Raw genomic sequence first — 72,089 nt, forward strand, 5'->3', positions numbered from 1 at the left:
TGGTGTCAACTGCATACAATAATTTATTGCTCTGTAAATAACTCTCTTCATTAAAGAAAGGCTCTGAACTGAAACTGTGTTTCCATTCTCCCAAATAAACATCACTAATTTTTTTTCTATTAATTACTCTTTTCCTCCTACTTTTGGCCTTCATTAAATGGATTGGTTTATCTAGTGATTGAATTCTGTTTAATACTAAAATGAATAGTTTCCTTTTTACTTCAAAAGCCTTTTCAACAATGGTTTCAATATGCTTCTTCTTTTTATAAAATAGAGCTCTCTTTTTATATTTCTTCACATCTTTCAGCAAATTATGTACTACTCTCTTGTAAAATATTTTTTTGCGTATTTCCTTATACTGATTTTGCCTTCTTTTACCATACTTTGCATCCTTTGACTGTCCATTTGCTTTTTTGCTTTTCCTATCATTTTGAATTTTTTTTCTAGTTGAAGCATTCTCAGAGGTTTCAGCATTCTGTACATTCTGTTTGGTCCTACAAACATTTTTAATAAATTGCTTTGTGATCTTACCAGAAGATTTTTTCTTTTTAGCCACATTATGTTGTTCATTCAATACTTGTGGTTGATGTTTCTTCAAGTAATTCTCCTGTCTCTGTTCTTTTCTTTTTCTTTTTTTTCTGGCATGATTTCTCTATTTTAACGGTAAAAAACAGTATCTGTAAAAAATAATCACAAATAAATGTATATTAATAACTTTCAAATGTATACTATTCTATTACTGTACAAACACATTTTATATAAATACTGACTAAGAAACTATAGCCCTGAAGCACAAGTGTGATGATGGTTAAAACACTACATGCATAGTGCATACTACTTTGAAGCAGTTCATGCCCTAAAGCCTGCCTCACTAAAAGACTACATGCTAACTGACTGAATGATTACAGTACTATAAGGAGACACTGGGTGAGTGACAGGGTGTTTGCTAGAAGTGTATGGATACTGACTGGGATATTGATGGTGTGAAAGACAAGTGTGTAGGTGATTAGAGACCTACATGCATGGTGGATACGTGTTTGAATCCATCCATATGTTAAGGCCTGTCTCAGTCCAATAGTACTTGGATACTGACTGAATGTTTTGAGTATTGCCAGGAGAGTGCCAGGATGAATTTATAAGAATTTGTATTTTGGTGCAGTAAATACATTAGTACATGGTGCTGAATAAGTCACTGGAGAAGTATAAGGGGAGTGACAGGGTGTTTGCGGGAACTGTATGAATACTGTCTGAGATATTGAAGGTGTGAAAGGCAAGTGTGTAGGTGGCTACAGACCTACATGCATAGTGGATAAACTTTTGAAACAGTCCATAGAGTAACACTTGGATCACTGCAAAACTACCTGAGTACTGACTGAATCATTAGAGTACTACAAACAGAGTGACTGGGTGAATCTTTTTAAGTTATTGGGTTTTGGTGCAGTGAATAGATTAGTACTTATTGCCAAATGAGTCAGTGGAGGTGTGCAATTGAAGTGACAGAGTGTTTATTGGAGTTTATAGATACTGACTGGGAAATTGAAGGTCTGAAAGACAATTGTGTTGGTACTTAGAGACCTCCATGCATAGTGGAAACACGTTTGAATCAATCCATGTGCTAAGGCTTGCTCACTCCATTAGTACTTAAGTACTGAATGAATGATTAGACTATTGCAAGAAGCGTGCCTGGGTGAATTTATAAGTGTTTCAGTTATGCGCAGTGAATGCATTACTACATGGTGCTGAATAAGTCACTGGAAGATTGCAAGGGGAGTGACAGGGTGTTTGCTGGAAAAACATGGATACTGACTGGGGAATTCAAGCTGTTAAAGACAAGTGTATAGTAGGTTAGAAGACTGCATGCATACTGCATAGACATTTGAAGCAGTCCATGTGGTAATGCATGGTTCACTACATGAGTACCTGGGAACTGACTGAATCATTAGACTACTGCTAGGAGAGTGCCTGGGTAAAACTTTTAAGTTTTTCGGTTTTGGCGCAGTGAATAGATTAGTACATGGTACTGAATCAGTCAGTGGAGGAGTGCAAGATGAGTGACAGGGTGTTTATTGAAGTATATAGATACTGACTAGTTAATTAAAGAAGTCAAAGACAAGTGTGTAGGTGACTAGAGGCCTGCATGCAAAGTGGAAAGACGTTTAAACAGTCCATGAGCTAAGACCTCAGACACTGCGGGATTACTTGGGTACTGACTGAATCATTACACTACTGCAAGGAGAGAGCCTGGGTTAATCTTTTTAAGTTTTTGTGTTTTGTTGCAGTGAATAGATTACTACATAGTGCCAGATGAGTCATTAGAGGTGTGCAAGTGGACTGAAAGAGTGTTTACTGGACTTTATAGATACTGGCTAGTTAATTGAACAAGTGAAAGACAAGTGTGTAGGTGACTAGAGGCCTGCATGCATACTGGACAGACGTTTGAATCAATCCATGTGCTAAGGCCTGCCAACTCCATTAGTACTTAGGTACTGACTGAATGATTAGACTATTGCAAGAAGAGTGCCTGGGTGAATGTATAAGTGTTTCAGTTTTGGCGCAGTGAATGCATTACTACATGGTGCTGAATAAGTCACTGGAAGAGTGCAAGAGGAGTGACAGGGTGTTTGCTGGAAGTACATGCATACTGACTGGGGAATTCAAGCTGTTAAAGCCAAGTGTATAGTAGGTTAGAAGCCTGCATGCATACTGGATAGACCTTTGAAGCAGTCCATGTGGTAATGTACAGTTCACTGCATGAGTACCTGCGTACTGACTGAATCATTAAACTACTGCTAGGAGACTGCCAGGCTGAAAGTTTTCAGTTGTTCGGTTTTGGCGCAGTGAATAGATTAATACATGGTACTGGATCAGTCACTGGAGGAGTGCAAGATGAGTGACAGGGTGTTTATTGAAGTATATAGATACTGACTAGTTAATTAAAGAAGTCAAAGACAAGTGTGTAGGTGACTAGAGGCCTGCATGCAAAGTGGATAGACGTCTAAACAGTCCATGAGCTAAGACCTCAGACACTGCATGATTACCCGGGTACTGACTGCTGCAAGGAGAGTACCTGGGGTAATCTTTTAAAGTTTATTGTGTTTTGGTGCAGTGAATAGATTACTACATAGTGCCAGATGAGTCAGTAGAGGTGTGGAAGTGGACTGAGAGAGTGTTTACTGGAGTTTATAGATACTGACTAGTTAATTGAAAAAGTGAAAGACAAGTGTGTAGGTGACTAGAGGCCTGCATGCATACTGGACAGGCATTTGAAGCACTCCATAGGCTAAGGCGTGGGTCATTGCATGAGTACCTGGGTACTGACTGAATCATTAGAGTACTGCAAGGAGAGTGCCTGGATAAATCTTTTAAGTTTTTGGGTTTTGGTGCAGTGAATAGATTAGTGCCTGCTGCTGAATGAGTCACTGGAGGTGTGCAAGGGGAGTGACAGGGTGTTTATTGGAGTATATAGATACTGACTGGGCAAATGAAGGTGTGAAAGACAATTGTGTAGGTGGTTAGAGGCCTGCATGCATAGTGGATAGTCATTTGAAGTAGTCCATGTGCTAAAACCGGGTTCACTACATAAGTACCTGGGTACTGAATGAATCATTAGAGAAGTACAAGAAGAGTGCCTCGGTGAATTTATAAGTATTTGGCTTTTGGCGCCGTAAATGGATTAGTACATGGTGCTGAATGGGTCACTGGAGAAGTGTAAGGGGAGTGACAGGGTGTTTGTGGAAACTGTGTAAATACTGACTGGGATATTGAAGGTGTGAAAGACAAGTGTGTAGGTGGTTAGAGGCCTGCATGCATACTAGACAGACATTTGAAGCAGTCCATTATCTAAGGCCTGGGTCACTGCATGAGTACCTGAGTACTGACTCAATCATTAGAGTACTGCAAGGAGAGTGCCTGCATGAATCTTTTAAGTTTTTGGGTTTTGGCGCAGTGAATAGATTAGTACATGGTGCTGGATGAATCACTGGAGGTGTGCAAGGGGAGTGACAGGATGTTTATTAGAGTATATAGATACTGACTGGGCAATTGAAGGTGTGAAAGAAAATTGTATAGGCGATTTGAGGCAAGCATGCATAGTGGATAGACGTTTGAAGTAGTCCATGTGCTAAGTCCGGGTTCACTACATAAGTACCTGGGTACTAACTGAATCATTAGAGTACTACAAGGAGAGTGCCTCGGTGAATTTATAAATGGTTGGGCTTTGGTGCAGTCAAAGGATTAGTACATGGTGCTGAATGAGTCACTAGAGGAGTACAAGGGGAGTGACAGGATGTTTGCTGGAAGTGTATGGATAATGACTGGGGAATCGCAGGTATGAAAGACAAGTGTGTAAATGGTTAGAGGACTACGTGCATAGTGGCTAGGGGTTTGAAGTAGTCCATGTGCTAAGGCCTGGTCACTGAATGAGTACTTGGGTACTGACTGAATGATTAGAGTACTGCAAGGACACTGCCTGGGTGAATTTATAAGTGTTTGGGTTTTGGCAAAGTGAAAGGATCAGTACATGGTGCTGAATGGATCAGTAGAGTAGTGCAAAGGCAGTGACAGGGTGTTTCCTGGAAGTGTATGGATATTGACTGGGGGATTGAAGGTGTGAAAGACAAGTGTGTAGGTTGTTAAAAGACTGCATGCATAGTGGTTAGGCGTTTGAAGCAGTCCATGTGCTAAGGCTTGGCTCACTGCATGAATGCTTGAGTACTGACTGAATGATTAGAGTACTGCAAGGAGAGTGCCTGGGTGAATTTATAAGTGGTTGGGTTTTGGCACAGTGAATGGATTAGAACATGGTGCTGAATGGGTCACCAGAGGAGTGCAAGGGGAGTGACAGGGTGTTTGCTGGAAGTGTATGGATACTGACTGGGGAATTGAAGGTGTGAAAGAGAACTGTGTAGATGGTTAGAGGACTGCATGCATAGTGGATAGGCGTTTGAATCAATGCATGTGCTAAGGCCTGCCTCACTCCGTTATTACTTGGATATTAACTGAATGTTTACAGTATTGCAAGGACAGTTCCTGGGTGAATACATAAGCAATGACTGCCTTCTAATTCTCAAAACTTGAGAACAGGAAAGTTTTTTTTTAGCAGTTATGTGTATGCAAAGATATGAAGTACCCACATGCTTCTCTCACAGTGGTTCCCAAATGCACACAGACTCACAGTGTGATTCTAGACAAGCAACACTATCCCTAGAAGTTTACCAAAACGCATTCACTACTCTGGAAGGGGTAAGGGGACTGCACACAATCTACATATTTCAGTACTGCACTTTAGTGTCAAAGCCTAACACATTTTATGAATGCATAAGCAATGACTGGCTTCTAATGCTACTAAAACTTGACAACATGACAGGTTTTAAAACAGTTATCTGTCAGCAAATACACGATGTTACCAAATGCTTCTCTCACAATGGTTACCCAAATGCACACAGACTCACAGTATGATTCTAGACAAGCAACACTATCCCTTGTACTTTAGCAAAACTCATTCACTACTCTGGAAGGAGTAAGGGGTTTGCACACAATCTACATATTTCAGTACTGCACTTTACTGTCAAAGCCTAACTCATTTTATGAATGCATAAGCATTGACTGGCTTCTAATGCTACTAAAACTTGCCAACATGACAGGTTTTAAAACAGTTATCTGTCAGCAAATACATGATGTTACCAAATGCTTCTCTCACAGTGGTTCCTAAAGGCACACAGACTCACAGTGTGATTCTAGACAAGCAACACTCTCTCTAGGAGTTTACCAAAACTCATTCACTACTGTGGAAGGGGTAAGGGTACTGCACACAATCTACATATTTCAGAACTGCACTTTAGTGTCAAAGCCTGACTCATTTTATCAATGTATAAGCAAAGACTGGCTTCTAATGCTACTAAAACTTGACAACATGACAGGTTTTAAAACAGGTATCTGTCAGCAAATACATGATGTTACGAAATGCTTCTCTCACAATGGTTACCCAAATGCACACAGACTCACAGTGTGATTCTAGACAAGCAACACTATCCCTAGAAGTTTACCAAAACTCATTCACTACTGTGGAAGGGGTAAGCGGACTGCACACAATCTACATATTTCAGTACTGCACTTTAGTGTCAAAGCCTGACTCATTTTATCAATGCATAAGCAAAGACTGGCTTCTAATGCTACTAAAACTTGACAACATGACAGGTTTTAAAACAGTTATCTGTCAGCAAATACACGATGTTACCAAATGCTTCTCTCACAATCCTTACCCAAATGCACACAGACTCACAGTGTGATTGTAAACAGCCAACTATCCCTTTTACAAAATACATTCACTAGTCTACAAGATCTAAGGTGACTGCACACATTACAGAAAAATTTCTACTACACATTAGTACCAAAAGGTTTCTCTCAAAATGATTCCTAAATGCACACAGACTCACTGTGTGATTCTAGACAAACAACACTATCCCTTGCACTATACCAAAACACATTTCTTAATCTACCAATACTACATTTTAGTGTAGAAACATGACTCATTTAGCAAATTCATAAACAATGACTGGTTTCTAATTGTACCAAAATATAAAAACAGCACAGTTATCTGTCTGCAAACACATGAAAAACACAAATGCTTATCACAGAATGGTTTCTACATGCACACACACTGTCAATAAGATTGTAGACAAAACAAAGTACTCCCTGCACTTTAGCAGGAGAAATACATTAGTTTGATTAAAATCAAAATAGACCACATACATCCCCTCACAATTAAATAACTCACCTTTCAAGTTGTTTTGTAGATTGAGAAGTATATCAGTCACACACCAGATTTTCTTATACAGAATCTCTGCACTGTGCACCTGTCAAGGAAAACCAAAGAATGGCAAAGTTTCCCTCTCATTTTCCACACATATACATGTAAACATCAAATCACATTCCTTCCCACATTAATACAAAAGCTAACACACATTTCTATTGGTTAAACATTTCAACCCTTTCCAAATGACATAAATTTGAACCCTACCCCCAATCTGCCTTCTGCCTGTTACCATAGAAACAGGTCATGGAACACTGAACTGAGCACACAGGTCACAAGTTCAGCACACGATGTTGATAATCACAACAGCAAGTGTGCTTGACTTTTCAACATATCAGATTATCATATATAATGTTCCTTTCAATCAGTTTTTGTTAACCAATAAGAATCATGCGTTTAAAAAACAGAGACATGCACCCTACTTTTCAGTGTAAACGGTTGTCAAACAACCAATGATTTCTTGTCTTTTTTTAAAACTGCATCTTAGCCACCATTTTAGAAAAATCTTACTTTTCTAACTGCCATTTCATTTACAGAGACCATCTGAGTGCATCCAGACCTCCCTTCAAGATGCTTAGAGTGTGGATTGTGGGACACAGCTATATTTTCTGGAGCCAAAGGTATGCAGAAAACAAAGGCATTCACAAAGACCTAGGTTTGCCAAATGTAGACATTAAATGGATTGGACAGAGAGGGTTAAAGTGGCACCAATTGATGCCATTGGTAAAATTCTTTATGCATCTCCAACACCCTGACCTCATAATAGTCCACTGTGGTGGCAATGACCTAGGCACTTTGACTGGGGTAGGTCTGGAAATGCTTATGAAGGACACCTTTGCAGAATTTATTTCACTTTTTCCCAAAACTGCCTTTGTGTATTCTAACATATGCCAAAGGCAGAAATGGAACTGGTCCAATCATTTTTGTCCACAGATTGAGAAAGCTAGGAAACATGTGAATAAATCTGTTTCTGCTTTTCTCCGAGACTATAGAATGGGGTCCATTTACAATAACAATCTGCGCTTTCATATGCAAGAGATGTATCGGAGAGATGGAGTACACTTTACTGATGAAGGAAACAGAGTCTTCCTCAACAACTTTAGACTCTGTATAGGTACTTACTTATAAGTACCAAAAACTCTCAATGAACACAACAGCTCTTTTTAGAGCCACTCAAGAACGAAACACTTAAGCTTGATGTTTATCTCCCAAAAATGTCAGGTTTTTTTCATTGGATCCGCGCACCCAATGCGTTAGGAACCGCGTACCCTACGCGAGAGAAATTGTGCACCCAACGCGTTAGGATGCGCGAATCCTAATTATACAGTAAAAAACAAAAAAGACCCTATCACTAATTATTATTACCCCCGGGGACCCCATCCCCCTGGGTTTATTAAAAATCGTTGGGGACCGTGCGGCGAGCCCCAACGCTCCCACAGTCCCAGCCGGCTCCCTGCGTCCTTCGGGAGCCGGCATTGCTTTTCCACATGGGAGCTGCTGACATGGAGCTCTCCGTGTGGAAAAGCAATATCGTTTGGATTTTGAAAGAGAGAGCAGGTTTCCCTGCTCTCTCTTTTAAAATCCAAACGAAGTTTGCTATGGGAGGGACTCCCGCCCTCTCATAGCAAACAAAAGTGTCCTGGGGGTGGGCACCCCAGGACACTGTAGGAGCCGGCCCTGGGGGGTGGCGGTACCCAGGGCCCTCAAGGGCTCCAGGAGGGGGGCCATGCAGCCCCCCCTCCCTCAAACAATAAAGCCCCGGGGGTGGTGGTCCCCGGGGCTTGGGGGGCCGTTCAGCCCCCCCACCCTGTCTATTTTCTAGCTCCGGGGGGTAGCGGTCCCCGGGGCTGGGGGACGCCCCTGGGCCTCCCATTAATTTTTACAGATTGTGCCCCTGGGATTTGGCCCCCCCGGGGGCTAATTATTAAGGAAGCGCGGAAGCCCGCGCTTTGGTTTTTTTTTTGCCCGGATCTGCGCACCCTGCGCGCATTTTGCCATTTTTTTTATTTTAAAAAAGGGGACCCCCTATGCAACACTAGAGGGTCAGAGTATTTCTACCCTGCCCCTTTACATCCTTCACACACTTATTTCCCTTACTTAATCAGCCTCGCTTCTACCGAGGCACAAAATGGCTGCCAACAGTTCCTGGTTCCGAATGTAGACAGACACTTGCCAGCCAATTAGCATTCAGCGCGTGATCGGGAGGGTGCGCACTCGGTTCGGTTCTCAGGAACTACTGAACAGATTTACACCATTTATGCAAAAGGCATGAGTCTGAACTGAGGACTACCTCTTTGCCAATTTTGGTTCCGTTCAGCAGTTCGGGCTGTAGCTGCGTCAACAGGTCCTATGGGAAATTGCATGGGGAAAATGCGTTTTGGGACCCCCCTTTTTTCTCGGCCCCCGCTTGACGAATCACCACGAAACTTTCAGGATAGGAGCGGACCTGAGCTGGACAAAAGTTTGGAAAATTTCGCGAAGATTCGTCAACCGGCGCCGGACTTATTGGGAATAGAATGTTGCAGATTTCCTATGGAAAATAGGTCCTAACTATAACTACCTACTGGCGGCCGCCAGTGGGTAATATATATATATATATATATATATATATATATATATATATATATATATCCACGCTGCCCTCGCACCAGTGTCTCGCACTCTCGAACGGGTGCTGTTAGGCGGGGGGTGCGCCCGCCAAATATCCACGCTTCCAGTCCTCCTTCTTATAAGAAAAGACACAGCACTCACGGGGTCGAGTCAAGATTTATTGTGACTCACAACGCTAAAAAACCAGACGCGTTTCGGGTATGCCTTCCTCAATGGTTTACAGGCATCACGGAAGCCGCCATATTTATAATACATTACATTGCCACCACTTCCGTGCAACAACAACAAACAAAGGACTAGCATGTCCTTGTAATCACTAACGCCATATTGCAATGGTTTTTCTAAAGCGAAATAAAATGCGCATTCGTTGTGCTCAACTGCTGGTAGACACAGAGCTTGGTTTAAATAAACGCAAATTGTCTAAGATAATAGGCAAGGAATGTTAATGTAAAAATCTCGCCCATAATGGGCCAACATTAAATATTCATAATGAGATCTATGATATTACTCCCACGATCCATATCGACACAGTGGGAAATCAGGATCATGTCCCATTTATACATTTAACAAGTGTAAATACCCATGTTACGTATACTTGCCTATATTTCCAAAACAATTTGCAGATTAATTTACAGATTAATACCGCCCTGAATGGGCCAAGACTCCCAAGCTCCTCATCACCACATGGGAGTACACAATCCTACACTGATGCAGGAAAGGAAAGAAAAAAAGAATAAACAAAGAAGAAAAAGAAGAAAAGAATGGAGGAAAGAAGAGAAACTTTCATAATCAATTGCTAGGATACATTTCCCAATAAATTCATGTTATTTTCAACCAAAAAAATAGTTCAAACAATTCATAAGAGCAGTACAGTTTGGATAGTCAACTACTAGGATACATTTCTCAATTTATTCGTATTGTTACTACCCATAAGAGATTAAAAGTTTCCAACCAGTTCATTGGAACAGTACAGTTCATGCAGTATACATTAGATAGGGAACCCCTTACCCTAAATGTACGGTAAGTTCCTCATTAGTGTTGAGTCCCCCGGGGGTCTTGGTACCCAAATCTATAATATATCTTGATTCGAGTCTCCTCAATCTAGCTACCCTATCCCCTCCTCTTATATTAGCCGGCACTTGGTCTATTGCAAAAAAGGTTAATAAATCGCTTTTGCAATTGTGGTACGTTTGAAAGTGTCTGGCTACGGGGTATGTTGTATCTCGGTTTTTTATTGCTCTTGTGTGCTCAAGTATGCGGATTTTGGTTTGGTGAATAGTACTACCAATATATCTCAAGCCGCATGGGCACACAAGGCAGTATACTGTGTACGGAGTACTACAAGTCAAGAATTTTCTAATGTATCTACAATTATGGGTTCCCATGGCCTCATAGGTAAGGACCTTTTTAGAATTTTTACAAGATTTACACTTACCACATGGATAAAAACCATGGGGTGCCTCACCAAATGGTTTGGGGACTTTGCGTACAAAGTGGCTCTTGGTTAAAGTATCTCTGAACGCCCTAGCTCTTCTAAATGTGAGCATGGGTTGTCTCGGAATATCTATACCAATAATTGGATCATTCCTCAGTAGTTTCCAATTTTTATTCAGCAATGTTCTTAGCTCTCCCGATCCATTAGAGAAGGTTGTAATCATCCTAAACTGTTCTTTAGTCTCTACAGTTATTTTTGGTTTGAGGAGTTCATCCCTAGATTTCTGCTGCACTGTCTCAAGGGATTCACGTAATGATTGTTCATTGTAACCTCTGATTTTGAATCTCTCTATGCTTTCTTCTGCATAGGCTAAGAAATCAGCCTCATTGGTACAATTTCTTTTAATCCTCAAAAATTCCCCGTAGGGGATGCTTGATATCAATTTGGAAGGATGGCTGCTGGTAAAATGCAAAATTGAATTACCAGCAGTGGTCTTACGAAATAAACGTGTGTTAATCTTGTCAGCATCAATAAAGACTTCGAGATCCAAGAAGTTCACACTAATTGAACTAATCTCCGCTGTGAATTGTAGATTGTATTGGTTATCATTAAGTATCTCCACGAACTGTAAAGCAGATTCTTGTGACCCTCTCCACACTATAAAGAGGTCATCTATATACCTGTACCAGGCTACTATTTTTTGTGTCCATTCCCCATTGGTCGGCAGCCAGGCCACCTGCTCCTCCCACCAGCCCACGAAAAGATTCGCGTAGCTGGGGGCGAAGCAGGTGCCCATGGCTGTACCTGTTAGTTGTTTGTAGTGCTGATCCTGGTACAGGAAAATGTTGTTCTCAAGACTGAAGGTAAGAAATTCTACCAGCATTTGATTGTGCTTAGTGAATTTCGCCGAGCGGGTATCCAAAAAGGACTTCACGGCTTTGATGCCATCCCTATGCAAGATGTTTGTGTATAGGCTGGCTATATCCATGACTAGCATACAGTCACCTCTATGCCAGTTAATCTTTTCCACATGACTTAAAAAATCCTTCGTATCTTTCACATAGCTACGTAGGTTTTTTACAAAACCATTCAAGAAATTGTCAATATACACAGACATGTGCTCTAAAAGACTGCCCTGCGAGCTCACTATTGGTCTCCCCGGAGGCTTTATACTGTTTTTGTGAACTTTGGGTAAATGATAGAAACTAGGGGTTATAGGGTTCAAACATCTTAGGTACAAATACTCCTCAGTCTCCACCAACCCTAGTTCATACCATTTCTTCAATAATTGATGACACTTTGTTATGCTTTCTAAATAGACTTTTTTATCGATTTTTTCATAACAAACGGAATTGGACAATTGTCGTAATGCCTCCTCATTGTATGCCTCATAAGTTTGAAGCACTATATTCCCCCCCTTATCCGAGGGTTTCACAATGATACTGGTATCGTTCTTAATGTTATCGATCGCCAGGATTTGTCCCTTAGTTAAGTTCGGTTTCTTATTCGTTAGTTTTGTCCTTTGCTTCATAAGTTCTTTAGACACAGTCTCTACAAACATATCAATATTATCGTTGGGCATCTGTGGTAAAAAGGTTGATGCAGGTTTAAAGGAGGTTTCTCCTCCCACTTGCTCTATTCCTGATAGTGCGGATACATCATGTGTCCTTGTTTCCTCGTCTTCCATGCCCAAGTCTTTCAAAGCTTGCAGCGCTGGTAAATCTCGTCCTGTTATAATGTCTGTTATTTGTTCTGATTTACTCGCTGATGTAGCTTTCTTCGGTCTTAGCTTGTAGAATTTGTGTAATTTCAACTTCCTGGCGAATTTGAATAAATCGATACGTGTCTGTGTGTATTCCAGATTTTTACGTGGACAAAAGGATAGTCCCAGCTTTAGAACTTCTTCATCATTTTTTGTGAGCTTTTTCGGGGTCAGATTGATAATTGTAAGGTTGTCAGCTTCTCCTTGATTTATTTCCGTTTGTTGAACCTTTTGCTGCGAGTTGCGGGCGGTGAGAATTTGCTTTTTGCGCCACTCGCCTCCCCTCCTCGTTGGCCGCCTCTTGCGTTCTCCGGCGGTTTGCCTCTTGTTCCCTTTTGCCAGGATTGCCTGATTAATTGAAATTCCTTGTGAAAAGGGGTCTTTTTTGTCATAATCGTGCTCGCAGTGTCTCTTTTCTCGGCATTTGTTTGTTCAGTTTCCGACACTTCCGATTCGGTGGTGTCTCCCTGTTCGCTCACAGGTGGTACACTCTTACTTTGTTCCAATGCTTGCCGTGGCGCTTCATATTTTTTCGCAAAGGTTAAAATTCTGCCCGATGCGTAGTCGCGTTCATCACGTGCAAACTTTTCTTGCTTACGCTGTCTGATTTTCCCTTCATACGCTTTGATTCTTTTGATCATTGATGTTCATAGTTCCTCCTGCTTCTTCTTATCATCATCTTTATTAATTTCATTTTCGAGTTCATCTATGGCCTTGCGAGCCTTCTCATGGTCGCTCCACGCAAACTTGATCAAAATTAAGAGCATTCCTTTACAAGAGCTGGCTGTGTATTCGGCCCATTCTTCAAGGAGCTGTGGGTCCGGATTTTCATACGCTGGAACCGTGTAAATGCGAAGGCCCCTCGGTACTCTGTTAGCTTCCACATAATTTTGCAGGGAAGTCGCTTCCCACCATTTGCGGACCTCGCGTTCGTGGAGTCTCTCAAGGCTAAGAAATTTGGCTTTAAGTGTAATTAACTCTCTCGTGTCACCAGAGGTACTTGCCGTTGCGTTAGGTGGTCTTTTTTTAAATACTTCCAAGGCTGCCTCTTGACGATCAGTATCACTATACATCGTCACGTGTTGTTACTTAAATCCGTTCTGTAAGCGATCCCCAGAGTCCCAGTTGAGCTTCTGGAGCCCCCTCGTTCTACCAACAAACCGCACAAAAATATTTATCGTCGTCCCCTACCTGAGGGGATCTTCATACGTTTATATCTATATATAGATATATAGATATATATATATATATACAATTTTCACCATGCAGGGCTGCACGTGTGCACTCCGTCCAAAATATACACCAACTCCGGGAATAATTGAAAAGATTTATTTAATTAGCATAAAGCCAAGAAAAAAACACCCTACGTGTTTCGATGAGAACCGCCTTGCTCACGGGTGATATATATATACATATGTATGTATATATATATATATATATATAGCCCCCTAATTTCGTTGATCTCCTCTTCTGGAATCAAAACAACATCCTATGCTGATGATACGCAGCTGATTTTGGCTTTGGACAAAGCATCAATCGCTTACCTTCAAACTTTGCCTAACTGAAATTATCCTGTAGATGCAATCCAACCATTTAAAATGTAACACTGACAAGATGGAGATGATGCTACTGGGTAAAGCCAACTCCTTTGATCCTATGCTAGGGTGCCGAATTCCGTACCTCCACCCCCCACCACAGTAGAGGTAGTAAAAAAACTTTGGAGTGAAATTTGATGTCTCTCTAGCTTTTAACACATCAGCCCTTGAGAGGGCAGGACGTGCATCAGTTTAATAAAGAAAGACAGTGGCCTTTACATTAATAACGTCTAGATTGGACTACTGCAATAGCCTATATGCAGGTGCCACTAAACAAACTATCCAGAAATTGCAGGTAGTACAACATGCGGCGGCCAGGCTGGTACTACAATTGCCACATCGCTCATCGGCCTCAGCAGCACTTAAAGCCCCACATCCGTCGCCAATGCATAAGATGATTCGTTTTAAAATTCTCCTGCTCACTTTCAGAGCATACAGAGCAGTAGGGCCAAAATACCTTACTTCTAGATTGACCCACTAAACTACCTCTCGAACCCTTAGATCCTTATCTGCAAATCTTCTAAAACCCTCTACCTTTAGACTCAAAATCAAAAGAGGCAAATCCTTTGCTGTTTTTGGTGACCAAGGCTAGGAACCAACTCACTCATTCATAATGATTTTTACTCATGAATTATAGACATAAAAGAATGAAAATAAGGCAAATGATTTGAAATGAAAGCACACAATATTACTTTGAAAATAAAGGAATAAATACTTATTAAAAGCATATAAAGCTTTGAATGTAAACAGATATTACTTAAATGATTGCTAGAAGTAGTAAGAAAAATGAAGGACTATTGTGCTGCCTTCTTATATATACACAATGGCTAGAATGTATTGAAGTTCCTATGTAGTCTTTCATAATGTTTCATGGATTTGTAATTCATGTAATCATTTTCTTTTTATTCACGAGTTACTGGCTACTATGAGCATTAAAGTGAGAAAGTAATTCCTAAAATGAAGTTTCTAGTCTTGACATAAAATTGCTGCTACACTTGCAAGTGGGCCCTTATAGGATGACATAGCATATGTCAGTGTGGAAGAACTCATAGTTGAAAACAAACCTTCAGGATATGTAGGAACTGTTTCACTGCCTTAATTAGCTGTAGGCTCTGTGCTAACAACTCTTCTTCTGAAACACATCTCAATCTAACTTTTGATATTGTTATATAAGTAGAGTGAGCTGAACAAATCTTGTGATAATAAGGGCACGTGCAATGCATAGTTCACTATAAAGTGAAGAATCCTCCGAGCTCTTGGGCATGATTCTGCATTGCACCTAAGGCAGTATATTTCGATAGAGTGAAACTTTTCAGTGGACCAAAGGTGACATAAGGGAAAAATATGGGTTTTAATATAGTAGCATATAATATGATAAATAATTGTTGTCAGAAGTATCTGCAAAGAAATCTTTCTTTGAGGCATAAGTACGGTGGATCTAACACTAACAAGACATTACACTACTGGACCTGTCAAGAACTCTGCAAGGAGTAAAAACTGCTGTGGTCCAAGGATTGCGATTTTTTGCTTGACTGCTGCTCTAGAAGAACAGCTTTTTTGCTTAGCTGTGCTACCCTGTCACCTGTTGATCTCTGCCCTGCTGAAGACAAGGACTGGATCCATCTCACCTGAATCCCAGAGTGATTTCAAGGGCTTGCTGGCTTGCCCACTGTTCTGAAGTCTAAGGGACATGAAAGACTTACTTCAACCCTTCATCAGCACTGGACTCTGCCATCCGTGAGCCCTGCCCTGCCTAGTGATGTCAATCCAGTCCGGGGCACTTGGTAGGTAATTTATGCGGTGCTGATCCATCAAAACCGACAAATTGATAATTTTAGGCTGATCGAAACCAACACATTGTCCTTCGACGCCAACGTAGCTGTGGCTCAACAACATTCCTCCGACGGACTGTGTGGCTCGACGACAACACTGCGCGGCTCAACGATGACGCATCATCTTCATCGTAAAGGGGTTTGTCATGCTTTAGATGGTTATAATTTACTAAAGGAGGAGACATACTTTTTTAATAGAAACGTGGATGAAGGAGGATGCTTGTCCTGATTTACACTTTGCTATGCCAGAGGCTTATGTCTGTGTGCATTCAGACAGGGGAGGAAGAAGAGGAGGGGGTGGGTGGCGATAGTTTTCAAAAGGCTATATGACTACAAGAGTTTTACGCCGGATGGGATTATAGGAGCAGAAGCCCTGGGATTTAGTTAATCCAATGACGGACAGGATTGCCTTTCTGGGATATTAGTCTAGCGCTCCCCAAGATATGCAGGAGACTTTATTTCATATCTTGATCAAGTTCAAGCCCCTAAATGCATTTCCTATGCCAACTTCACCATGCTTGGTGATTTTAATATTCACTTAGAGATGGCAGAGAAACCTTTAGCTATGCATTTACTGGACTCGCTAGCCTCTTTTAATTCGGTGAAGGCCCATACGGGGCCCTCCTACATAGCGGGACCTACTATTTATGGCATGTTCTCTAGTGCAACACTAAAATTGGGGTCCCCTTTGTCAGTATCATGGTCAGATCACTTCCTTCTGCCTTTCTTGTGGATGTTTGACTGTTGAAAAGCACCCCGCGCAGTACTACCGCAATATGGTAACAGGTGCTGGAGCAGGGTGCCCTTGGATGAACTAAGGAGTACCCTTCTGGACTCTAAACCTGAGATCCCAGACTCCATTAAAGATGGGGACCGGGTGATCAGCTCATGGCTCAGGAGGGTGGCTGATCTTTTAGCCCCTACATCAGTTTTAAGAAAGGCCGCCAGTCAAAAAAGTGAATTAGGGTGGCGGGAGCTTTATCACATGCGCCTCAAGGGCCTGGAATGATCTACCATTCCACCTCAGAAACTCAACTAAGCTCCTCTCTTTCAGGAAGGGGCTGAAAACGTGGCTTTTTACTATATAGTCATCTTTTACTTCAGCAACCGGATAGGCAGTGCTCAGCGCTAGGACACCCTTGGGTAACCGTTGCGCTTGAGAAATTAAATTTACATAACATAACATAACATAACAAAGACTCTCACAGCTCGCTGTTTCACGAAGGAATTAGCATGTGAAAGAGCAGCGTGCGACGAACTGAAAAGAGTGGGACAACATGCGTCTCTGAACTCTGATAAAGTTAGTTATAAATTGGCCCTGTAATCCTATCATAAAAGTCTCCAAAAAAACGCAGCACTTTCTACTTACACTGCATTAAAGAGGCCGAGAATGTTGGGAATTAGATTTTGAAGCCAATTTTATGGATCCTAAAATGATGTCCCCTCCGCTGAGACCTAGTCAGGCCCAATGCTCCTGACTGTGTGATTTTTTGAGGAGAAAGTCCTCAAAATCCAGAATAACCTGTTGGGGAGAATAACATTCTGGCAGAACTGGAGCTAGAAGTCCCAGAGGCTCGAATACAGCCTCCGTCACTGGCTATCTTTCTGGCGCCATCTGTGGAGGATGTAAATGCCTCCTTCCTACACTGCAGGTCTGGGTCCCCAACGGATCCGATAGCCCCCAATGACTTAAATCTATCTCTGACATTATTGCTTCTGTGTATCAGAAGTTATTTGCTAGCTCCCTCGACACAGGCATAATTCCGGATGACTGGAAAAGAGCTAGGGTTATCCCCTTATTAAAAAAGGCTAGTGCTGATCCCAAATGCTCACCAAACTTCAGACCAGTCTCGCTGCTGCCAGCAGCAACAAAAGTTCTGGAGAAATCAGTAAATTGGCAACTCACCATCTTTCTGACAGAAAATTATTTACTACACCCCTCTAAATCAAGGTTCAGTGCTCGCCACAGAACCGAGTCCACACTATTAGAGGTCTCAGAGACCATTAAATGTAATCTGGACTTGGGCCTCAATGTGGCACTGGTGCTGCTGGATCGGTCAGCAGCATTTGATACTGTGGATCATAATATCTTGCTGCACAGGCTAAAACACTGGGCTATAACGGGCTCGGCGCTGAACTGGCTGGACCCTTTCCTTAAAGGCTGCAAACAGGTAGTTTGGATGAAACCATATGCTGCGGGAAGTAAAGAACTGAAATGGGGGGTGCCACAGGGTTCATCTCTTAGTCCCACACTTTTTAACATTTATATGTCCCCCTTGGCATACTTGGTGGAATCCCACAATCATCTCGTATGCTGATGATACCACCCAACACCGGCCTGCGTACAATGGGGAGCCTGTGAGGGCAGCCTTTGCAAACTGTCTGGTGGAACTGCTTGAGTGGCTCAAGTCTACAGTGTAACCCTGACAAGACAGAAGTCTTATTATTTGGGCGGGATCCCTTTCCTGGTTGGGTTGGGGCATGTCCTGACAGTGTTCCTCCGCCGCCCCCTTAAACAGCAGTGGCCAGAAACCTGGGTGTGTTGTTTGACACCCAGCTCTCATTTGGAGCGCAGGTGTCAACAGTGGTGAAATCCTGTTTTTGGATCTTCCATTTGTTAAGGGTGTTTCTTTATGTGCTTCCTCATGAGGCCCAAATTACAGTGGTTACAGCACTGATTTTATTCACATTGGACTACGCTAATGTGCTGTACCTTGGCCTCCCTGAATATCTGATCCAGCATTTACAGGTCATGCAGAACATGGTAGTCTGTTTAACATACAGAATTCCGAAATACAGTTTAGTGTCAACTTTTCGGGGCAAACTTCATTGGTTACCAGTTCATCAGCATATTAGGTATAAAACACTGACCTTAACACACCAAGCCCTCCATAACAAGGGACCCGAGTATCTTAATGACAGTGTCAAGGCATACTGTCCTGGGAGGCTGCTGCACTCTAGCATGGCGCGTCTCATAGTGACCCCTTGCTTTCAGAAACAACGGAGGGGTGGCTCTTCCTTCTCTGTCAAAGCAGCTAATTTGTGGAATAACCTGCCGGATTATTTTAGACAGATTCCTGAAGAAGTGACATTCAAAAAGGAGCTGAAAACATTCTTATTCATCCTCTAAGGTGGAATATGGGCACCGATCTCATGTCTATTCACCTTTTGCATACCTAAAAGCACCAGGACACTCTCTTGAGTAGCTCTCCACTATAGAAATGCTTCATTCATTCTTTCAATGAAGCCTTCATCGACTGCACAGATCGGAACAGACGCATCGCCTGCATCCACGGAATCAACAACACCATGCCTGCTCTGCTCCTCGCATCGAGTCTTCAATGTCTACGCTTCCGCCATCCAAGGTACTTTTTTAGAAGGACCTGCATGAGTCCAGTAGCCAGCCTGCCCTACATCGCGGTCGGCCTGATCTTTGGATCTATCCCGGTCTAGTGTGATCAGATGTCCCTTGTGGGTTCTTTATGACTCTAAGCACTGTAATTTGATTTAATCTTTAAAAATTCATAACTGCAGTTTTACTTATGTGATTTTTGTCGTTTTGGTCTTGATTGATTCAGACATTTTTTGTCTATCTTTCTAACCCTCTGTGGAATATTTTTGCAGTGTTTTAATTGTATTACTATGTCTGTGTGTGTGTTGCACAAATACTTTAAACATTGCCTCTTTAAATAAGCCTGACTGCTCCATGCCAAGCTACCAAGTGATCACAGATTATCTTTTATTGTGTATCTAGCTTACCCTGACTAGAGTGGTGGTTCCGGCTTGCACAGGGTGCATACTCTGATAACCAGAAACCCCTTTTCTAAAAGCATTGCATTTTGAAGTTAGAGATGATTTCCACCCTGATTCGTCGAAATAAAATATATATGTGAGTGTCAATTTCACTACATTGGAGAAGCTGACAACAGCATAGGAACCAAATTCAGCTTTTCCTAATTATGCTGAAGTGCACAGAAACACAAGAGAATGTCTTCTTCAAAACAGCAGATAACCTGCTGTAGGATTCTACGGAATATAGAAATGCAACAGTGCTAATAATTTCAAAAGCAGAACAGCTGTAGCTTTTGGTTGAATGGGCTCTAAATCCTTCACAATAAAATCAAGGACATGCATGATGGTTTCTCTATTTAGTCCCTGTGATATAAAAATATACAATTTGGCATGCTTAGAAAATTAGTTGAATATTACCTCCCATAGCCACTTGTATTGTTGCCATTCCACGCCGTGAGCGGTATGGTGTTACATTAATAACAATACTTCCAGATTTGTCCGGAGAGACAGAATTGCCATTATAATTACGGGCAGCAACTACATCCTGACGCTGTACAACATGTGGGCCAGCATTCTGAGTTCCCCAAAAATGGATTCCCTTTCGAAGATGCTTCTGCACAGTAATTCAGCTTTGCTATGGAAAACAACACTCAATGAACGCCAGACATTACTGTTACACAACAGTCTGCCCGGGGTCCTGTGGGGTTAAACTTCCCTTGACGCAGTATCCATGAAACAACCTGCACCTCGTTTCAATTTCCCCACTGACTCAGCATGTTTTCATTTAAAGGAGGCTCGTGTCACAAGACTCCTGACGTACATTATGTAAATGAGCGTAGCAGAAACTAGCCAGCGTGTCATGGGCCCTAGTGCAAGGCCGGGAATGGGCTGTCTGGCCAGTGTTTGAAATGTAAAATACAATAATCAGGGGTCAGTGGGCTCCTCAGGTCTCGGGCCCGGTGCCACTGCAACTGCTGCACCAATGAAAGCCACGCCCCTGAACAACTGTACAAAGTTGTACCCCTTGTGTGAAAACATGGAAACAAGCGCATGCTGTTTGTGATACAGCTGTGGGCCCTTGGGAGAGTCACGCCTGTGCACGAGCAGCAGCGTGGCCTCCTTCCAATGGCGGCGTGCACTGGTGCCTAGCTTCAGGGGGGTTGTTTGGGGCATTACACCCCCTAATGAATGTATTCTGTAAAAAAAAATGTTGCTACAGGTGCTTTCAGTACGGTATGGTGAGGTTTTGTCAGATTTCCCTTGGGATTTTTAGATACATATGCAGACATAAACACACACACGCTTGTCTCTGTTTTAAAGGTCTTAAAATGGATATTTTACAAAATATCTTACTGACCAAGCTTACCCTTTCATGCAGGCTTCTTTCAGCACAACGGTCGGCTCTCTCAACATTCACAGATTCAAAACGAATTCTAAGAGTGACTACGCCTCCTCGAATGACTCATGGTCAGACTAAATGAAGTAAAAATAAAAAATAATTCCTCAGGGGCTCATTTCCAGTTCTCTGCGTTTTAAAGTATGAGTTCCCATCCCTCGGCCAATTCGACACAAAATATAAGGAAGGCCAGGCTTTATCCCCCCCCCCCCCACTCAAAGAAATGTATGTCAGTTAAACGATTGAATGGCTGTGCATACATTTTACGAGATCAGTTAATACTACTGCACTAAGTGTAACAATTAAGCATCCATACAAGGCACTAAAAGCGGCCTCATGAATATTACATATGTATTTTGCCTTGAGTAGGCTCGTTTTACGAGATTGTGTTTTCTTCGGATGCCACTAAATAAGCTAATTGCTTGCTCTGCAGAATTCACTTGCCTTGGGCCCGACCGAAGATGGATATTTAATGGGGAAGGGGAGGTAAAGCTTGCTCTATTCTGCACGCCTTATGCCAGCTTTCCCAACTCAAAGGAAAGGATTTACTTTTAGTGACAACGGCAGGTGGCAGCTCTAGAAGTGTGGTTATGCTGCAGCCTCGCCAGGTGAAGCTGTTATGAGCCCTGTCTTAGGCGGTCGTATTACATTTTGTAAGAATTCTTATCTAGTATCGACAATTGACTCCTTAAAAACTATAATAGGACTCGCAGAGCGTCTGATGTGGGTTTGTTTGCTGAGGAACTAAACAGCTATCAAGGTAGGTGGCCCCATAGAAATCCAAAAATGTAGGCTTTCTACCTGCTGAATTTCGCTGTAGAGAGGGTGTCAGGGAATAGATGCCTGAAAATGTATTTTAAAGACATTCCTGGCACTTGAAAAACTGAAGAAGGCCGCCCTGCCCAAACACTGGCTTATAGGAAGACAACCATTCTGCTTTAAGATATGGGGTGGGGGGCTGGGGAGGGGGGGGGGGGATGGGTTGTGTGTATCATCGAGTGCTTCTCTGTATTGTGAAGAGGGCTACACCATCAGAGCAGGGTAATTTTTACTTCAGCCCAGAGCTGGTAGGCCTGGTCTTCACCAAGGCCCTGGTTGTGGTGTCTGCTCATTCCACGTGCAGGTACAGGAATGTGGTTCAATGGTGAGACTCTGCCAAGATCGTTTTCTCCAGATGGTGCTCAGTGTAAAGGCTTCAGGGTTCCTTGCACTATTTGGTAATCTCTGTTAACCAGGAGCAGTAGTGCCTCCAAAGGTTTTGTTGTCGACATAAGGCATGGCAGAAAAGAGGTCATGCTACATTTATTCTGTAGAGAGCGGAGTGTTGTGATTCATGGTGATTTTACTGGTAAGATTCACAATGATGTGTTGCAGCCACACCAGCTGAAGTCCTGAAACGTGGGAAACGGGGCCACAAATACAAGGAGTGTAGGTAGCAGTCCATGGGCGTTAATCTAGGCGTAAAGAACATATCACTTAATGCTGTCCTTTTAAAAGAAAAGGGGAAGGAACATACATTTCCATTACTGACACCTTCATTTTGGTGAAGAGGTGTTCTGGTGCACGTTTGCTCTGTGTGTGATGTTCATTGTATTTCACTGTTTTATTCAGTGTATGTTATTTTATGATAAATGCCGCTCGTGGTGATTTTTGTAGGATCCGATTGTAGAAACACTTCATAGCAATCGAGAGAATGCGACAGGATTGATTATCAGAAATAAATTGGCTTGATTGGAAGTCGTTACCAAAGCCTCTATTTTCCATGTATGTTGAAGGAGGCAAACAGCACACAGAAGTGCATGCCTTTGAAATGAATGTCACTTAAAAGTGGCGCTACATAACTTCTTTTAGGTGTAACACAGAGAAGCCAACAGAAAGCTGAGGCCTAAGCATAGTTCGTGGAGACAAAAAAACTCTGCAAAGTTCCGCAAGTGGCGGAGTGCAGTGCAAACTGCTGTTCGTGCTGGTTTTCCTGCTGCTCTGGTAGAAATCCTCCCCGAGCTGCAGCTCGCGCTCGCGAACAGTACTAGCAGTGAAAACACTCCGCTGCACCACACAGAGTTTTCTGCACTCCGCGAGCTCCGTAGAGTGCAGAAAACTCTGCAAACTACAAGAACGGAGCAGAGTTCACCGACCAATTTTAGACTGCACAGGCCCTTAGGCTAAGGGACTGTGCAGTGGGCCATAAAACTGAAGTATTCCGGCCGATTCAAAATATCCCAAATTGAGTATTCATAGCAAAGTAAAGCACTGCTGTTTCAGTCTAATAACGTGAATGCAGCAGCATTAACAAACATGCAGTGGTAAAGCGAATAGATCTGGCATTGTCTGACAACCTATTGGCTTTGGCAACGTTTTTTTTAAATGTTTTACAAAACTTTAGTAGAAAAATATTTTTTAAATGTCTTCCGGCACGTTCCTGCAGAAGCACAGATGGCTACTTTGAATGTTTCGGTAATGTTAGCGATAGAGACCGCTCATACACCTACTTGAAGTCTGGACACGTTTATTCACCATAAAATACTGAAAACGCGATATCACTAAGCAAAGTGGCAAAATCTCCCCTCAATTTGTAATGAGCATCTAATGCTAACCAGCACCTATTTTACATGAAATGCTATATGTTTTCTTTTAACATACATCTAGCAAAAATATATGTGATAGAGCCGGAACTTAATAATTAGGCAGGTGCACAGCTTTCTCATTAGGAAGAGCGCAAAATGAACTCGAAAAGAGATATGAGAAAGTGACTTCTCAGGAATTGAGCTTGTTTAATTAGGGATGATTGTGGAGTGGTGCCAAGCATGGAAGTGAGACTGAAAACAACAGAAGGGAGGTCACTGTGCAGGCTATGTTTAGCAAGAGAAAACAAAATGGCTGTAAATAATAAATCAACATGGTGTCACCTATTACAGTAGGTTCAAAACAATTTATTGCATTTTCTCAGTAAGAAAGTTTTACAAAGACATTCAAAGATGGCGGATATGTGAGTTTGTGCCCCAAATGTTAGCGGTAGCCTCACTCTCCCTCCAAAAAAACTGTCAGCCTTTTCTAAGGTACAGCTCCCCGCGCGCAGTCATTAGCACTTTACAATAAATGCGCAGTATAAAAGGAGTTTACATCAACAGCTGTCTTTGTATCCTCTGAGGCGGAAGCCGGTGGACTGTGACCACCATTTTGCTTTTAAAACTGTAATTCTGTGCTCTTTTGTGTGATTTTAAGACCTGGGAGCTCACCTTTTCGAATCGCTCACTTCACGCGCTGACACAGCCCTCCTCGACCTTCCCTGAGACAGCGACCAGCGCTGAGACAGGGAAACGCCCAAGGCAGTAGCCACGCCCACCGTGAGGCCACGCCCACTCGCAACCAGTATATAAACGCTGAGAACAAGCGGCTTATTACTTTGTTTGTATCCTCTGAGGCGGAAGCCGGAGGACTGTGACCACCATTTTGCTTTTAAAACTGTAATTCTGTGCTCTTTTGTGTGATTTTAAGACCTGGGAGCTCACCTGTTCGAAGCGCTCACTTCACGCGCTGACACAGCCCTCCTCGACCTTCCCTGAGACAGCGACCAGCGCTGAGACAGGGAAACGCCCAAGGCGGTAGCCACGCCCACCGTGAGGCCACGCCCACTCGCAACCAGTATATAAACGCTGAGAACAAGCGGCTTATTACTTTGTTTGTATCCTCTGAGGCGGAAGCCGGAGGACTGTGACCACCATTTTGCTTTTAAAACTGTAATTCTGTGCTCTTTTGTGTGATTTTAAGACCTGGGAGCTCACCTGTTCGAAGCGCTCACTTCACGCGCTGACACAGCCCTCCTCGACCTTCCCTGAGACAGCGACCAGCGCTGAGACAGGGAAACGCCCAAGGCGGTAGCCACGCCCACCGCGAGGGCACGCCCACTCGCAACCAGTATATAAACGCTGAGAACAAGCGGCTTATTACTTTGTTTGTATCCTCTGAGGCGGAAGCCGGAGGACTGTGACCACCATTTTGCTTTTAAAACTGTAATTCTGTGCTCTTTTGTGTGATTTTAAGACCTGGGAGCTCACCTGTTCGAAGCGCTCACTTCACGCGCTGACACAGCCCTCCTCGACCTTCCCTGAGACAGCGACCAGCGCTGAGACAGGGAAATGCCCAAGGCGGTAGCCACGCCCACCGCGAGGCCACGCCCACTCGCAACCAGTATATAAACGCTGAGATCAAGCGGCTTATTACTTTGTTTGTATCCTCTGAGGCGGAAGCCGGAGGACTGTGACCACCATTTTGCTTTTAAAACTGTAATTCTGTGCTCTTTTGTGTGATTTTAAGACCTGGGAGCTCACCTGTTCGAAGCGCTCACTTCACGCGCTGACACAGCCCTCCTCGACCTTCCCTGAGACAGCGACCAGCGCTGAGACAGGGAAACGCCCAAGGCGGTAGCCACGCCCACCGCGAGGCCACGCCCACTCGCAACCAGTATATAAACGCTGAGAACAAGCGGCTTATTACTTTGTTTGTATCCTCTGAGGCGGAAGCCGGAGGACTGTGACCACCATTTTGCTTTTAAAACTGTAATTCTGTGCTCTTTTGTGTGATTTTAAGACCTGGGAGCTCACCTGTTCGAAGCGCTCACTTCACGCGCTGACACAGCCCTCCTCGACCTTCCCTGAGACAGCGACCAGCGCTGAGACAGGGAAACGCCCAAGGCGGTAGCCACGCCCACCGCGAGGCCACGCCCACTCGCAACCAGTATATAAACGCTGAGAACAAGCGGCTTATTACTTTGTTTGTATCCTCTGAGGCGGAAGCCGGAGGACTGTGACCACCATTTTGCTTTTAAAACTGTAATTCTGTGCTCTTTTGTGTGATTTTAAGACCTGGGAGCTCACCTGTTCGAAGCGCTCACTTCACGCGCTGACACAGCCCTCCTCGACCTTCCCTGAGACAGCGACCAGCGCTGAGACAGGGAAACGCCCAAGGCGGTAGCCACGCCCACCGCGAGGCCACGCCCACTCGCAACCAGTATATAAACGCTGAGAACAAGCGGCTTATTACTTTGTTTGTATCCTCTGAGGCGGAAGCCGGAGGACTGTGACCACCATTTTGCTTTTAAAACTGTAATTCTGTGCTCTTTTGTGTGATTTTAAGACCTGGGAGCTCACCTGTTCGAAGCGCTCACTTCACGCGCTGACACAGCCCTCCTCGACCTTCCCTGAGACTGCGACCAGCGCTGAGACAGGGAAACGCCCAAGGCGGTAGCCACGCCCACCGCGAGGCCACGCCCACTCGCAACCAGTATATAAACGCTGAGAACAAGCGGCTTATTACTTTGTTTGTATCCTCTGAGGCGGAAGCCGGAGGACTGTGACCACCATTTTGCTTTTAAAACTGTAATTCTGTGCTCTTTTGTGTGATTTTAAGACCTGGGAGCTCACCTGTTCGAAGCACTCACTTCACGCGCTGACACAGCCCTCCTCGACCTTCCCTGAGACAGCGACCAGCGCTGAGACAGGGAAACGCCCAAGGCGGTAGCCACGCCCACCGCGAGGCCACGCCCACTCGCAACCAGTACAAATGTGCCGGCCATACCAGCGCAGCGGACGAGCGCAGCGGGAGCGCCGTTTGCGCGCCAAAGGCGCGCCTAAGGCAAGCCCGTCTGCGCCCATCCGCGCACGACCGGGCATAGGGCCAGAACCCCTGCCGAAAACAACTGACCCTAAGGTAAGTTACTCACGGCGAGAGCTACTAAGCCTTAGACCCCCAGCTCCCTTCTGTGAATTTACCCATGATTTAAATGGACCTTTCATTCGCTGCCCCATCTGCAAACCAGTCCAACTCAAACTTCCCACAAAACCCCACATACCTGCCTCCCTCAAACTCGCCTCACTAAACTGTCGCTCGCTCCCCAAACATGCGACGCAAATCAACCATCTGATAGAGGACTTGGAGATAGACATCCTCTTCCTCACGGAAACTTGGTTTTCCATACATTCGCAATCAGATATGGCACTAGCAACCCCACCGGGCTTCCTCATCCAGTCCCTACCCCGACCTCTAGGCAGAGGCGGTGGTGTCGCCATTATTCATCGGGACCATCTCCACTGTAAAACCAGCGATGCGCAGATCCCCGACTCTGAAAGCTTTCAGTTTACCATTAAACTCGACCCGACCAACTCACTTACAGGAGTCCTTGTGTACCGTCCCCCCGGCCCACCGGGCCCTTTCGCTAGCTCCCTCCTGGACACTGTAACAAATCAGGCCCACTCCCTATCAAATTTCATGATAGTAGGTGACCTAAACATCCATCTCGATGACCCTGCAGACCTGGTAGCTACCGACCTAATCTCCGATCTGGCGGCACTCGACATTCGCCTCCTTAACTCCGGAGCGACCCACATCAAGGGTCACCTCCTGGACCCAGTGTTCACCAGCTCCCCTTCGGTACAAATGAAGGTGGCCCTTCCCCTCCCCTGGACAGATCACTTCCTGGTCCCCTTCCAACTTCCAGGAATATTCAGGAAACCACAAAAACCGCCTACCTACATCAGGGACAGGACCTGGTCCAGACTCCCCACCGAAGAATGGGCAAGGATCCTAAAAACAACCACCCCTGCATGCGCGGAAGACCCGACTGTCGCCGACATAAAATTTAGAGAGTGGATCACCACCACCCTGAACACAGTACTCCCACTGAGAACTAGGGAGGACAAAAACGGTCAACCCGGTTCTGCCCCATGGTACACCTCGGACCTCCGGCTACTTCGCAAAAATTGAAAAAAAGCCGAACGGCTTTGGAGGAAAGACTGGCAGCACGCCAGCAAGGATGCATACCATAATACCGTCAGACTTTACAAAGAGGCCATTAAGCATGCTAAAGCTTCCCACTATGACGCACGGATTAAAGAATCCTCCAATTCTGCCAGAGAATCCTTCTTAATAGTAAAGGAGCTGCTGAAAGTACCCAACACCCCTCTTTCCATCACCCCCCGGGTCGACCGAAGTAATGAACTTGCCTCATACTTCAATGACAAAATCTCCCGCATCCTGGCCTCCCTTCCCCCGCCCGGCCCTTGCAGCCACCTGGCCAGCCGCTCATCCCCCGGCCTGAGCAAAAGCAACCCTCGCCCCTCCACACTTACTACATTCCGGCCAGTAACCCGCACAGAGGTAGAACGAACCTTGACTAAAATGAAAAGCGGGTCCCCTCTGGACCCGGCACCCATCAGATTCCTGAAAACCGTGGCCCCTGTCATCGTTCCCACGGTCACGGAGCTTATCAACAGCTCGCTGGCCCAGGGATCTGTCCCTGACAGCTGGAAAAGTGCGGTGGTAAAGGCACTTTTAAAAAAACCCCAGCTTGACCCAGCGGACATGTCAAACTATCGGCCAATATCACTACTTCCCGGAATCAGCAAGGTAGCCGAGAAATTGGTCAACGAACAATTATCTCAGTTCCTTGAGACCAATAACGCACTACGACAATCCCAGACTGGATTCCGCCCGGGCCATGGCACAGACACCGCCCTTCTTGCCGTTATCGAAGAAGCAAGGCGCATCCTGGATTCAGGAGGGTCAGTGGCAGTGATCCTCCTGGATCTCAGCGCAGCCTTCGACACAGTCAACCATCGTGTCCTTCTTCATCGACTCGCGGCAGCAGGGCTCTCCGGGACGGCCCTTGGCTGGATTGAATCCTTCCTCACTGGACGTACGTTCCAGGTATGGGACGATAATCACCACTCGTCCACCCTCCCCCTCACAAGCGGGGTCCCTCAGGGCTCCTCCCTGAGCCCGACGCTTTTTAATGCATATATGGCCCCCCTTGAAGACGTGGTGACACCATTTAATATCAAAATGATAAGCTACGCTGATGACACTCAACTGGTCGTCTCCTTATCACAACTTATCGACCACCCAGAGAATCTGACCAATTGTCTCACAGAAATCTACAGCTGGATGAGTGACTCATCATTAAAATTAAATGGGTCAAAGACGGAAGTGATGCTCCTGGGGAAACAATGGACGACCATCCCCCCAGCAATCTGGCCCGACGTGTTTGGAGAAATCCCCCTCCCGAAGCGTGAAGTCAAGACCCTCGGCGTATGGCTCGAACCAGAACTCACCATGAAGACGCAAGCAACCAAAACCTCGGGTACCTGTTTCGGGCTCATGCGCACGACTCACAAGATTCTCCCCCTACTGCCTCTTGCTTCCAGGAAACTACTCATCCAGGGACTAGTATTGTCCCGCCTGGACTATAGCAATATAGTCTACCTGGGAGCCCCTGAAGCCACCCTGACGAAACTACAGCGGACACAGAACGCGGCAGCACGTCTGATAACCAACCTTCCCTCTAGAGTGTCCGCCAGACCTGCCCTCAAGGCCCTGCACTGGCTCCCTGTGCGCCAAAGGGTGCAGTTCAAAGCCATGTGCATGTCACATAAGCTGATCAACGGATCTGGTCCCGCGATCCTCAGCGGCATGATCACTCCCTATAAAGCACCAAGATCCTTACGATCTGAGAATGAGCACCTGGCCAGCGTTCCCAGATGTAAAAAGGCACGTACAGGAGGACGACGCTTCTCTGTCCAAGCAGCCACTGGATGGAACGCCCTACCACGCTCCCTCAGACTTGAACCCAACTATTTGGCATTTCGCAAAAAGTTGAAAACACACCTATTCCCTAATTAATCGTCCCTCCTCCCTTCCTTTCCCTCAACTGGATCATAAACCTCTATAGCGCGGGGATGCCCTTGGGTCACCAGGCGCTTTATAAATCGCTAAAATAAAATAAAAATAAAATAAATATGTATTGGCCCTCTCTTGGTCGACTGACTCATGTATATATATTCAACCTAGTATTGGGTAAGTCCTGTGCAGGGATATTGGAGAGGGACGTAATGCACTGTGACTCCAACATTGTAGGGTCCACCATACTATGTCACATTTTGTTGGTCTATCATTCTTTCTTACTCTTGTCTAGTCTGTTGATAAAACTTTGAAGTCAAACCTACATGACTGAATACTTGAGAGAATACTTGTAAAATGGAGCATCTTCATGCAGCCTCTCAGAGGTGTGATGTGGGGCCCAGATCCATGACTCTGTGATGATATCTGAAAGGGACGAGAGGAACGTGTATCAGTATCTTGATACCTGTCAGGTTTTCTCAAATTATCCCTATTCCTGAGGTTATACCTCCTTTCAGAGGGCTCCTTTTGAGGAGACCTACCTCTGGATTGAGAATCTTTTTCCTTTGAATGTTGTTTGTTATTTTCCCACTTCTTTTTAGAAGAGGTAGGATTGTTTTTAGTAAAGGCTTTTTCAGGACTCTCAGACTGTTGTGGTTTAACTGTGTAATTCTATTAAATTTTGTATCTGATTCAGTAATTCTACGTCTGACATTGCTTCAATGTCCGCATGAGGTGTGTAGCCGGCTTAAATTGTCCATGTTGCTGCTGGTCTACCTAGTGCACCAAACCTGGTAATGTGATTGTAATGTTTTAGGTCGCCTTTAAACCAGAGATCATGCTCCTGGTATGTGAGTGGAATTTCAATATCCTCGAAAGGAATATATTCCTCAGGTGGTTCATCTTCTTTGTAGAATTGAAACATTTTAGTTACTGGATTTGATTCTGGGAATACTATCCATGAATAGAATACCTCTGTCTGGTGAGATTCATGTGCCTCTATCACAAAAACTGCTCTACCACCTCTTGGTGTTAGGCCATGTTTTATAAGTTTTAGAGTGATGACTCTCCTTAAATTTGGAGCGATGACTTTCGCATTTTCATCGGTTTCATCAAAACCTGTATAATCAAAAACTGCTATGACTTCGTCGGGTACAGCTCCACCAGTATCGGTGTTTGTGCCGTTTTCGGTCATTGTTTAATGAAAGTTTCAGAGCAAGTTTCAAGGGTACAAAGATATGGTGCACAATATTTTGGAACACTGTATCCTTCAACGTTGAACAAACCAAACAGCTAATACATAGAATTTTTGTCCTACTCAGCTATGGCGGATATTATCCCTACCCACTCCAGACGTCTTATGGAGTATTATGAGTAGGGGTCTCTGAGAAAAGCACGAGTGAGTTACTTCAGCATCTAGCGTTAAATGAGTGCCTTACCAAACCGTTGGGCGCCATGTAGTGTAATTTCTATATCCCTGATAGGCTCTGCGCATTGGAATAATATACACTATAAATTTGGCATAGGACTGAGGTCAGTATGTCTCTATCGAGTACATTAAACTTATTTACTTGTGTGTGCCAGCTAACTCAGAGGTCACTAGAAACTTCTCGAATCCACAAGAAAGGATTAGTTTCTGACAACCGCATAAACATGACAACGTTGTTTCCCTTAGAGTCGGATAAATCTCAGAACCGTGGAAACAATAGATAACAGTTTCACTGAGTCAATCGTGCAGGCTTTGTTACTACAGATTTGCACAGAAATAGAGAGATGGGCGTTTCAATAAAAAGGGGTTTATTGAACAGTCTTATTTCTCACGCAAGAGATATGAACTGCTACAATCGTAATACAGGATGCGAAGTATAATACGTACAGGGTTAGCAGTAAGATAAAATAATACTACAATTGCATGGTTTGTAGCTATGACATATATTCATAAAATACATACATAAATAACACAGGCTAAAATGTGAATACTCATCTGATGCTTCTAAATAGTTCTACCCCAGTGTACCTAACCTAAGTGTAGTACCAGGTAAGAAGTAGGTGCTGTTTTCTAAAGTATAGCTAGCTATAGTTTTAGTTTTGCTAAGAGTTGCCAAAAGTTTCTCTAAGTTTTAGTCTGTTCCATACCTTAGAATGTGTGAGGTTGGAATCTCTTTCAAGGACTCGATATCTAACACCCCGCAAGGGGAGTCAGAAACAGTGGAGCTGGATTCTCTGCGAGGAGGATGACAGTGTCTGGTCAGTGCTTCAGACGGGAACTCGATCTCCTTCCGAACTCGCCGTGGCGAACCGCAAGTCGGCAGTCAAACTGGACCGTACCGAAACCGTGGTTTGCCAGGGAAAAATCAGGTATATTTATACCTTGAAGGTGTTTAGGAATGCCTGTATTGACGTAAAAGTCGGGCATCGGTAAGTCATGAATGAACCCCTAAGGAATAGATGTTTATGCATAATAAATGAGTTCTTGGAGAAATCAATATCCAAGCAAGGGAAATTCCTAAAGGCTTAAGAGTCTGGTTTTTAAAGAACTTGTTGTGACGTGGATTGACGGATGTAGGAGACCATGCCTGTATTTGGTTAGCATGGACATTGCCTAAATAAGGGCTGGATTTTCTATGCCTAAATAAGGGCAATATGAATTATACCTATATAAGGGCATAAATCGGGAAACCTATATACGGAATCTAAATCTACACACAACAGAAGATCCTTTAAGGCTCCCTTGAGGCCGTTGTACTGAGATCGAGTCAGCCATCTGCAAGAGAGTGAAGTATGACTACAGGGCCTTATGAGTCCAATCACACACGGTACCTTGTGCGAGACAGTGGGGTACAGACCTGCTGCTGGTGCCCTTGGAGGTGGGCTCCCGATTTCGTGCTGATCAAGTTTTGGGTGGCACTGCGGTGGTCTCACCTCAGGATGGTAGGTAGGGCATGACATTGCCCTGGCAACGCCTTAGCACAGGAAGACAGTGATCTAGGGCGGCGGTGAACTAGGGCGATGCGCTGCTGTCAAGCACGGGTCCATTGAAGACGATAACACAGAGAGCTGTACTCAGCTTCTGATCGGGGGAAAGCGCTGCCATCAATCATGTATCTGCCACGTTTGGAGATAAATAGCGCACCCTTTGATGTTGCGAACGGGGAGCGCCAAACTCCACATGCAGGAATTGCTGCTTGTGGAAGATAACATTCTGATCATGACAGGGATCAGCTGCTGGACTCACAGATGGCAGAGTCCGGTAGCCGTGTAGAAGTTACTGAAGTTTTTTATGGCCCTGGAACTTCGAGAACAGGGGGCAAGCCAACAAGTCATTGGAGAGTACTTTTAGTTTAGCACTGCAAGAGGTAGGAGACAGCAGGGCAGCACAACAAGGCAGGTAGCAAAGTGGTAGTCCCTCCTGCAGCACAGCAATCAGAAAGCAGCAGGCTAACACAGCAGAGCAATTAGCAGAGAGGCAGTCCCTCCTGGCAGCACAGTAGTCATTCTGGCAATGTGCAAATGTAGCAATGTGCAAATGTAGATCCAGCAGTGTCTGGTTACAGGTCCAAAAGGTGTCCTTCAGATGGGATCGGACACCCAGTACTTATACCCAAAAGTGCCTTTGAAGTTGAGGTGACATCATTGACTGGCCTTTGAAGTGCTCAGATCCCCTTTCAGCCCAGTCCTGACTGCCAGGCTAACCATGGGGGCTGATCAGTGCTCTGTGTGAGAGCAGGACACCACCCATTGAATGCAAGTGTCAGTCCCTCCCCTTCCCTCTGCACAGCAAGACCCATCAGTATGCAGATGAATGCGGATGCAGCTGAGTGTCTGTTTGTGGATATTAGAGGGAATTCACAAAGTGTAGCTGTCACCCAAACCAAGATGTGTATTGGATATAGGTTGCAAGGCACACAAAGACCTAAGAGCAGGGAAATGCCCACTTTCTAAAAGTGGCACTCCTAAACTAGTAATTCCAAATCCAACTTTAGCAGTAAAAAGGGTTTTTCATTACCAATCAAAAGATATGAAACATAAAGCAGCTACTCCTCTGTAATCTGGAATTACAGCTTGAAAGTGCATTCAATGAATTCCCATTGTTAACCTATGAAAGGAGCAGGGCTCACTGTAGTGAAAAACAAAATGGGGTTTTTCTCACTACCAGGACATATTAATAAACAAAGTACATGTCCTCCCTTTTTCCTACATAACACCTTGCCCATAGGGTTACTTAGGGCCTACCTCAGGTTTGACCTATATGTAACAATAGGGGAGTTTAAGGCTTGGCAAATAGTTTTTAATACTACTTCGATGTGGCAGTAAACTGTACACAAGGCCCTGCAATGGCAGGCCTGAGACAGGTTTGAAAGGCTTCTTATGTGAGTGGCACAACTAGTGCTGCAGGGCCACCAGTAGCATTTGAACTACAGGCACGGGTATATGGTATACCACTTTACAAGGGGTTTACCAGTAAATCAATTATGCCAATCAGGTATACACCAATGTCATCATGTTTAGGGAGAACCATATGCACTTAACACTGGTTAGCAGTCCTAAGACCAACAATAATAATTCAGAAAAAAGAGGAGGAGGTAGGCAAAACGGTTGCGGTCACCCTTCAGAGAGGGCTATTGCAGAGTTCCACCAACGGGTAGAAAATATGCAGCTCGCGGTGCCATTTAGTGGCATGAGCACAAATAGCCCTGAAAAATCAACACCAATGACACCATGCGTTGTGCAAGAATGCGCGACCATTCGTGTCGATTTTGCTACTGCTCCTGTAGAAAACCCACTCAAGCTGCAGCAAATCTACTCAAAAGGCAGCCCCCTGACCGCAACCACCCATGTTAGAAAATCATGCTTGGGGATGCCAAATCTGACTCACGCTAGCCACCTCGCATTTTCTGGAGTTTCATTTAAACAAATTCCACCATGTAGCGATTGGCAGAATTTGGCCAGAACTTCGTATTGAAGAGTAAAGCGAAGTGACCAAAATTCCATCACTTCCGTGGTTGGAATGAAACATTCCACCCACCCCTCCTGTCTACCAAAGGCTAAATCAACCAAAGCAGGGACAATGACATTAGCTAGAACAGTGAAGGTTCAGGATAAAACCAATGCCCAATAGCAAGTGCTAAACTAGGTCCTGTCTGCAGGGTCACCCCAAATGTTTTGCTTTCACAATTCCTGTTTTCTGAAGCATTTTTTTGTTGGCCTAAACAGTGCTAACGTGCTTGTGCCCACTTCCTTAAACATAGTGAAATTGTCTTACACCCAGTTGGCACATTTCATTTACTTATAAATCACCAGTAAAGTGGCACTACATGTACTCTGGACCTGTAAATTAAATACTATTAAGTGGGCCTGCAGCACGTATTGTGCCATCCACTTAAGTAGCCTCCTAAGTATTTCTCAGGCTGGCCATTTGCAGCCTGTAGTGCAGCTTAAACTGTTAATTCTTTGCACAATAGCCCATTTGACAAGCCTAAAACTCTATTTTTAATACTTATAAGCCACCCTTAGGGTAGGCCCTAAACAGCCAACAGGTTAAGGTGCTGTGTATTTAAAAGGCCAGACATGCGCAATTAAGACGTACATGTCTTGGTAGAGAAAAACTCACATAATTCATTTTTTACTACTGTGAGGCATACCTCTCCCTTAGGATAGCATTGGGTTACCTTACTACATTTAATAAGTAAAAACCTTTTTTTGAGAGCAGGTTGAAATGTCTTGTTTGGTGTGTAGGGAATTGTCATTTAAATGCCTCTTTAATAGAGTCTAAGTCACAATTCTGAAAATGTCACTTTTAGAAAGTTGGCATTTTCTTGTCCTAACCATTTAGTACCTGAAGCCTGTTTCCTCGGTTTCATGACCAGGTGTAATTGGCAGTTGACCTTTATCTATTAGTTCCACAATAGAGAGACTGGGTGTTGGCAGAATGGGCCATCAAAGGCCCATTGAGGGGGAAAGGCCGGAGCTGTGCACAGCCCCACTTGCACTCCAAAGACACTGTCTCGGATCACACACAAATAACTTCACACTAGCATGTTGTGCCGGCAGACAGGCTAGGACAACGGCAGGGAGGCAGGAAATCCAGATACGTCTGTGGGCAGCAAACGCCACAAGCTTCTCCCACTTCAAAGCTGGCATCAGGTATCAAAATGGGATCCTCAGACCCACTCTTCAGTTCACTTCTGCATTTGCAGAGGGACTTTCAGAGGACTGCCCTGCTGCCTATTGCCTGCTGTGTACCTCAGTGAACTGCCCTGCTATCTGAAGCCTGCCTTTTGCCATGCCCTAAGAGGACTGCCCTGCTGCTTGAGAATTGCTCTCCTGCTTGAACCTAAGACTTCCAGAGTGACCCCGAGGGCCTAGCCTCCTGACCAGAGTCTCAGGGTCAGAAAATGTTTAAACCATCTAGAACTCCCACCTTGACCCAGCCTGAGTGAGTCCTGAAGTTTCTGCTAAAAAGTGCTCTGGGAACCAAAAGGAGTCAGGGACTTACTGCTCGCCTCCGCCTAAGGTGCATCACCAGTCTGCCTAACTTCACAGCAGCTCCGACTACATTCTTCATAGCAGTAAATCTTGTTCAGTGGCTCCTCACAAAAGGGGTATCCGGTCTCGCTGACTACAGCATGCAGCCTCATCCCGCTGGAGATTTTCGACTTCCAGAGAAGAGACTAAATCTGAACGTAGAAATCATTCTGAAAATTCATCCTAGAGGCTCCCCAACGATGATGCCTCCTTCTCAGACATCGCCAGCTGCCTTGCCCTGCTTATCTTTACATACTCAGACATTTTCTTTAAAAATTATTCTAAGTCCGAAGGTAAGTGGAGAGAGGGCCCAATCTGCTTTGTGCAGCAGAACCACACTACATTGCTTTTGGCCATAACTTTCGACTTTGCCCGGTCTCATATGATTAGATGTCAGCGGTTGGCACTTTGATCTCTTAGGTGCTATTTTTCACTTAAAGCTTTACAAATTCATAGCTCTGATTCTACTAATTGGATTTTTGTCATTTTGGTGTCAAATGAACTGTATTTTTCTAAATTTGTGTGGGAATTTTCTTGTGTTGTCTTTCCACTTTATTACTGTTTAAGTGCTGAATAAATACTTTACACATTGCCTCTAAGTTAGGCCTGACTGCATTTGAGCCAAGAAACCATAGGGTTAAGCATAGATTAGTTTAGTGACTTTTTGTGGTTTACCTTGACAAAGTTAGAGGCTGTTGCTTGATTAGGGGTTTTATTGACCTACACAAATAATCCAATTTTTCACAGTAAGTGAGACCCTCCTGTTAACCACAAACCCAATTCTGGTCTCTAATATTCAGGCTAACATCCTGACTCAAGCACACCATCAACTGGCAATACCCATTATTTGTGCACTGTCTATATAACGGTAAGTAGCAATGCAATTCCTTCTGAACTTAGGCGTGTCACAGAAATTCATAGACTTATGCTAAGTCATTAGACACACCTATTCTTAATAAAGATTGCCTAGATCCTGTTGAATCTGTAGGCAGTAATTAATTGTCCTCCGGACTAATTACTTATCAATCAGAACCTGATACCATGGAATGTGACAATGGCCATGTAGAAAGAATTGCTTTCAATCTCACTGCCCCTACTTTATTTGGTGTCACATTAGATATCCAATGGTTCTATGGACATATTTCAAAGATCTACTGGTGCTTGGGGAAAAGTAACACTTGGCTCAGTTCATTGTTAAGTGAATTATTGTGAGGTACCCCGTAACATAGTTATCCCATTGACTTGTGCAGTGGTGGAAATCCCTCTTGAGGATTGCCTACCACCTCAAAACAGTGATTTTCAGGATATGTTTAGCAAAACAAAATCTAGTGTCTTACCCCACACCAGAGTTTTGACTGTCGGGTAGACCTACAACCAGGAGCAATCTTACCATGCAGTCAAGTATACATCTTAACAGAGAAACAAAATGAACATTTGTAAGAATATATCTTTTGAGATCAGGGCAGATGGGTTTACCAGATACTCGACATCTCCAGTCTTCACTGCTCTTTTTTGTACCAAAACAGAACAGAGAACTCTGGACTTGTGTAGACTATATAGTCATTGAAAAATGTAGCAATTTTCCTTGGTCACAGTACTATGGGACCAAGTACAATGGGCAGCTGTTGGACCGGGCTCTTTCTGTAGGATCACCCCAGATTTTTGCCTTCCTTCACTGAACCCATTTTTGGTGGCTTTTTGGACTCTTTTACACTTTACTCCTGCTAATCAGTGGTAAAGTACGCGTCCTCTCTCTCCTAAACATAGTAAAATTGGCCTGTATCTGATTGAATTATATAAATTACTTATAAGTCCCTAGAATATAGCACTACAATCAACTAGGGCCTGTCAATTAAATGCTACTCGTGGGCCGCAACACTCCGTGAGCCATCAACTAAAGTAGCATTGTGAAACATGCCTCAAGCCTGCCACTGCAACCTGTAGCGCAAATTCAATCTGCCATTTGAACTGGCAAAATAACCTTTTGCCAGGCCTGAACCTTCCATTTAATATTTATACGTGACCATAAAGTAGGCCCCAAAGGCTCATAGGGCAGGGAGAATGGTATGTATAAAGTAGGCTGTATGCTTGCGTTTTACCTATCCTGACATTAAAAAACGCCTCAAGTAATTTTTTATTGTGCCAAGTCTATCTTTCCTGTGGACCAACATTAGGTTACTGTATCACTCAATCAGTCCACTTGTAGAGTGTGGCTTGTCACCCGTGACGGTATCCAGGCCCTGGCAGGGTCGAGTTGATCACCTGAAGAACCAATTCTTCAGTCCCCGGCGGAACTCCAGAAGGGATGTGGAGACCCGGACATGTAGGGGTAGTTCATCTCATGTTTTCGCTGCCAGGTAGGAGAAGGTGTATCTTCCACTCCTGCTTCATAGGATGTGGGGGTGTGGGCTTGCAATAGGGAGGAAGAGCGGAGGTGTCTAGTAGGCTGGTGAAAGAACAAGTAGTGGTTCATGTAAGTGGGTCTGCAGTTGGTTAGGGCCTTAAAAGAGTGGGTCAAGAGTTTCAAATGGCATCTCTTCTGAACAGGGAGCCAGTGGAGTTCCCTGAGGTAGGGGGTGATGTGGGTTCATCTTGAGAGGTCGAGGACAAGGCTGGCTGCAACATTCTGTATGGGCTGTAGTCTTCATTTGGAGGTGGGTTGCGATCCCTGTGTAGAGGGCGTTACCGTAGTCCAATCAGCTAGAGATGAGGGCCTGGGTGATAGGGCGTCTTGAGTTCTACGGTAGCCATTTAAAAATCTCACAAAGCATGCAAAGCATGAAGAAGTAGAAGGAGGAGGCAGAGTTGATATGGGCCTTCATGGTTAACTTGTTGTCAAGGATAATGCCTAGGTTTCTAGATTGGTCTGTCGAGGTTGGAGTGGGTCCGAGTTCTGTTGGACACCAGGAGGCATCCCACGGGGTACATTTGTTGCTGAAGACGAGTACCCATGTTGAGCTTCTAGCAGTTGTCTTTTATCCAGTTAGCGATGCTTCTCATGCAGTTGTGGAAGTTGGTCTTGGTGTTAGTGGTGTCTTTGCAGAGGGAGGACGAGTTGTGTGTTGTTGGCATAGGATATGATGTTGAGTCTATGGGTTTTGACAATGCTGGCCAGTGGTGTCATGTAAGTGCTGTATAGTGTGGAGCGGAGAAAAGATCCTTACGGTACTCCACAAATGATTTCTTTCGGTTCGGTGGTTAATAGTGGAAGCCAGACTTTTTGAGTTCTACTGGTAAGGAAAGAAGCGATCCATCTGAGAGCGGTTCCTTGGACGTTGATGGTGTACAGTCTAGCGATGAGCATGTGGTGAGAGACCACATCGAAGGCTGCCGAGAGGTCTAGGAGGATCAGTGCTGCTGTATCTCCTTCGAGTAGGGCTCAGATGTCATCGGTGGCCGCGATGAGTGCCCAATCGTTGCTGTGGTTGCAGCAGAATCCAGATTGGGAGGTATTGAGTAGATGGTTTCGTTCCAGAAGTGAGGAGAGTTGTTGGTTGATGGCTTTTTCTAATACTCTGGATGGGAGCAAGGATTACGCTTAATGAGTGATAACTTCAGTTTGGGTAGAGATAGAAACATGCTTCTTCCACTCAGTTGAACTGTCATTTAAATACCTCTTTAATGGTAGTCAGATTTTAAATTGCTATTCTGGATATTTCACTTTTAGAAAGTTGGCATTTTCCTACCTAAACCAAATGTGCCATTCTGCTAGTGTCCAGGGTCACATGAATGTGAATGGCTGCCCTGTGGTGTGTTGTAAATTCCTTACAGATGCAGTTCAAGGAAAAGAGATGCACTCCACGTATATATACATATTGTAATCCTTTCTTTGTCATTGTGCTTGTGATGGTTTAACTAACATTCAGGAGCGCTTTAACGCGCTGAAAGGAAAGACGGGTGGAACCGTTTTAGATAAAATGGGGTGAATTACAAGCTCAGATGCCCCTGACGAAGGGAATATATTTCCCGAAATGCATTGGGAGATTTTAATAAACATCACGACTTGTAGAACCCACTCCTGACTCCTGAGATTTTGTGAGATACCTTCGTTTAAATAAAATGAATTGACAGATAAAATGAGAGTAAAAGGTGAAAATTGCACGTTTAAACAAAGATAAAAGTGAAGAAAACAAATTGAAGAAATTGATCCATTGGATTTAAACTCAAGGTGTAATAAGGCAGTGCAGCCTGATGGAATCTGACAGTTGATTCTAACAGAGAAGGTAAATTCCTTACAGACATGGGGACAAATTGGGCCTGGGTGTAAAGGGAGTGGGTCTTCCTAACATGATGGCTGGGAAGGAATTGTGCCTTGTCCTGATTACTCTTCAAGGGCCCCCGCCTGCAGCACACAGAAAGCAACATGACACCAGGCCTGCCCTAGCCTTTGTCAGTTAAAATGTTTGGAGCCAAACTCAGGGAGAGGGGAAGAACTTATCAGAACCAGTTTGGGAGAAGGCCAGCAATTGCCCCCCACACAAATTCTGGCACTAAGTATAACTGTGGCACCTTCAGAACCTCTCATCAGAACAGTCCTGTGCCTGTGAACGATTCAGAAGAAGCCTGCCCTGCTGCCTTAAGAAGGAAGACTGAACCTGCTTGTCTTGAACCTAGGACCCCTAGAAGTGACTCCAAGGGTCAGTTTGCTAAACTCCTGTTTGAGTTACAGGGACATAACACATTTCCAGAGGCCTCCCTGCAACTGCCCAACTCACCAGCATCACCTGGACCAGCCTGAGCCCTGCAACTAGCCTCTGCTGGAGTGAAACCTGATTCCCAAGAGAGAGGTGCCCACAGGTCATGGACAATTGGCTGGCATCAGAGTGTATTCCTCCTGCCTCAAAGCCAAGCTACAGATATAAATCCAAACGAATAAGGCTCTTCATGAACGCAAGTAGGCTCCTCGCGTCAGCAAGGGTCCCTGCATCTCCTGCCAACATGCAAGTTCCAACAGCAACCTGCTCTTCCCCCAGTGACTGCCTGCATGTCCCACCAAAGTGAAACTCCAGCTACAACTTTTCTTCATGCCAGCAATTATGTCCTCGTTGCCTCTGCCAACATAAAGATCTACAGTCGTCTCCTCGTGTGGACTTTGAAAAGTAAACGTCTCAACAGGTCAAATCTAGTATGTATGTCCGACCTGCACTCCTTCACGGTCGGCCGGGGCTTTTGACTTCGACCCAGTCCAGCGCAACCAGTAATCGCAAGAGGTACTTTGTGCTTTTGGGATGTTTTTCAACTAAAACCTATAAAAATAACTCTACTGATTGGATTTTTGTTGTTTCTGTGTCATTTTATTGAATCAATTTAACTCTACTATTCAAAATTAGTTTGGGACTATTTTGTGTTGTGTTTTCACATTTTTACGGTTTGAGTGCTGCATAAATACTTTACACATTACCTCTAAGTTAAGCCTGACTGCTTTTGTGCTGAGCGACCAAAGGGTTAAACCGCAGGTTTATTTAATGACTTTTGTGGTTGACCTTGATAAGGATTGTGTTTGCTATTTGAGTTGGTTTTCGCCCCAATTTCTTACTGAAGTCCTTTATACAAAAATGGACCTATGTGGGTCATACCATCTTGTCAGACTACAAGACAGAGATAAGCAGAAAATCACTTTTTGTATGAAATACAGTCGCTATAAATACACTGTTATTCCTTTCAGGCTCTGTAAGGCTGCAGACGTGTTCAAGTTTTTTTTAGATAAATTAAGTGCTTTGGGATTTTTTAGAAAATATTTTAATCTATTCCAATTCTGAAACAGCATCTGGAACAGGTGCTGGCTGTCCTTTAACATCCACAAAAGCACAATATTTTGCTAAGCTTGAAAAAATGCACTTTCCACAGTACAAAAATTGAATTTCTAGGACCTTTATTAACCCTTTCCGTGCTTGTGACGGAACCGCTCCGTCACGGCCCCGCAGGCGCACGGAACCTTCAGCGTGGCACGGAAATCCGCGCCGCGCTGAAGGGGTTAACCAGGGAAGGAAACAAAAGTACCAACGTCAATGCTATTTTAGATTGGTCTTCACCCTCTTGTGTCAAGGAAGTTCCAAGCTTCCTAGCATTTAAAAAATTCTAGGGGCGCTCTATTGCTACTTCTCTAATATTGTAGCTCCTCTAACCAGTCTCCTTTTGAAGAGTGTTTTTTGCTTGGATCCTAGAAGTGGACGCTGCCTTCCAAAGGTTGAAAAAGGGTGTCATCTCAGCACCTGTCCTCTGAGAACTAGAACTTAAACCTCCATATGTGGTGGAGGCTGATACTTTTCAGTTTGAGATTAGTTGAGTATTATTCCAACTAGACTAAAGACTAAACTAATTCATGTTGTGGCTTTTTTTCTGTGAAAAGCTGCTCCACTTTGAACAAAATGAAAGTATCTTTTCAGGAATTAAGCCATTACCTCCAGGCGGCTATCAATAGTGTGACCATTTTATTTCGATCACAAAAACTTGTAATTTCTACACCCAGTATGAGCATTGTCTCCCAGACAATAGTGTTGGATATTGTTTTTCAGTGAGTTCGACTTTATTATAACATATCAACCAGAAACAAAAAGTTCCTGAGAGGATGCTTTGTTTGTTCAGGCCAGAGGCTGCAATGAAGAACCACAGAACAGCATTCCCTTGATAACCATCCAGGGAGGAACCATCGTAGGTCCAGTAGCCTTATGTGGAAATATGGATTTTTCTGGTCAGTTATGTCCCCTATCTTGGACCCCAACGGTTCCATGTGCATGTCACAAGTACATGTATGTTCCCTCCAGTTCCAGTTATGAAGACGCAAATACATGTGCGTCCACCGTCAACATGTCCTTTGACAGATCCGCCATGTATAGGCCGGATATCCCATTCCTAAATATGAAAGGCCATCGGCGTTATATGGTTCACTTATGCCACTTTTCAGTCCAGGCAAGTAGGCCCTGATTCTGTCATCAAAACCCCTCTTGCCTTCTGCCTCTGAAAGCTCCAGCCCGAGCCTGCATCTGTGACCATGAACTTTGTCTCATTCTCTGCGCGGCTCACGAAGCCTGACATCAGCTTACTCTCTGCCAAGAACTGTATTTCACCTTCGAATTATCTGCCTCCCCCTCAGCCGATGCATTCCTGCCTAATAGTTTAAGTAAACATTCTTCCAGTTACCAAGCAAAAAGGCCCATCTTCTCTGTCCTCATGCAAGTAATTCATAGCCCTGTTACCATGGAATATTCCTACCCCCTCGCATTCAGTGTAGACACTTAGACGCTTGTACACGCACGCACAGTCAGTATAGAATAGATTCTGTCCGAGAGTCCCTCTTTTATGGATAACATAGTTCTTTAAACATAGGATGTTAGATATGATTTGGGATTAGGTTGACTTGACTCCCCAGACTTCTCGTCTCCACATACAGAGCTAAATGTCAAGTCCCCGTCACCCCCTAGTTACACGTCAATTAAACGTCATACTGCTGCGCGCGCATCAATGCCAAGTATTATCTTATAGATCCACCTATGTATTACATCATAACCAATCATGTTCCTTTTTACTCATTATTACACCCATTTTCGGTTACGCAAACCAAACGTCAATGTCCTTATCAATTGTTACGCCTACTGTATTCACTTCATTATAATGTATGTACTATAAAAGTTACTTCTTGTCAATAAAGTATGTACTTCACTTCCTGAACCCCCGTGGTGATGGAACTTGAGGCATCCGATTATAATCGATTATTGGAATAAAGCCCATTCCGAAACTCTAATATCACGGATTCTGCCTCTCATTTTTCTGAGCTATTTTATAATGTTTCTGTATCAAATTCAGTCCCGGTAAAGGAATTTTTATTTACCACATGATGGCGCCCGAATAGGGACACTTTCTCATCTCACGCGCCGGCGGTGCGTTGCAGGCCCGGTCTCCTGCCACAGCTGGACGGACAATAACGCGTACCAGCAGGATTTCCTGTATCTCCCTCCGGTTAAGCGGGGGCGACTGAGACTGCGATCAACACCCAGACGAGGCGGTGAGAAGTGCGAAGTATCCCGACCAGAGCCTAGCTGAGAGAGCAAGATCCGAGGTATACAGAGACCCACCAGTCCGAAGTCAAGTCCAGTGTCCGACGAGTCGAGTCGAGTCGAGTCCAGTCCGAGTCAAGTTCAAGTTACTGAGGCCTTCCGTTTCCGAAGCTACCCGGTGAGTACCATTACCGGGGAGGCATTTCTGACGTGCACATAGGTTGTGCCGGTCAAGACGGGTTTGGGTACACAAATCCGGTCTGCACTGTTTTAGCAGTGTATCTGTACTGTTTAGCAGTATATCAAGTATTCCGAAGTATTCCGAAGTATCCAGTTATTGTCTAGTTATTGTCGAGAATTAAGCTTGGTGATTAGTTATGCAGACGATCATCATTGTTGTTTCAGTTAAAGGTTTAGTGTTAAATGTTTAAAGTGTTTAAGTATGTTCTGTATATCGTGGTATGAATGACTGTTCATTATCGTGTTTATTGTATTAAGTCTGTTCAAATTCAAGTATCAGGTCAAAATCAAGTATAAGGTCGGTTCTCAATATGCCGCTCTTTTCGAAATTAAGACAGATCACTACCAGAAAAGGGGTTCTCGAAGAAGCCGTCCCTATTCCTCCTAGGGACACTCCAGGGCACTTTATGTATCACAAACATGGCTTAGACGCTATATTATTTCTTGATTTATGGGTAGACTATACCAAGGGATTACCAGAAAGTCAGAGGTGGCCCACAGCGGGGACCTGGGATGCAGAGTGCATCATGAAAGTCGAGGAAGAGTTATGGAAAAGAAAAGTCAGACAGTCACAGAAAGACGCCGTTGAATTATGGCGTAAGGAATCACATAGACGAACAGAAAAAGCACGTAGACAGGAAGAGAAGAGTAAAGAGAATTCCAATAAAGTTCGAGAGAATCTATTGATTGAGGAAGGTATCCGAGTGAAATCAGAACAAGTAGACAGACAAAGAAATGCCCTTATGAATGGTATGTATCCCCTTCTGGCCGAAGGATTACCTAAGGCTACTCCAGAGATACCGAAAGACTTGCCACCCCCATTATTCCCAATCAAGGTACATCCTAGGGGGCATCCTAGAACCACAGAAGATGTTTTCCTTTCCTCATATTTAGATGACGCAGCTCCCGAGTATGCTAATTCCGCCCCACGTAGACCGCATACCAGGGAGGTCCAACGCCAAGATCCAGCACCCGTATCCCTGCAGCAACAAATCGAGTCACAAGTTCCGGCAAGCACATCTGTTTCTGCATCTGTTCCTACAAGTACTTCTATAGCTGAGTCCACACCTATAGTTGCTGTGTCACGTTCGACGAATCCTTTCACACCCGACGCCCCAGACGGGGCCACGGGAGGTGCTACCAATATTTTTTCTACGCCACCTAGAATAAATAAACTTATTTTCCAAGAGTCAGCGCATTCACGTACACCCAAATTCGTAAGTGATCGTACGCTTAAGGAACTTCTTATAGACTGTAGATATGACCCGGTGCTCGGTAAAGAGGACGAAATGATCCTGGCATCATTACGTATCAGACGAGCCGCAGGGTATTTAACGAAGCTACCAGGAATGACTGCGCATCTAGATAAAATATATCATTTTGTTCAAACAGGGCGAGATCCAGAATGTATTAACAGAGCTATGGAATACCAGAAAGTAGAGATACAGGGGGAACTGTTGCGTTTCCTCATAAACTGTGTGATCAGAAATCAAGACCGACCGGGGGTAGATCCGGAAGCAATGAAAATTCTTACAAAATGGAGCCAGAATATATCAGAAGGGAGACACGATAAGCAAAATTGTATAATAGCCATGTGCCGAAAGATCCGTAAAGAAATAGAACGCCTACACGAAGAGAGATTAGAGACAGACGAGTTCGAGCAAAGCGAGGAAGAAGGGTCAGGACTGCCCGCCGGACAGTCAGACACCATAGCCTATGTAGGTAGAGGAAGATCTTGTAATAGGAATCAGACTAGATGTCATGCTGACCCAATACGTCCAATATGTCCAGATAATGACAGGAATTTCCAAATACCTATAATTAACATAAGGTCTAACGAGCATTCGTTCCAAACCGCCGACAAACTACTCCGAGAACGAAGGGGTTATCATTTTCTCGATTCTATGGATGAACAAGATTTAGCGAGGGCAGCTGTTCATTGGGTGGACAGTCCCGGAAAATATAGTGATGAGACAGTGGTACGCACATTTTTGAATCTCACCCCAGATGAGCAGAGGTTAGCTGGGATCTATATGATTCAACAACTCATTATACTATATCAGAGTCAGCATTCGGACCCTGGTCCCTTACCTGACATATTGACTGAATTGCTTATGAATAAATGGAGAGGTCCAGGTACCAAATTAATTAAAGAAATTCTAGTATCTAGAAAGCAGTATCTTCTTTTTGTATGCTCAGAGCATGTCTCATTGCCTGTCAAGGAAAGAACGACGTATCACCTGGATAGACAGAATCCCTTACGAGAAGTACACCCAATAAAAGGCGAGGACAATGAGTTTAAACGTGTATTTGTATATACGCCTATATCGAAAATAGAATTGTTGGAAATGAAGAAAGTAGTACCCAGTCATGACAAGGACCCAGCGGGTTTTCACCGAGAAATTAAAGACATGTTACTCATGGGAGAGTATACCTACCCCGACATTATGACAATATTAAAGGTGTTGATGCCTACTGGCATTTATGAGAAACTCAAGGAAAAGGAGTGGGAGGTAGGTGATCAAAAGATAGAATGGTCAGCATTAGAAGCAGAAGAAAGGGCCCGAGGTCCAGGTTCGGGGCTTGGGGACAAAACTAAAGCACTACCAGGTCTACTAGTACAGGTACTGCCACGTTTATTAACTACGAAAAAGGAAGATTGGGGTACAATTTCAGCCTGTAAACAGAAGCAAGATGAAGACACTAGCGATTACTATGCCCGATTCGAGAAATGTTTTGGTATAAATAGTGGCATAAAAGCAAGTAGCGAATCATACCCGCATCTGTTTGTAACAAAATTAGTGGAAAATGCCCTGCCCCCAGTAAAGAATAGAGTATTAAAATTCGAAAGTACCTGGCAAGGTAACACTCCAACACAAATGTTACAAATGTTACAGTACCACCACAATAGAATTAAAGAGGAACAAGAACATGAACACAGACGCATGAAAGACACGAAAATGAAAATGCTAGTTTCCCAGACAGTTCCAGCTGAAGGACATAAAAAGGGTATGACACATTCCGATTCAGCAGGACCTGTAAAAGGGACATGCAATTATTGTAAAAAGCCAGGTCATTACGTACACGATTGTCCAGTGCTAAAACATAATATCGCCATAGGTAAAACACAAGAAAGATCACGGCCACTAAGACAAGATCAGAATGAACAAGGAGCTACGCAGCATGCCCAGGCCATGCCAGCCGCACAACAGCCAATACAGTTTGTGCCAGCTGCACCACCGTTGCCTGTTGCTGCCACACAGACAACAACACGACAAATGTATCAGACTGCACAGTATGAATATCCGGAGTATCAACGTTACGCATGAACTAGCCTAGAGAGGGAAGTTGACTTACCCCTTATCGAGATTCCTGTAGATCAAGAAGGACCTTATGTACATAGTGAATTATTAGGTCAAGATAGAAAATTTTTACTCGATACAGGGGCAAGTCGAACAACTATAAAACGAAGTGAAGTCCCAGGGGCACCCCTCTCAGGCTCACAGAATATTTCCCTTGGTTTTTCAGGAAAACCTATTGTTAATGAAGTGTCACAGCCTCTTCCACTTACGATAGGACCTCTGACCCGAACTACAGATTTATTGCTTACTAAATCATGTCCAGAAAACTTGTTAGGAATAAAAACGTTGAAAGCCCTAGGAGCCATAATATGTTGTTCTCCGGAAGGAGTAAGGTTGTTTCTACGTGATTTTAAAGGTCACTATGTATCTAGAGACATGGATCCCCGACTGCAGACTTTACCTACACATCTATGGGCACAAGGCCCTACTGATGTTGGTTGCATGAATATTACACCATATCGAGTCACACTAAAGGCAGGAGTGGTGCTACCACGAATGCGACAATACAAGTTACCACCAGATGCTGTAACGGCTTTACTACAAATCATTGACGAGCTTATTGCCCAAGGAGTAGTTGTAGAAACAGACTCCAATGTATGTAATTCACCGATAATTCCGATTCTTAAACGAACAGATCCTACAGCTCCGCCAGTATATCGATTGGTTATTGATCTGCGCGAGTTAAACAAATGTATTGTGCCACAATTTCCTGTGGTCCCAGATATCTCGTCATTATTGACAGCTATTGATTCCGAAGCGACATTCTTTACTGTAATCGATCTCAAAAATGCCTTTTTCAGCGTCCCAATAGATCCGGAAAGCCAATATTTGTTCGGATTTAGTTTAAATGGGCGTAGCTTTAAATTCACCCGCGCACCTCAAGGATTTACAGAAAGCCCCAGCATCTATAGCCAAGCACTGAAACGAGAACTTGACAGTATCCACATGCCGGTTAACACTGCCCTGCTTCAATATGTCGATGATCTGCTGATCACCGCTAGAAGCGAACCCGAATGTGAGAAAGCATCACTGACAGTTTTACAATTTCTAGCCGAAAAGGGGCACAAGGTGTCCCCTTCTAAGCTGCAATTCTGTGTCCAGCGAGTTATTTATCTTGGTCACTCGCTGTCCAAGGAGGGAAGGCAGCTTACACCCGACCGCATTCAGTTAATTGCTAACATGTCAATACCCAAGACACAGAAGGAGGTGCGGGCTTTCATAGGCCTCACTTCATATTGTAGACAGTGGATCCCTCAGTATGCATTTCTAGCAAAACCACTCATTCAATTGACAACACAGGAGGCAGCCACACCGACTGTTCTCCCTTGGACTCAGGAACACACACAAGCTTTTGAAAGCTTAAAGAAAGCTTTATGTCAAGCACCCGTTTTAGCAACGCCATGTTACAGAAAACAGTTTACACTCTTTGTTACAGAACGCGAAGGTACGGCCTTATCAGTACTCACACAGGAGCAAGCAGGAGCACACAAACCATGTGCTTATTTTTCTAGTACATTAGATCCCGTAGCTCAGGCTTTGCCTGCATGCCTAAAATCAGTAGCAGCAACAGCTTTAGCAATCAGACAAAGCGATGCCATAGTGTTAGGACATCAATTGACAGTACAAGTACCACACGCAGTAGAGGTTCTTGTAAATAGAACGCAAACACAACACTTGACTGTAGCGCGACTTACAGGATACGAGCTTACATTGTTTCAGCCACATATAGAAATCAGACGCTGTAACACATTGAATCCTGCCACACTTTTACCAGTAGTCGGAACAGACCCACTAGCCCATGACTGTATTGAAGTTATTACAATAACAACAAAACCCAGACAAGACTTAACCGATGTCCCATTGTCAGATCCAGACCTGACCTTGTATGTAGATGGTTCATGCATGAGAACAAGTACAGGAGAGTTAGTAGCCGCCTACGCAGTCACAACAGATACTGAGGTCATTGAAACTAATCGTATAACTACTTTGTCAGCTCAAGCCGCAGAACTTATCGCTCTGACACAAGCCTGTATTCAAGCCATGAATAAAAAAGTCAACATATACACTGACTCACGTTATGCATTCGGAGTTGTACATGACTTCGGCGTGCTGTGGCGAGAGAGAGGTTATTTAACTTCCCACGGTGCCCACATTCAGCACGGACCCCTCATTCATGCATTATTAGATGCAATACATCTACCCACTGAAATATCAATTATGAAATGTAAGGCTCATACGAAGGTTACTGATATCATTTCCCAAGGCAATGATCTAGCCGACAGAACAGCTAAACTGACTGCTCAAACTCAAACCCCCGACATGACAAAGACAATAGTCCCGACACCGACACATTGTATGACAGTTAAAGATCCTACTCTTGACGTAATTGACATACAGACACATGCTACACCAGACGAAATAAAGAAATGGACTGAATTAGGAGGGATCCAAACGGACCAAGGATGGATGATGAAGGAAAGGTCTGTATGGTTCCTTCCTGATTCAATGGTCCAAGTCATAATTAACACTATACATAGTCCAGCACATCTAGGAGAAAAAGCTATGCTAGACAGCATTCAACACATTTGGTTCAATAAACATTTACGAGCAGCAGCAAAACAAAAGGTCCGTACCTGTATGATCTGTTGTCAGTTCAACCCAGGAAAAAGCGTTCCCGTAGAACAGGGTGGATTTCATACCCCTAATCATCCTTTTGAAGTACTCCAGATGGATTATATCCAGATGGAACGATGCAGAGGATTCAAATATGTTCTCGTAGTTGTCTGCGCTCTGTCCCGTTGGACGGAGGCATACCCGGTTTCAGATTACACTGCCCCGACTACTGCCAAACAGTTGGTTCGAGAATTCTTCCCACGGTTTACCACGTGCTGTTTACTCAGATAACGGCCAGCCGTTCTCATCCGAATTAATGAAACACGTTTCACTTCTGTTAGGATATCAGTGGAAATTCCACTGTGTCCGACATCCCGAGGCAGCAGGTCTCGTAGAAAGACATAACCAGATACTGAAAATCAGATTGTCCAAAATATGCAGAGAGAAAGGTGTCGACTGGGTAGTAGCGTTACCAGTTGCACTCTTTTACATGAGAATGGTAGCACACTCTCGAACAGGGCTATCCCCGTATGAGGTGATCTTCGGTAGACCACCGAATATGTGGGGGACGCCTATACCACGCAAAATAACTGATATTGACTGTAATATGCTGACAGATTACTTGGCTTCCTTGATGTCTGCACTACAATCTTCTCGTTCACAGGTAGCTGCAGCCTTTCCCGACAACACTGAGGTGAAACCCCATGACGTTGTTCCGGGTAATCTTGTCTTTGTGAGGAATTTCGACCGAAAGACTCAGCTGGAGCCCAGGTGGAAAGCACCCAAGTTGGTCCTGTTGACCACAAGAACAGCCGTGAAGATCGAGGGCCGCAAGGGCTGGATTCATTCAAGCCACATCAAGAAATTTCATGGACTATCTTCGGATATAGACATTGTGCCCTGCACTCCCTCACAGACTGATACAAAACTCCCTTTTGTTGAACCTAACAAATCTGAAAATTACAAACTAAAGCTTAGGCCCAACCAGTCGAGCAATTTGATTGTTTAAGTCCTCTCCAAGGTGAAGCGGTTGAATTGTCTCTGACATGTATCCCTTGGACCTGAGTAGAGAAAATACCCGAAAAATGTTGAAACGACAGGCGTATTGTAAATCACTGCGTAGCCACTGCATAGTGACATTATTAATTTTGTTTTTATTGAGTCTTTTAATAATTATTACAAGTATGTTGTTGCACATATATTACCCTATTTCTAGACATGTTTATAATGTTGCTGCTGAACATTCTTTTAGTGACTTACCTCCGCATGAATTGTCTTATAGACTTGCGCTGCGCAATAACACTTTCATTAGTATGTTACATCATTCCCATCAGACTAGTAATGCCACCAATTGTTGGGTGTGTGGCCGACTCCCTCCCTATCAGAATTATGAAGGAGTCCTGCCTTTCTTTCCACATCCATTTACACATAATGGCTCCTGTGGAGCATGGTTTAGCTTAATTAATTCCATAGACTCAGACACAGCAGTTTACCAAGATCATTGGGTATGGGGAAATCTGAACCTAGCTTTACTCAAGGTCTGTTACCCTGACAAGGAGGGTCGCCCCAAAAGAACAGGAACTGATCTAGAAAATGAAGTATATGGATTAGGTAATTTTACACCTAATCTCATGATTCTAAATGTCGTATCTGAAACTGAACTAGTCTTACCCACCATGTCAGTATTCCCAGCGAGGGGTGAATTATGTGTAAGAAAAGTTGGTTCCATACATATGGGCCATAGTAAATGCACTACTATGGTAGAATTCAGTGATCAAGGAAAATCTTCATTTAGAGCTTCTCGCCACTCCTACTTTATATGTGGTCAGACTGCATATATGCGTCTACCTCTAGATTGGGATGGTACCTGCTACATTGCATTCCTTTTGCCACCTGTTTTCCTAGCTCCTCCTGATTATTACAGAAATATTCATTTAGTACACAACCGAGAACGGAGAGATCTCCCCATTGTCGATTACACTGAAACGGCATGGGACAAGTATGTAGATTTTAATAAAGGCATCTTTCCCTATATAGGTACTGTTACTAATAGTAAGCTGATACGTAGATTAACTAGAACCCTTGAAGCAGTAGTGAATGAGACTATTTCCGCCTTAGGCAATTTAACGGAAGAGCAGTCTGCTATGCGGATTGTTGTGCTTCAAAATCGTCTTGTCCTTGACGTCATCCTGGCTGATAGGGGCGGAGCTTGTAGGGTCATCGGATCAAGTTGCTGCGTATTCATACCAGAAAATTCGCCATCTGTATATAAAGCCATCACTCGCCTTCATAAGATTGTAAGCCAGATACACCAGAACCCAGGCACTTGGACTTGGTCCAGTTGGTTTTGGAATGCGGTATCAGCCTGGGGATGGAGAGTTCTATCCTTCCTAGGTATTGGCCTTCTCATACTATTCAGTTGCTGTCTATGTCTACAATGTGGACCAGCAATTTGTGGTCTGTGTGCCACATCGTGCATTCCACATCAAGATTTTCATTCAAGATCCCGGAAGAAGAAAGAAGAACAAATGATGCTATATGAACAGATCAATGGATTGATGAAGATTGATATCTCTTGAAGGGCAAGAAGGGGACAAGGAGGGAATGTGGAAATATGGATTTTTCTGGTCAGTTATGTCCCCTATCTTGGACCCCAACGGTTCCATGTGCATGTCACAAGTACATGTATGTTCCCTCCAGTTCCAGTTATGAAGACGCAAATACATGTGCGTCCACCGTCAACATGTCCTTTGACAGATCCGCCATGTATAGGCCGGATATCCCATTCCTAAATATGAAAGGCCATCGGCGTTATATGGTTCACTTATGCCACTTTTCAGTCCAGGCAAGTAGGCCCTGATTCTGTCATCAAAACCCCTCTTGCCTTCTGCCTCTGAAAGCTCCAGCCCGAGCCTGCATCTGTGACCATGAACTTTGTCTCATTCTCTGCGCGGCTCACGAAGCCTGACATCAGCTTACTCTCTGCCAAGAACTGTATTTCACCTTCGAATTATCTGCCTCCCCCTCAGCCGATGCATTCCTGCCTAATAGTTTAAGTAAACATTCTTCCAGTTACCAAGCAAAAAGGCCCATCTTCTCTGTCCTCATGCAAGTAATTCATAGCCCTGTTACCATGGAATATTCCTACCCCCTCGCATTCAGTGTAGACACTTAGACGCTTGTACACGCACGCACAGTCAGTATAGAATAGATTCTGTCCGAGAGTCCCTCTTTTATGGATAACATAGTTCTTTAAACATAGGATGTTAGATATGATTTGGGATTAGGTTGACTTGACTCCCCAGACTTCTCGTCTCCACATACAGAGCTAAATGTCAAGTCCCCGTCACCCCCTAGTTACACGTCAATTAAACGTCATACTGCTGCGCGCGCATCAATGCCAAGTATTATCTTATAGATCCACCTATGTATTACATCATAACCAATCATGTTCCTTTTTACTCATTATTACACCCATTTTCGGTTACGCAAACCAAACGTCAATGTCCTTATCAATTGTTACGCCTACTGTATTCACTTCATTATAATGTATGTACTATAAAAGTTACTTCTTGTCAATAAAGTATGTACTTCACTTCCTGAACCCCCGTGGTGATGGAACTTGAGGCATCCGATTATAATCGATTATTGGAATAAAGCCCATTCCGAAACTCTAATATCACGGATTCTGCCTCTCATTTTTCTGAGCTATTTTATAATGTTTCTGTATCAAATTCAGTCCCGGTAAAGGAATTTTTATTTACCACACTTAGACAAATATATTGATGAGGTCTGCTCTGCTTCTGTTTATATAAATCTCCTTGAGTGGTTGCAAGATCCCCAAAACACCATTCAAGATGATTTGTACTTCCAAAAATGTGCCTTCTATGTACCTGCCACCTACTTGTGCCAAAAAAAACTTCATTGGTGTCTTTCCACACCACTGGCAGGACATCCAGGAGAATATAACACTCTACTATTAAATCAACATTGATTTTGGTAGGAATACCCAGATTAAGGATACACACTCGTTTGTCGAGAACAACTCAATCTGAGCAAAAGCAGGCATTCTTGTTGTGCTGAACTGCTACAGTCTTTACCTGTACCACCTTCCCCATGGCATACTCTCAGTATGGACTTGGTAACTGCATTGCCTCCAGTCTGCAGACAGACCGCTATCTTGCTCAAAGTGTATTTATGAACCAAAATAACTCACTTATTTCTGCTCTTCCAGTGCCAAGGAATTGGCAGATATTTGAATTCAGAACATTGTACAACCACATGGGGTTCCTGATGCCATCAATATCTCCACCCACAAGCCTTATTTCACAGCAAAAGTGTGCATTATATGCATCTTTTGAAATTGACGTCCATTTGTCTTCTGACAAACATCTGTAGATCCATAGAGAAATGGTGAACATAAAGCAAAAGATGTAACAAATCCTACAATGCTTACTGCATAACCCCCCAAAAAACGACTGGGTAGACACCCTTAGTATTGCTGGAGTTTTCTTACAGTGGCTTAACTTTTTCAGCAACAGGGAATTCACCCTTCCATTTCCCTTTTGGCTACCTTCTGAAATCCATTCCATTGGGGAGGCGAGTGGAGAGAATAAGGTACCCTCTGTGAAAGAACATCATCAGTATCTCCAGAACATTTTGGAACGTGCTACGAAAAATGTTCAAGAAGCTACAATTGGTTACCAACAGGAGCCAAATAAAAATCAACTAACAGTACCTCAGTACTAACCTAGAGATCATGTTTTGGTTGAATTACAGCTACAAGGGACAAGAAAGTTACAGCCACAATTTTTAGGTCCCATCGGCATACAACATTTGATTAACCCAATGGCAGCTAAGTTAGTTCTGTCTGATGAGCTACCAGAACATCTGTTATTTCATGTTTTGTTGGCCAAACCCTATAATGTACATAGTAGATCCGATCCACCTCCTCTTTTAGTACACGTGGATGGTCATGTCGAATATGAGGGGAAAGCCACTACAGATTTTAGGCACATCAGAAGACAATTGTTTTCCTAGTATACTGAGAAGGATATAGCTCCAAAGATAGGTCATGGGAGCCAGACAGGAATGTCAATGCTCCAGGGTTGGCTCGCCTACTCCACTCTTGTAATCCAGCCAAAGCTCAGTTTGTTAGGTAGCCTTTCGGAAGAGATTCTCATCCCCTACTCCCATACACCTCTGTTCTTAGGAATTATTGGCCACCAACTGCTAAGGGGATTGCCACTCAGGGTTCTGCCCAGGTTTGCGGCTGCCAAATGTGTGCTGCCCAGTTGTCACCCCATCACGAGCACAGCCAACCCTTTTTCCAAAGCAGGCACCAGAAGAGACTGGGAAGGGTATGTCCAGACGTGGGTCCCGGGAAGACATGACTTGGCAGTTCGGGCTGGACTGTTCCCATGAGGCACAGGGTCAAGAATGATTTGCATATGGCCATGTCTGAACTGGGGTGGCGTGGTGAGCAAAATAACGATGGATTAAACCCAGATCTGTGACTGGGGGTGAATGTTTTGCCAATGTGCAACATTCCGTCCATCATCTTGTGTGTTTTGCTGTTCGCCCTATGTGGGAAGGGTATGCCCAGACCTGGGTCCCGTGCTCACTACACCACTGGAGTCAAGCTATCCTGGCTGAAGAGGGGTGAAACCCCGAAACCGGTCCTAGGATGCTTGATTCCGGTCCAGGGAAGACGTGACTTGGCAGTTCGGGCTGGACTGTTCCCATGAGGCACAGGGTCAAGACTGATTTGCATATGGCCATGTCTGAACTGGGGTGGCGTGGTGAGCAAAATAACAATGGATTAAACCCAGATCTGTGACTGGGGGTGAACGTTTTGCCAATGTGCAACATTCCATCCATCATCTTGTGTGTTTTACCAGAAGAGACTCGACAGTAAGCTCCATCAGTGTGTCAGGTTACTGGGGATTCAAGGAACTCCTGCATAATTTCTAGATCCCAGGATTTGAAGATCTACCACAGGATTTGAGGATATACCACAGGATTAGATGGTCTGTTGCAGGATTCAAGGATCACACAGTCTGTAAAAGCCAAACCCAGGGCATGGACAGGTGATTGGCTTTCCTCCTTGTTGATGAGAGGAAGCCTCTCCCTTGAGCTGTTCTCATCTGTGCTACTCTGCTTGGGCTCTGCTGTTCATCTGGGTTCCTGGCTGTCCCACTGAGACATTCTTCAAGCAAAATGTTGAGTTCATCTCCTAAAAGGCGTTCTGCTTGTGGTATATTTTTGAACTTCTGGAGTGTCATTTTAAATAATTTCCTAAAATGAATGGACCTCTTGGAAGAATGCCCATACACCCCTTGAAATCCTCAACATGTTCCAGGGCTGCCTTCAGAGAATTCAGGTTAGTGATTAGGTAAGAGAAATAGATTTATTTGTTTTGATTGTGAAACTGCTGTTGGATTCTTGAACTGACACTTGCATTTATGTACTGGAATTTTTGTATAAAAAAATCTCGATTTGTGAAAGACTCCAGAACACCAAGAGCTTCCAGCTGATACAATAAGCAATTTGAGGCCAGCGGAGTTTGCCTTTCACCAAGATGGCTGCCATCTAGATGAGCTCCGATGACCATCTAAACAATCCTTAAGGCATTCAACATATCTGAAGACTACGCCATCGCAAAAGCAGAGTATATTGTCACCCCGACGACGAGCATTGCAACAAGGTCCTTTTGGGCAAGAAAACAGAGACCTTTGGCAGTCACAAGCGGTGAGGCCCAGCATGGCGCAGCGAGGAAAAGTACGCAGCCTGGGCGCCGAGCAGACCCAACATCAGAGGTGCACCCTGAAGCCTAGACGCATGTAACCCCTGAAGGCAAATCGAAGCAAGGGCTGGACCCCATCGTATTGGCATGCTGTGGAGCCGGCATGTAAAGCAGAGGAAGCGGACAAATTACACTCACCTGTGGAGCCGCTCCGAGTAAATAGTGGGTGCAACGGTGACACTGTACCGGCGTGGCAATAGCTGGATCATAGCAATGACGGAGGCCCGCACTGAAAGTAAGCGGCACAGCGGTGAGTGAGCACTAGCCCGGGGAGACCACAAGTGGGAAGGCGAGACGCAGCATTGGGCCACCTGGGTCTAGAAAGTAGTGCGTCAGCCCCAATTAAAAAAATTACCCGGGAGGACAGTTAAACAAAGACCATGCAGTGCAGGCCAGAATCAGAGGGGCAGAGGATAACGTATGAAACTCCAGAACGCATGCTGCTGACAGAAAAGTGATCAATACAGTAAGATTGATAACGAGCACGCAGATACTGCATTTGGGGAAAAAATAGACTTCCTGGTTAAATAAAAGCCTGGGGGCACAATTAATGAGCATATTGTGAAACTACTTAAACCAAAAGGCTAAAGAACTGGAAAACTACAACTTGGCCTACTGTGGACAGGCAGACAGAACCACAATCTCTGAAGGCCTGTGCAGCCAGCAGTCACTCACAACTTAACGCATTGCAGCTGACGTTGTCCAAATAAATTAGTTGCCTGAATAAACAGTAAAGTACACTGAACGGACACAGTAAACTTTGCGATCAGACTGAGGCAGCCCTGCGCTAACAAAATCCCCAACAGAGACAGAAATAACAATATTGAACATGGGGAAAGCTGATAAGCTACAATCTAAATTGCAGTTTGAGCAGCATAAAGGCACAAGGAGTAGGGAGGAGGAAACGGAGACTGCCCCACTGCCGCAAGACACCGTACCTGATGGCATAGAGGGTGACCTGCGCCAAATCCATACTGGAATGCAAAAAGCCTCACCACGATGGAAGGCAAAATAGACTCACTGTCCTATCAAATGGACCGAATGACGGAGCGCATAGATAAACATGCAGAATGGCTAGACATGGCAGAGCGCAGAATATCAGAAGCTGAAGACGCTCAGACTGAAACTGACATTACCCAGAAACAAATGGAAAAACTCCTAATGTCTATCTGAGATAAATCTGAAGATTTAGAAGCGCGTTCAAGGCGCAACAACCTACGTATCATGGGCCTTCCAGGAACCACTGCAACGGGCAACATGGAAAAATTTACTGAACAGTTGCTGGTATCAATACTTGGACGCCACACTTTCTCAACAGTCTTCATAGTGGAAAGGACCCATCACTCTTTGGCCCCTAGACCTCAGCAGGGAGCAGCTCCACGCCCTGTGATTGTAAGGTTACTAAATTACAGGGACAGAGATGCGGCACTGTGCCGAGCGAGGGAACTGCGTGACCTTCAATATGAGGGCTTGACGCTATCAGTATTCCCGGACTTTACCCCCATGGTACAGGAGGCGAGGGGACAATTCGTCCCGGTAAAACGCAAACTGCGAGAGCTCAACATGGACTATGTAATGTTATAGCCCGCCAGGCTAAAAGTCACAATAGATGGCAAACCCAAAATCTACACGGACCCCAAGGTCTTTCAGAGAGCCCTTCATGAACATACTAGGAAAGCAGCGAGAAAGAGCCCCACAGAACTGAATGGAGAGGAAGGTGTGGCTGGTAGCGATCTGGACAAGCAGGACTAATCTCAAAAGGACAACCTGAGTACTGTAACAAGGCATTTGATCACAAACTTGACTATTCAATTGGGCTGTGTGATAGCACCACGCTGGCGGCATAATGCAAATTGGCATGATGTCTCTGCTGATGCGACGAAGCCGATATATCAATTAGGCAATCTGTATGTTACAAATTGTTAGAAATACAGTCCTCGGAAGTAATGTTTAAATGGACGGTAAGATGCAAGATAACGGAGGGAAACATAAGGAGGCCTCCTCCGCCTCAAAGTGTATACCACACCTAAAGGGCTGTTTAAACAGGGGAAAAAGGGAGGGGGTGGGTATCACTTGATGATTGCAGTTCGCCATGTCAACCTTTGGGGGATGTGGCGTGGGTGGGGTGTAGGGAACGTTGTTCAGTTTTTGCTGAAAGATAGCAAGTTAAATATGACGTGCGGATCAGGCTATAACTATACACTGCTAAAGAGGTATGGGACAGTAGACACTACACTCAGGCATTCAGGGCGAAGGAGATGGGCAACCTACGGCCACAAGTGCGAACCTGGTGACATGGAATGTGAGAGGGCTGAACGATAGGTGTAAGATTCGGAAAGTGGTCACCTATTTAAATAGACACCATGTTGATGTGGCCATCTTGCAAGAAACCCACTTGGCCCCGCGAAGTAGTGTACTGACACAGCGGAATATGAGGGGCATTTGCATTGAATCATGTTTTACCACGCACTCTAGAAGGGTCCTGATATGGGTTAGAAAGGATACAGGCCTTCAAGTACAGGTAATAAGATGTGATCCTGGTGGGAGGTATGTGGTGGCCAGATGCTACAAAGGTGAATTCAATGTACTCCTGGTAGGCGGGTATGGCCCTAATCATGAAGACCCACAATTTTACCATACACTATACGCTCATACTATGCAGTTCCCACATATCCCTCAACTTTAGGGCGGTGATCTCAACTGTGTCCAAAGCCCGGAATTGGATAGATCTAAAGGCTCAACTAGACGGCCATCAGCAACAGCAAGGGCAATAATGGAAATTGCCAAAACAGGGGACATGGTGAATGTGTGGTGACATCGCTCCCCGACGGGTAGGGAATACACACACAAATCAACAGTGCATGACACACACACAAGAATCGACTATTGGCTCACTTAACGCGAGTTGCTACCTTACATCAGTGAGTTTGAACGTATGCCACGCACATATTCTGATCACTCTCCAGTTCGCATGCGTTTGAGAATACCTAATATGAAACCCAGAATCAGGGAATGGCGGTTTCCCCAGTCCTCGCTATTGGATGCCGTGTTTTATGCTGAGCTTGAGAAAGCTGTAGAAAATTACTTTGGGGCTAACTTGGGTAGTGTCCCCCAAGATGTGCACCATTTGGGAGACGTTTAAAGAGTATATTAGAGGGATAACAATCTCTAAACATGCTGGCGTGCTATGTTCTATCAGATCACAGTTGCAGAAGGTGGAAATAGAGCTCAAAGAATTAGAGAAGCAAATGCAAGTAAAACCCGAGACCACAACACTATAACAAATCAGGGCTAAGACAGAGGAGTTCCATGAGCTAGCTGGCACGGAGGTCAAACATTTGTGGAAGTACGCCACGCAAGAGAATATGCAGAAGGGGAACTTCCCAGCGCCACGCTAGCAATACTCACCAGACCTAACAGAAATAATGCTGATGTACAGCAAATTTATAATGACAAAGGTGAATTAGTTAGTAATCCGTCTGAGATTGTCGATGCATTCAGCGACTACTATTCCGGGCTGTATACCTCACACAATTCAAGCCCAGATGAGCCTGATGAAGAATACTTGGCTCACACAGCGATGAAATGGCTAACTAACTTGGACAGGGAAAAACTAATGGCCCCACTCCACTCAACAGAACTAACTGCGGCTCTAAAAAGCATGGCTAACGATAAAGCGCCCGGATCTGACGGACTCACCGTAGCCTTTTATAAAGCATATCAGAAACACTTGATACTACACCTAATGAATCTATTTACCAAAAAGGCTGGGTACGGCATGATGCCGCCATCTTTGTGTGACGCTACATTAATTGCTCTTTGAAGCTGGGTAAAAATCCATTGCAATGCGTTTCATATAGGCCCCTGTCCCTACTTAACACAGACACCAAACTATTAGCAAAAGTCCTTGCCAACAGAATAGCAACAATGCTGCCGGCTATTATTGGTCAAGAGCAGATGGGTTTTGTGCCTGGGTGCTCTCTCATGAGTAATGTACACACCATCTTTAGGGCCATAACACACACTGACAGGTACAAGCTGCAGGGCTTTTTTGGATGCTGAAAAGGCATTTGACTGATGAGTAGAAATTTCTATGTGCGCTCCTCAAAAGCGTGGGGGTGGGAGATGTGTTCCTGCAGCTGGTGGAGGTCTTATATGCAAAACCCACCACTAGGGTGAAGGTTAATGGGCAAATTTCTGATCCAATCAATATCACCAGAGGCACAAGACAGGGCTATCCACTCTCGGCCTTATTGTGCGCGCTGGTAGCAGAACCTCTGCTATGTGCAATAAGAGAATATCACTTTCACCGGGGTATCAGATTCCCACATTACAATTTGATTATATCAGCATATGCTGATGACATGTTGTTATACATAAGTAACCCTGAACAGAACATTAGCCCATTGTTGCAACAGGTTGAAAGATTAGGGCAACATTGCGTATAAATTGGCACAAATCAATGATCACTCCACTCACCCCTAACACTATCCCCACTAACACAGAATACCCCATAGAATGGACCACCAAACCAATTAAATACTTGAGAATTAAAATACATACTGACCCAGAGGTGGTCGTGAGAGAGAATTATGGACCTGCAGTACAGAGACTCACTGAGGCAATAGGTAAATGGATCAACCTCCCCCTATCGCTGCTAGGTCGTATTGCAATCATGAAAATGATAGTCCTTCCCAGGTTTCTCTTTTTGTTTGCAAATATTCCAATAGAGCTTACCAGATCCTTTTTCTGCACATTGAGTACTCAAATGATACGCCTGGCTTGGGCGGGCAGGCAACCTAGAATTAAATGGGAAACACTGCCCAAATCTTATGCAGAGGGAGGGCTCAATGCACCAGATCTAGAGACATACTATAGAGCTACTGCACACACATTACTGGATACATGGCCTTGCCCCTCACCCCCAATTGTATACTGAAAAAGTTGAGGCGGCCCCCATTCCGCTACCTGTGTATTTGATGCACAAAACACAATGCAGATTCTAGTTGGCTGTGCAAAGTTCCAATTGAGGTGGATAGCAGACACACAACACATATCTTTACTTTACTCCCCGAAACTGCCTGTGAAGTGGTGCGCATGGCTCACATTAAGTAAGGATAAAGCAGTCCTTAGGACACTTAGCTCCCTACATATCGAATGCATGACTGTCCTCTTCCAGGGAGGGGTATTGAAGTCATGGAAACAAGTACAAGCGCAAATACCGCACTTAACTATGCTGGATAAATACCAATATCACAGGCTAAGACAAGAAATGCGCACCTTAATAGGGGAGGACATTGAGGAGCCACAAGAGCTAATCTCACTGACACATCTGATTTGAGCTGGATCTCCCCAACGAGGGATAACTGTCTTAAATGCACTCTCCAGATCACACTCCAATCTAGCATTAAGCAAAATACAGCAATAATGGGTAAACAAGTTGGGCACAGAGGTCACAGAAGCACAGTGGGCATACTGCTATGCGAGCACCAAGACCATATCACAAAATGGCAGGCATAGACTCATTAATTACAAATACTTGCTTAGAACATATTATACCCCTGCTAGGATGCATAGATATGGCTAGAGAGATGACAGCGGCTGCCCGCGGTGCAGGGAAGATAATGCCAATTTTATGCATTTGACGTGGATCTGCCCTTGAGTAAGGGCATATTGGTGAGAAATATTTGTAGCATTGAGCGATATGCTGGGAGAGCAGCTGCGTGAACCCCCGATGGTCGCATTGTTGGGATAGGAAAAAGACATTCCAAAAACAAGAAGGAAGCTAGTGGCAATTGGTATTCTTCTGGCAAAGCGAAGAATAGCCATGCACTGGAAGCAGTGCCCAATACCCATGCTACAGGACTGGCACACAGACTTAGCATACAGCTCCACAAAATCAGATAATTTTAATGCTCTGCTACCAGTAAGATGTAGACCTAAGAATATATGGGGTCCCTACCAACAGTATTTAATATGGAAATATGCAGAAAGAGAGGAAAGCACAACACTGGAAGCCACTGGCATAGGGTAAATCGCATATTAGATTAATGCGATAAAGTATGGAGGGGGAGGCCATAGTGCGGAATTCTACAGGTGTGCTTTAGCTAGGTAGGGAATCTTGGGGCAAAGAAATGGAAGGCAGGTGCAATATAACGATGGCTCTCAACTGGGTTCGGGCTAGAAGATGCAATGACTGATTATCGCCATTAAGTTAATGCTTTGTAGGATATGATGTCACTGTTAACAGGTGTAGCAAGCTTTTATGTATAGTTTACCGTACGAAATGTTCATTGTAAAGCTCATTAAGATACGCATGTCATATTGTTGTAAAAGATAACGTTTTTTTTTTTTAAAGCAATTTGATTACAATCTGAGAATGTCCCCTATGTGCCCTCTTTAATACCCCTTTCCCCCTTGTTGCCATCAGTACTGAGCACAATCCTGACATATTCAACACTATCATCAAAGAAGGCGACCAATGGGTTACACATTGTTCGAGCAGCAACATTCGGTCCTACCTGTTAATGGTAAATTTAAACTGACAACCAGAAGCCAGGTTATTACACCAGACTGCCAACAACCCTCTCATCTGAGCAGATTTACTGACACATAACAATCCACCAAACATTATGTATGAGTAAATTAATTTACAAGGATAATTTCCTATGCAAAATCGTGTATTCATAAGTGCCACTTACCACTGTAAATGGTGATTTTGCTACTATCAAAATCCGTTCTATATATAGCGCCTTCCAAAGATTCTATGAAACTCTGGACAGCATTATGCGTCTCAAAGAACATTGAATTATACTCCCTGGACATCAGTTCCACAGCATATCCAGTTGTAATTAGTGGCCACCATAGCACTAAGATTTGGGTTTAATGGAGATTCGTGTTGGCCGCCATCGCAGGCAGCAGTCTTGGCGCAAACAGGCCTGTTCGCTGTTGTGAAGAGCCCAAAACTTCAGTATTTCACCTTTCGTTACAGAGGAGTGCATTCTGATGCCAGTCAAGGGTCCAGGACCTGTGGAGGCACTCTAGCAGAGGATTCACTCTAGCAGAGACCAGCAAGGATCAGGCAGGTCCAAGCAGGTCAGCTGAGCAGTTGCAAAGATGCCTCTGGAGTTTGTTGTGTACCGGTAGCTTAGAACAGCAGGTCAGTCAACTGACCAGTGGAGAGTTTGAGGTAGCATGGGATGAAACTGAACAGTTCCAGTCTTCCTTCTCAGAGATCAGGCCAGGTCTCAAGCAGCAGGACAGTCATCTGGGGAACAAGGAACCATCCACTATGTCACTGTCCACACCTGGCACGTGTTAAGCCCTAAGTATTATGTATGATGTAGGCATTGAATAACAAGGACCAATAATTCCAACAACTGGGCAACCTTTGCTGACTGCTTATTGACAACCTGCACCACAGACATATTGTCCATCCTGTAAAGCACCTTCTTTTGAGACAGCTGATCCCCAGAGCTTCAGTGCTACCACTAGAGGGAAGATTTCCAGAAACGCAATGCTCAGAGGCGGTTTCTGGCTAAGAGCGTCGGGGCTCTGCCCCCTTTACTTTCACCCGCCGTCAGCCATGAGCCCTTCTCTTTACAATGGGTTTAAAAAAAACATTGTGCACACACTGCTTGCAGCTTGCCAGTCAGTGAAAGGTATTTCCTGAATGTGCTGGTGCTGCCTGTGGGCAGGGTCACAACCTAATGTATTTGCCGGTCGGAGGATCCCACAACCCTGAGGGTTGTGAGGTCATCAGCTCGGCAAATACATTGCCTAAAAGACCAGTCTCCACCCCCTGAAGACGTGCGTGCAAAATTAGCCCCGGGCGTTTTATTCTTAAGCCCTGTAACACTGGGACTGCACGTCAGTCAGGGAGTGGAGGGGAGGGTCACCCCATGGAGTGGAGGGGAGGGTCACCCCACCCTTTCCCAACTCGTCACAGGGGGCTGCCCTGTGATGAGTTGTGAAAGGGTTTGGCAGGCTTATGGCAGGCGGGAAGCAATGTTGCCAGATTGGGCTATTTCCCGCACAATTGGGTGACATTTTTCCCAATTGTGCGGGAAAAACCCATGCCTGGCAGGGGCTACTTTTTGGGCGGTATTTAGTGCAGTGTGCGCAATTTACTGGTTCGGGCGGGCACCGACCACAAGGAGTCCTGGCGTGCGCCTATCACAATGGCGCAGAAGGTGCTAATAATTGGAGGCGGACCCAAGACCACACACCCACACTTGTGTGAATTGTTGTGAAGTGCAGCCAAGACACCTAGCATGGTAGTGTGTGTGCGGGCCAATGTGAGTCCTCAGGGCTGTCAATCTAGTAGCGCGCAAAAGCGCTACCAATGGTTGACAGCTCTGGGCGGTGCCGGCTACCTATTGCTGAAAAATGCTGGCTGGGGGGGGGGGGGTGGGGGGTGACGCGCGCTCTCTATTTCGGGTTTCGGCACGTGTCACTCTGGACAACAACCCTGGACGACTGCACAGGGTTGGAGGCATAAGATGGCCGTGGAAGTTTCTTTGTGTGCACCCTCCTGTCTCAATTCGGGATCTCCACCCTCTGTGACTCCTCTGCTTCGGTCCTCATGCAGCAACCGCCAGCCGCACCGGTACATGATGCAGGCACCCCGTTAAGGTATGGCTGGTATGAACAAACCTGCACCATTTGTTGATGGCCCCAGTTATAAGTATATTTATAAGTCAGACACTGACAGTATATAAGGAAGGCTCCTGTTTCTCTTCTCGAGGAAGAACTAACTGCCTTTATGGCTTTGTAGTTTTATCTGTATATCTCGTCGAAGCCCTAACAACGGGCATTTGTAGAGTGATAACATGCTACTTCTGGAAGTATTGGGTGGAAAAGCGTGCTCTTCTTGTGACTCGTGTTTGTATTGTTTCAGTGTCTTACGTGTTTTGCTATCGTGATTGTATGCCTGCGCCTTGTGTAGTGAGGGGAAAAGGAGGGAGACGTAAGACGCATAGGCTTGTGAGAGTTGGGATGTGAATTGAGAGAAATTCGAGAATGTTGTGTGGCCGGCGTGGGACGTATTTTGTGTGTGTGTTTATTTACCAAAGGGCCTGCTTCCAGGCTGTGCCGGTGAGCATATAGCTGTGCATAAGCTTTGAATTAAGTAGTGATATATGGCTGTACTAGTGGTGGGGCCTACCAACCTTATGGTAAAAGATGCCAGTATTTCTTGAGCATAATCCAGAGTCTTGTGTCGCCCTTTTCCATCGCTTCCAATGCAAGCAGCTCTGTCCTCTCCCATTTAGACTATCTTGGTAAGAGCTAACTCATCACTGTCTTGTATTGATTATTCTACCCGTTCTTTACTGATGTAAATTGCCATGCTGGGTTTAAACGTGACTGAAGTCTTTCAGCAGTGATTCTCCCCTTGCATTTAGTACAGCCATACGCCCATATCACAGGCAGCCCAGGAGCTCAATTCGGTCACAGCGCTGGAGAGTCTGGCCTGAGCCTTCTCTGTGCCTGCTTCAAAAATGTTGCAGTATGTTGTTAAAGACTGGCTTCATGAATCCTTTCCCTTGCCTCTTTGTTTTTTGTTTTTTTAAATGCTCTTTTGGGCCTTTCGTGGATGTAAACAGCTTACGGAGTAAAAAAAAATGTACATATGGATAAAATGTATGGTCACTCGTTTTTTTGCTCACTGTGCCACCTCAGTTTTGACCCGGTCATATACAAATCATGTTTTACACTGATCCTCATAGGAGCAGTCCAGCCCAGGTCCACCCTGAACTGGATCCGAAGCAACCTAGGAGGAGTCTCAGCCTAGTTAGGGCTCTTCAGCCAGGTATTGCGTGGTTTGAGTGAGACTGGGATGAGCATCACACCTTTTAGTTAGCAAATATTGGAAGCCTTGTGATGTACTGTTAATTTATTGTTCCATACACATAAGTGGCTGGTTTATGTATGCCTATGTCTGGCACTGCTGTGCTTACAGTATGCCAAGGTGTGGTATTTTCATTTTTCTTGTTTTTACATTTTCTGTCCACTTGCAAGGGCCAATATGGTGGTGGACAATCTATTTGTTGTTTGCTCTTAGACATACAGTTTTTGTAATGTATTTACAAGATCAAAATGGCAACCTAAAAATGCAGTACTAATAGAATCTGCTGTCTGAATCACTCACACCAGCAGTTGGACAAACTGAACACATTAAGCTCTTTGATATTGTTCAATGTCAGTTAGCCCCCAGATTTTGGTAGAGATGCATATTTTTCTGGAACAGTGTCAAAATATGTTTAAAACGATTATCAGTTTCTTCTTGCATATCCGGAGTATGTATATTTATATGTTTAGATAAATATACACTACTGTCTCTAGGGGCAAAAAAACTTCATAAATAATATTGTAATGTTTAAGAAATTGGGTTCTTAGTTGAGAGCAGTGAAAGCCCCACTCAAATAATAAACACAGTCCTTGTCAGGGTGCGCCACAAAAGGCAATAAATACATTTGTGATTATCCCACTGGTAGATTGGCACAAAAGCCATCTGGCTTAACTTGAAAGCAATGTGTAAAATAATTATGCAGCACTCCAGCACTAATAAAGTGAAACACAATTCCAATTCCAAATCAATTTACAAAATGGAAAGACTTTGAATTAATAAAATGACAAAATCCAATTAGTAGAACCCAAGATGGGTCTAAGGTTCACATGACAAAGTCACAGTGAGGAATGGTCTTAAAAATTAGTAGCGTTAAGGCAGGTGCCCAGTTAACTCTCTCCCACTATCTGTATATTGAATAGAATGTATATTTGTCCTTAATATTTGGGCTGGTTTTTGGGCGAACTGGTCTGCGTTGGGCTGGATTTGGGCTTATATTTGAGCGGCTTTAGGCTTGGGATGGGTCTCAAAATCTGGCAACACTGGCGGGAAGCAGAGACATCGAGTCTGCGCAGTCATCAGGACTTCTGAAGACGACTGCAGACTCGAGTTTTCTGCTTCCTGCGCTGTTGTTGATGGCAGGAGCGTGAGTTAACGCCATTATTAGAGCTCTGGGTGGTCCCTGCGTTGAGCACTGGCCGGCAAGATCTATAGATCGCCCAGGCTGTGTGTGCAAATAGCGTTTTAAACCTCCCCCCACCCCCATTTTTCTATCACCGGCTGCCCTCGAGATAATTTGGGCCACAAATCACAATTTCCTGCAGTTTAAAACTGTAATTTTGAACACCCCATTCATGCAGTCATGGATGTCAACGTCATGCAGACCCCAGAGGTAAGACTCCAAATATATAAACAAATAGACATCATATGTCTTTAAGTTCCAGCTTCATAATGTGGTTGTATGTACAGAGCCCCCTTGGCGGAAATCCCAGCTGATAGAGGTTGCAGATTAGAGCTGATTAGTAATGTCAATAATTGTCTAATTAGTTGATGTCCAAAGGTGCCTATTGGTTTTAGCTTTTTATTGTTAACAAGTAGAATTTCCATAATGTTTTTTTTTCTTACAATGGGCACATGCAGTGAAACGTTATTAAACCCATATGCCACAGGTGGGTCAGGAGAACCCATTTGTAACTTGTCAACTGGATTTTCCACAAGGGCTTGAACAGGAACTTTTTTTCAAAAGCTTTAACACGTGATAGTTTTTTTCCGTATTTAGAAAAGGGACTGGGTTGTAATTGACCTCTACAGTGGCATAGAATGTGCAAATATTCTGTTCCTGGTGCTAAAACAGCATTGATTGTCACTCAGATTTTTTAATAGAAATCCTCTGACAAATGAAGTCATGTTTATTTTATTTTTTTCATCGCTGGCTTCCAAATAGAAGTTCGCTCAAGACGGATTTGCCTTGTCCCTCGGAGGAGGAAAAAGTTTTATGATTAGGACATTTAGGCCTAATTATCGCCATGGTTTATGGGCTGGCTGAACGAATAACATTGAAGTGGTGGCGCAGACACGTCATCTGCATGGGCGAAGCAGCAATGCTTAATAAAAGTATCAGTGAATGAATCCGATCCGCGTCTATTTTTCGTTAGACCATATTTTCGATTGCTGGTCCCTACTGGCCGTTATATCGAATCCTGTCAACACAGAGAGAGCACAGCGGCAGCAATGTGTAGTGTGTTTAGGAAATTAAAAGCGTCCAAAAGCCATCACTAAATTGCACATGTACAACACACGTAAAACACATTTCGTGCTATTGTACAAGAAATTAAAAGAGTTTAGTTGTTATTCATCCACATTAAATTCGCAGTACCTCAGATTCACACCCCCTAAGAAAAAAAGCAAATGTTTAAAATGTCATCACGATGCTTAAGTTTTAAACATGGATGAAAAATGAAACCCATAACGGCATAAAGTTGGTGCCTTCGCTGTGCATAAATGTGTTTTCAAAATCCAGGCAAAAATGACCTGCCTCTAAAAGTTCCCTGCCTTCCTTGCTTGTCCCAGAATGATCTAGTGCAGGTGCATTTGCCAGGGGCTGTTACTGTCAGTGTAATCCACAGGTGAGACGTTCCATTACTTTTTCCCCCCCAAAAATTAAAAATTCTAAATACTTTATTCGGTATATAAAAAAATACCATAAAAGTGCAAATAAAATAGATCATAATAAAATCAGGCCCCATTAGTCAATCTATAAGTAAAAACCCCTTAACATATATATAAAATTCATATTTAGGGCCAATACAGGACTAGCCTCACCAATCACAAAAATTCAGAAGGGATGCATCACATAATAGGAGAAATGCAAAACAATTCAACAGCTTAAAATAAGTGCATGTTCAATCCCTCCTGGATTAAGCGAACCATTCCCCTCATCAAATTCATTTTAAGGCCTTTGACGGAATCGCGCTGGGTACCACATTTATTCACCTAGTAACTCTTGTGTTTCTAAGTCTGACAGCTGCCCTCAAAAAGTTTACAGTGCAGAACAGAGTTAATGTATCTGGGGACAATTTAAAAAACAACAGGGCCACCTTAGCGTGTTTAAATCTAGCATTTTCTAAAATACTTTTTAAAAACAAGCTCCTAGGATATGAATAAAAAGGACATAATAAAACAAAGTGAAGGGTATCCTGCGGAGACCGATGGTCGGAAGCCGCACGGACCCTTCAACTCTATAGATAGGGTATATCCTGCCGGATCAGCTAATATGTGATGTAGAAGATTAAACCTAAAACGTGTCATTAAAAATCTGTCATGGGCATTATATAAATGAGATAAATAAGGCTCAATACCCGGACATGATTTAGTCAGGAGGTGTGCTTTGACTGTTGTTTTGACCAGCTCCCTATCTTCCCTAAGTGATGTAACATATTTCTGGTACCAATCTTTCACCAAGGCCTTATCCTGGACTAGCATTATTGTGGGGTTATTAAAAAGGTCTGCACTTCCTATGCCTACTAGAGACTCTTTTTTGGCCCAGCAGGTTAGGGGTTTGACTTCCAACCTGTCTCCAAGATAACTAACACCCAATTCTTCATGAATGAGATGTGACGGTGTACTCTGGGGCACTTTGAGTAGACGCTCCATTACTTATTTCCCCATACACCTTTTAACCTACAATTACAGTGGTCAGGCTCTTTGGCAGGTCATTATAGTCCTATTCAGTGGAAATGCCAGCTCTCTCGCTCTGGTACCATTTAGTTGCCCTTATAACTGCTCAGAGCTATGGAACAGCGTGGCACTGCTAGGTAAATAGTTAGAAATGTCTCTTGGAGGAAATATTTCTGAACTTATCCATAATTCAGGCATTCTCCTGGAGTAAAACTACAGCTGGTGGTTTGTGCGCCTGTCACATCAGGGGAGCTGCATCGCATTATCAGCTCGAGTGAACCCCCATGTTGTTCATTATGTGCCCACAACGAGGCTCTGAAAGTTTGTTTCCCTGACATGTGGTGTGAAGGTGAATAAAGTAATGAAGCAAGTTGTTTGCTTCCGACAGTCAGTGCACACTGCATGCGCTGGCACTGATCTCCTTCGTGTGGTAAATTTCCGTAATCTCACTTTTGTTTTCTTACTGAGACCTATGTGGTAAATATTTCTCCTTTACCGGGACTGAATTTGATACAGGAACATTATAAAATAGCTCAGTAAAATGAGAGGCAGAATCCGTGATATTAGAGTTTCGGAATGGGCTTTATTCCAATAAGCGATTATAATCGGATGCCTCAAGTTCCATCACCACGGGGGTTCAGGAAGTGAAGTACATACTTTATTGACAAGCAGTAACTTTTATAATACATACATTATAATGAAGTGAATACAGTAGGCGTAACAATTGATAAGGACATTGACGTCTGGTTTGCGTAACCGAAAATGGGTGTAATAATGAGTAAAAAGGAACATGATTGGCTATGATGTAATACATAGGTGGATCTATAAGATAATATTTGGCATAGATGCGCGCGCAGCAGTCTGACGTGTAATTGACGTGTAACTAGGGGGTGACGGGGACTTGACATTTAGCTCTATATGTGGAGACAAGAAGTCTGGGGGGTCAAGTCAACCTAATCCCAAATCATATCTAACATCCTATGTTTAAAGAACTATGTTGTCCACATAAGAAGGACTCTCGGACAGAATCTATTCTATACTGACTGTGCGTGCGTGTACAAGCGTCTAGGTGTCTACACTGAATGCGAGGGGGTAGGAATATTCCATGGTAACAGGGCTATG

The sequence above is a fragment of the Triturus cristatus genome, chromosome 8, assembly GCF_964204655.1.
Source record: "Triturus cristatus chromosome 8, aTriCri1.1, whole genome shotgun sequence".
In the NCBI taxonomy this organism is placed as follows: Eukaryota; Metazoa; Chordata; class Amphibia; order Caudata; family Salamandridae; genus Triturus; species Triturus cristatus.